This window comes from Trachypithecus francoisi, unplaced genomic scaffold (assembly GCF_009764315.1).
Source record: "Trachypithecus francoisi isolate TF-2019V2 unplaced genomic scaffold, Tfra_2.0 Lachesis_group10, whole genome shotgun sequence".
Lineage (NCBI taxonomy): Eukaryota > Metazoa > Chordata > Mammalia > Primates > Cercopithecidae > Trachypithecus > Trachypithecus francoisi.
The window spans coordinates 110,095,683-110,167,771 of NW_022681455.1; the positions used below are offsets into that span (position 1 = coordinate 110,095,683).

At 42.8% G+C, this 72,089-nt stretch overlaps 1 protein-coding gene across 1 annotated transcript; it reads left to right on the plus strand.

The window, feature by feature from the left end:
• The first annotated feature begins 1,116 nt into the window (after nucleotides 1-1,116).
• On the plus strand, nucleotides 1,117-44,674 carry LOC117087974 (cytochrome b5 type B). Its single transcript, XM_033218829.1, has 5 exons — nucleotides 1,117-1,468; nucleotides 26,063-26,191; nucleotides 27,027-27,056; nucleotides 39,501-39,529; nucleotides 43,141-44,674. The coding sequence occupies exons 1-5, from the start codon at nucleotides 1,295-1,297 to the stop codon at nucleotides 43,229-43,231; spliced, it is 453 nt and encodes a 150-aa protein (XP_033074720.1). The 5' UTR covers nucleotides 1,117-1,294; the 3' UTR covers nucleotides 43,232-44,674.
• Nucleotides 44,675-72,089: the final 27,415 nt, after the last annotated feature.

Below are 72,089 nucleotides of genomic sequence, written 5' to 3' on the forward strand. Positions count from 1 at the left end.
GTAGACTGCGAGAGTGACAAGATAAAAATGACATTATAGGAAGAGCAATCTGTCAGTTATAATGGCAGTTAAAAAGTGGCTCACAACACTGCACCTTAACCAAACTTGGAATTCCAAAGTGCCAGGACCGCTATTGGAGAGCAGTTAAGTTCAATTCTATTTTAGATCACGTAGAGACTAAAATAGTGCAGATTGATCCTGATCATCACAGAATTCGTTTGAAAATCGGATTCTGAATGGTGGTAGAAACATGGGATACTTGGCACACTCTACCCCCAATTGCTGTCCCAAGGACTCGGGACAGCAATTGCCTTTCTAATTGGCTACCGTGTTTAGCGATTACTATGGGCCAAGCGCTTTACAGGCACTCTCATTAAAATAGGCAAACCGGGCCAGGCGCGGTGGCTCACGCCTGTAATCCCAGCCCTTTGGGAGGCCTAGGCGGGCGGATCACCTGAGGTCAGGAGTTCAAGACCAGCCTGCCCAACATGGTGAAACCCCGTCTCTAGTAAAAATACAAAAATTAGCCGGGCGTGGTGGCGCATGCCTGTAATTCCAGCTACTCGGGAGGCTGAGACAGGAGAGTCGCTTGAACCTGGGAGGCGGAGGTTGCAGTGAGCCAAGATCGCACCACTGCACTCCAGCCTGGGTGACAGAGCGAGACCCTGTCTCAAAAAAAAAAAAAAAGAAAAAGAAAAAAAAAGGCCAATCCATTTGTAAGAGAGAGCTTATCAAGCCCATTTTACTGATGGGGAAACTGAGGAGAGACGGGATTGGCCAGATCACGACCTGGAGGCAGCAAAGATGTAAAATCAGGGTTGGGATACAAGCTGTGCCGGTAGTGTAGGGGAAACGAGCTTCCTGAGACTCAGGAGAAAGCCACAGCGATGGGAAGGGAAGCGGAACACTGGAGACCCTAAAGGCCCACAGGCTGAACGAAGGGGAACCTCTCCTGAGGTGACAGCTGTCTGCACACCTCTTTTCGGCGCCAGTCCAAAAATCGCGGTATCTGATTGGCGAGGTTGGAGGGGCTGAACGACCTTAATTGGTTAGTTCGACCTCGAACCAGACTTTCGCCTGGAGGATCTGGCGAGGAGTGGGCGGGACTTCTAACTGAGTCACTCGTTTCATTGGTGAAAAGAAAACGAACCAGGCACTATTCGGAAGTGTGATTGGCTGTTGCTAGGAACCGTCTCAAGGGCTTATGGGCCCTGGTTACGGAAGCCGAGGAAGGCTGAGAGCGGGCTCTCCAGGAAAGTAGTCGCGGAATCTCAGTTAGCGGTGGAGAGGCGGTATGTCCGGTTCAATGGAGACTGCGGAAGCTAGCGGTAGCGATGGGAAAGGGCAGGAAGTCGAGACCTCAGTCACCTATTACCGATTGGAGGAGGTGGCAAAGCGCAACTCCTTGAAGGAACTGTGGCTTGTGATCCATGGGCGAGTCTACGATGTCACCCGCTTCCTCAACGAGGTGGGGCCTGGGAGGTGGGAGGCCTCTGGAGCTGCTGGGGCGAGGGGTGAAAAGGCTGTGTGGAGGGTATGTGGGAAGGAAGGGAGGCTTGGCTGGGGGCGATAAGGCGTACGAAAGGGATCACGACCCTCAGAGGGCAACTGGGGTGGGATTATGGGGAAGGCTTTAGTTTGCATGCATTTCCAGTCAGCTCCGAGTTCTGATGCCTTATGTAATATCATGTATTACTTATGTGTCGGGCACTTGCTGTGTGCTCAGCTAAACTCTAAGCCATCATTATCTTTATTTTACAGAAAGGGAAACTGAGGCTCACAGGTTGAGAACTCTCAAGGCCATGCAGTTAACGGCCTAGATCCGTTGAACCTAGGTCTGAAGTGCACCCACAGCTGTGCTTTTCCAGTGTGCCTTCTGAAGTAATACCGTTTTTGGTTTTTGTCTTCTAGAGTAGAAGCTGAGATTTCTCTCCGCACGCTCCCGCATCTTGATTATGCCTCCATTGTTTTTTTTCCCCCTAATCTGAGTTGACCTTGAGGCCAGAAATTCATAAATCAACTTTTTTTTTTTTGTCATTGACTCATGTTTTGTCATTTTTCTTAAATATTCAAGCCTGTTTTTAATCTTCAAGACTGTTGCATTAGATCTCATTTTAAAAATTATCTTTGAGACCATGGTGCAACTCATTTTTTTTTTTAATTAAGGAAACAGGATAGACTTTTACAAATTTAAACTAACTTTATTGAGGTGTAATGTACATATGTAAATTGTGCCTATCTAAAATGTACATTTTGCTGAGTTTTGAAAAATGTATTCATCCATGTTAAGACATAAACCATTTCCATCACTCTAAAAAGCTTCCTTTCCCTTTGCAGCCATTCTCTCCCAACCCCAGGCAACTAGTGATACGCAGCCACTAAAGATTGGTTTGAAGCTTTGATTGTGTGTGTGCCCGTGTGTGTGTGAGATCATTTTATTTTGAGCAATAGATTAATGACTTGTGAAAGTTCACTTCTATTTCTCTGAAGCAAATATACTAGTGAAATATTTTTTCGATTAATTTGGGGCCTAAAAGAGAAATCTCTGCATCCTGACTTTTAATTCTAAAAACTTTCAAAATGTAAAAGTTTCCCCCAAAGAACATTATTTTTAATCTTAATAGTGAACAATAACTTAACAAACTCAGAATTTAGTAACTTCTTGTATTTGTATGGTGTATGGCATTTTATCCTTTCAAAGTGCTTTCCGGCGGGGTGCTGTGGGTCTCGCCTGTAATCCCAGCACTTTGTGAGGTCGAGACGGGCGGATCACGAGATCAGGAGATCGAGACCATCCTGGCTAACACGGTGAAACCCCTTCTCTACTAAAAATACAAAATATTAGCCGGGAGTGATGGTGGGCGCCTGTAGTCCCAGCTACTTGGGAGGCTGAGGCAGGAGAATGGCGGGAACCCGGGAGGCGGAGCTTTCAGTGAGCTGAGATCTGAGATCACGCCACTGCACCCCACTGCACTCCAGCCTGAGACTCTGTAGTCCCAGCTACTCGCGAGGCTGAGGCAGGAGAATCACTTGAACCAGGGAGGCAGAGGTTGCAGTGAGCCAAGATCGCGCCATTGCACTCCAGTCGGGGCGACAGAGTGAGACTCCAAAAAAAAAAAGGGGGGGGGCTTTCCCATTATTTCATCTTCAGAACAACTAGTCGAGGGTGACTTGGATAGTGGTGATTTTTATTTTAACAGAGGTACGAGTAATAGGTTCAGAGAGACCCTGGTCATACAATCAGTTAGTAGCAGATTTGGCAGATCTCTTGATTTCTCTTGTCCGCATAGCATTACTTCAAAATTCTAGCCTTGGCTATGACTTCTGGTATTTGCTTCATAATAAGTTTCATGCTAAAGCATGGTTTATAATGGGTAGAAAATCAAGGTTTTTGGCTGGGCGTAGTGACTTATGCCTGTAATCCCAGCACTTTTGGAGGCAGAGGCGGGCAGATCACCTGAGGTCAGGAGTTCGAGACCAGTCTGGCCAACATGGTGAAACCTCATCTCTGCTAAAGATACAAAATAAAGCCAGGTGTGGTGGCACCTGTGATCCCAGCTACTTGCGAGGCTGAGGTAGGAGAATCGCTTGAACCTGGGAGGCGGAGGCTGCAGTAAGTTGAGATGGTGCTGCTGGACTCCAACCTGGGTGAGAGAGCGAGACTCTGTCTCAAAAAAAAAGAGAAAAAAAAAGAAAATCATGTTTTTCATTTGTGGTTTTATTTCTCCCCATTTTTTTTCTTGATTGATTCAGAATAGATGGTGAGCTTGGAGGGAACACTCAGCCCTTACAGACAGCATTAATTCAGTCTCAAGTAATAGTTGCTACCTGTTTCTTTTTTTTTTTTTTTCTCTGTGAAGATTCCAGAAGTAACTAACCTGTCTCAACCACATGCTGATATAGCCAGAGACATCACTAATGTGCCAAAGTTTCCCTTGGAGCTTGAGCTGCAGATCTTTACCTGCAGTTTTTTTTTGTTTGTTTTGTTTTTTGAGACAAGGTCTTACTTTCACCCAGGCTGGAGTGCGGCTCCCTGCAGCCTCAGTCTCCTGGGGTCAAGTGATCCTTCCATTTCAACCTCCCGAATAGTTAGGAAAAGGTGTGCACCACCGCACCTGGCTAATTTTTAAAATTTTTTGTAGAATTGGGGTCCCACTATGTTGCCCAGTGTGGTCTGGAACTCCTGGGCTCAAGGGATCCTCCTGCCTGGGCCTCCCAAAGTGCTGAGATTACAGGTGTGAGCCACTGCACTCAGCGTAATTAGCTATTTTTATTTAAACTATTCTGTTTTCTTGTTCATTTCAAGCCTACTCATTCATTCACTTGTTTATTAAGCCTTTACTATGTTCCAGACACTGTTCTAGGTGCTGGGGATTTAGCAGTGAATGAACAGCTATGCCCTCATGGAGATTACATGGCACAGGAGGCAGATAATAAGAATAAATAACTAAAATATATACTACGTTAGGTAGTGGTGAGCACTAAGAAGAAAAATAATACAGAGGGCTGGACACGGTGGCTCACACCTGTAATCCCAGTACTTTGGGGGGCTGAGGCGGGTGGATCATGAGGTCTGGATCCAGAGCATCCTGGCCAACATGGTGAAACCCCATCTCTACTAAAAATACAAAAATTAGCTGGGCGTGGTGGCATGTGCCTGTAGTCCTATCTACTCGGGAGGCTGAAGCAGGAGAATCACTTGAACCCAGAAGATGGAGGTTGCAGTGAGCCGAGATTGTGGCACTGCACTGTAGCCTGGTGATACAGCGAGACTCCATCACAAAAAAAAAAAAGAAAAGAAAAATAATACAGGGAGGAGGACTGTGGAATGTGTATGGTGTGAGGAGGAGGGTTTGAAATTTTAGCAGTGGTGGCGAGATAACTTTATGAAGATGACTAAGTAAAAGCCAGGAGCAAAGTGAGGGAGCTAGCTATGAGGATATCTGTACGAAGAGCATTCCTGGCAGAGGAAACAAGTTCAAAGGCCTTAAGATGGGAGGATGTCTGGTGTGTTTGAGGAACAGTGAGGGAGGCCACAATGGTTGGATAGTTGCAGATGAGATCAGAATGATCAGGGGAGGGCAGATCACATGCAACTTCCTTTTAGGAAGGACTTTCGCTTTTATTCTGAGATGGGAAATCACTGGAGCAGAAGAGTGACATGATGTGACTTAATGGCTTAATGGGATCATGCTGACTACGTTGTTGTGAAAGACTGAAGGAAGAGTGTGTCTGGAGTTGGTTCCTTCTGGTGGGTTCTTGGTCTCGCTGACTTTAAGAATGAAGCCACCGACCTTCACCGTGAGTTGTTACACCTCTTAAAGGTGGCACGGACCCAAAGAGTGAGCACCAGCAAGATTTATTGTGAAGAGTGAAAGAACAAAGCTTCCATAGTATGTAAGGGGACCTGAGCAGGTTGCTGCTGCTGGCTGGGGTGGCCAGCTTTTATTCCCTTATTTGTCCCCACCCACATCCTGCTGATTGGTCCATTTTGTAGACTGCTGATTGGTTCATTTTTTACACAGTGCTGATTGGTGCATTTACAATTCTTTAGCTAGACACAGTGTTGATTGGTGTGTTTTTACAGAGTGCTGATTGGTACATTTACAATGCTTTAGCTAGACACAGAGCTCTGATTGGTCCGTTTACACGTTTACAATCCTCTAGCTAGACACAGAAAAGTTCTCCAAGTCCCCACTCAACCCAGGAAGTCCAGCTGGCTTCACCTTCTCAAGAGGACAAGGGCAGAATTGAGGAGCCCAGTTAGGAGGCTGTTTTAGAATTAGGCAAGAGATAGTGGGTTGGACCAGAACAAGTGTCAGATTTTGGATGTGTTGTGATGGAAGAGCCAATAGGATTTAATGGTGCGCCAGATTTGGGGAATGAAAGAAAAAGGAGTCAACGATAACACCAAAGTTTTTGGCTTATGAGTCTTCAAGAATTGGGTTGCTATTAGATGAGAGAGGGAAGACTTACATTGGTGTTCATCCTTCTCTTTCCACTCTGATGTCACTTTGGGGCCCCTCCTTTAGCAAGGGGTTGCTAATCTAAGTGTCCTGTGTCTGTAGGTTACCATTTTTTTTGATTGATGACTGGTTAGAGTGTAATACTGGAGTTTGAATATGGTAGTTTAGAATTGGTAATATAATTGAATTATCTTTCCCTAGCAGATTAATTTTGCATTGTTTGAATCAGTGCATTCGGAAGTTGTTGAAATCATGAATGAAAGTAGTGCGTGTCATTATCTTTCCACTATTTAGTAGTTTAGAAAAATCACATAAAAATGATTATAATATCTTATGACATTGAATAGAAAATATCAAAGTGCATCTCTCTTATCAAGAGTAAAATTTTGTGAAACTTTGTTCAGTTATATATAATGTCTTTTTTTTTTTCTTTTTGGAGACAATCTGGCTCTGTTCAGGCTTGAGTGCAATGGTGCCATCTTGGCTTACTGCAACCTCTGCCTCCTAGGTTCAAGCAGTCCTCCCCCCTCAGCCTCCCGGGTAGCTGGGACTACAGGCATATATTACCACACCCAGCTAATTTTTTTTGTATTTTTTTGTAGAGATGGAGTTTCATCATGTTTCCCAGGCTGGTTTCAAACTCTGGGCTCAAGTGATCCACCCGCCTTGGCCTCCCAAAGTGTTGGGATTACAGGCATGAGCCACTGTGCCTGGCCTATAATGTCTCACGTATATGGTGTTTACTGGATTGCAGTGTAAAATTATTTTCTTACTGGGTATTACAAGTGAAAATTTGGAAGCCATTGACTTGTACATAGATAACCATTTGTCAAAAGAGTGACTTGAAGTAACATTGTGATTTTTTTTTTTTTTTTGAGACGGAGTCCTGCTCTGTCACCCAGGCTGGAGTGCAGTGGCCGGATCTCAGCTCACTGCAAGCTCCGCCTCCCGGGTTTACGCCATTCTCCTGTCTCAGCCTCCCGAGCAGCTGAAACCACAGGCGCCTGCCACCTCGCCCGGCTAGTTTTTTGTATTTTTTAGTAGAGACGGGGTTTCACCGTGTTAGCCAGGATGGTCTCGATCTCCTGACCTCGCGATCCACCCGTCTTGGCCTCCCAAAGTGCTGGGATTACAGGCTTGAGCCACTGCGCCCGGCCACATTGTGATATTTTTAAACTTTTTTTTCTTTTTTTGAGACGGAGTTTTGCTCTTGTCACCCAGGATGCTGTGCAATGGCATGATCTCGGCTTACTGCAACCTCCGCCTCCCAGATTCAGGCAATTCTCATGCTTCAGCCTCCTGAATAGCTGAGATTACAGGTGCATGCCACCACGCCTGGCTAATTTTTCTGTTTTTAGTAGAGATGGTGTTTCGCCATGTTGGCCAGGCGGGTCTTGAACTCCTGACCTCTGGTGATCCACCTACCTTGGCCTCCCAAAGCGCTGGGATTACAGGCATGAGCCACCACGCCCAGCCCTATTTTAAAACTTTATATGCGTATTTATTTATTTATTTTAAGATGGAGTCTTGCTTTGTCACCCAGGCTGGAGTGCAGTAGCATTATCTTGGCTCACTGCAACCTCTGCCTCCTGGGTTCAAGCGATTCTCCTGCCTCAGCCTCTGGAGTAGCTGGCACTACAGGTGCCTCCCACCACATCTGGCTAATTTTTATGAGATAGGGTTTCACCATGTTGGGTAGGCTGGTCTCAAACACCTGACCTCAAGTGATCTGCCCACCTCGGCCTCCCAAAGTGCTGGGATTACAGGTGTGAGCCACAGCACTGGCCTATATATGTTTTTAGAAACTGTCACCATAAATGAGAATATTACTTTAGGACCCATCTTGTAAATGAGATAACATTTTATTAACCCAACAAATATTTGTTAAGTTCTGTGTAGTAGTAGGCCTTGGTGGTGTATAAAAATAAACATGGAACCCCAGCGTGGGTGACAGAGTGAGATTCTGTCTTAAAAACAAAACAAAGCTGGGTGCAGTGGCTGACACCTGTAATCCCAGCATTTGGTAAGCCAAGGTGGACAGATGACTTGAGCTCAGGAGTTTGAGACCAGCCTAGGCAACATGGTGAAACCCCATCTCTACAAAAAATACGAAAATTAGACGAGCATGGTGGCATGAGCCTGTAGTCCCAGCCACTCAGGAGGCTGCGGTGGGAGAATGGCTTGAGGCCAGGACATCGAGGCTGCAGTGAGCCGAGATAGCACCACTGCACTCCAGCCTAGGTGACAGCAAGACCCTGTCTCAAAACAAACAAACAAAACAAAAAAATCCCATGATACTGCCTTCTTGAAGCTACCATTCTAGAGGAGTCAAAACAAAAACAGACAGATGAAATAATTTTAAATCGTGGCACTTTTATGAAGAAAACAAACGAGAAAGAAAAATCAGGAAAGATTTAATTTAATAAGAGTGATCTGGGAAAGCCTCTGTGAGAAGATAATTTTTAATTGAGCTGGTGGTCATGAACCTGATTTGGAAAGAATACAGAAAAGAGCATTCCAGCAGCATTTGAAGTCAAGCAAGAGTTTGGCACATCAGTGGGACTGAAAGAAGCTGTGTCTGTAGTGAATGAAGGACAAGAATGGCCAGAGAGCTAGGCGGGAGCCAGGACATGCAAGGTCAGGTAGGTAGTTTAGATTAGATCCAAAAGATAATAGAAAACCACTGACATGTTTTAAGATGAGGGATGGCATTGAAGCAATTTACAGACTGTCCCTGACTACTATGGCTTGACTTAAAATTTTTTGACTTTACCATGGTGTGAAAGTGACATGTTAGTACCCATACAACCATTCTGTTTTTCACTTTCAGTATGGTATTCAATAAATTACATGAAATATTCAACACTTTATTATAAGTTAGGCTTCATGTTAGATGATTTTGCCCAACTGTAGGCGAACGTAAGTGTTCTGAACACATTAAAGTTAGGCTAGGCTAAACTATTTCAATCCCAATAATTTGAATACTACATCTTCTGTACATATACTTATATGTACAAACATGTATATACTTATATATACAAATATGTACAAATATATACAGAAATAGAGTCATAGTATTCTATTAGTTGAGTTGCCCTAGTAGTTGTCATAGTATTTATTGGGTGCTTATTATTCTAAGTGCTTTACATGTAATTTCTCTTTTAGCTTCCCAAAAACCCGTTTTAGAGATGAGAAAACAGGAGCAGAGGAGGAGCTTTCACAGTCATAAAGTTAGGTGACACAGGTGAGGTTTGAACTCGAGCACTGTGACCCTATAACCTGTACTCTACTCTTTTTTTTTTTTTTTGAGACAGTCTTGCTCCATCACCCAGGCTGGAGTGCAATGGTGTGATCTTGGCTCACTGCAACCTCCACCTCTCGGGTTCAAGCAATTCTCCCTGCCTCAGCCTCCCGAGTAGCCGGGATTACAGGCACCTGCCACCATGCCCGGCTAATTTTTGTATTTTTTTCTTTTTTTATTATACTTTTAAGTTCTAGAGTACATGTGCACAACGTGCAGGTTTGTTACATATGTATACATGTGCCATGTTGGTGTGCTGCAACTCTTAACTCCTCATTTACATTAGGTATATCTCCTAATGCTATCCCTGCCCCCTCTCCCCACTCCATGACAGGCCCCGGTGTGTGATGTTCCCCTTGGGTTTTGCCACGTTGGCCAGGCTGGTCTTGAACTCCTGACCTCAGTTGATCTGCCCGCCTCAGCCTCCCAAAGTCCTGGGATTACAGGCCTGAGCCACCACGCCTGGCCTATGGCCTGTACTCTTAACCATACCCTAGGATCTGCCTCAATGTTTTTCATGGCTGCAGAGTATGGAATTAGGTCTGTTTTATAGCTTTGTTCACATTTTAGATATAATTTGGAATGACTGGGAATGTGGTATAGGGAGTTAGAACAGTTACCCCTTTCCTGGAACCTAGGTAATTTTTTCATTTCTTAAGTAGGTCAAACAGGTATATAGTGAAAAGCCACCTTCCCCTCTGCCCAGGTTCACTGCCTTCTAAAGTTAACTACCGCTGTTTGTGTACCGTTGTTTGTGTAGTTTCTTTTTGCATATACAAGCCAAGGTGAATATAGTTACTCTTTTTTTACACAAAAGATAACATACTATGCACAATGATCTGTGTCTTGCCTTTTTCACTTAACTATATATCTTTCCATAGCAATAACTGGCATCCCTCCTCCTGCTTCACCACAGCTGCATAGGATTTATTGTATGGATCATAATTTATTTAAGCAGTATCCTGTTGATAAACATTTGGGTTTATCAATATTTTGCTGTCACTTTTTCTCTAAATCATCTTAATTGAAATCAAATGTAGGGACAATAAAATATACAGATTTTGACTGTAGAGTTCAGTGATTTTTGACAAATGTCTCATCTGTATAATCACCATCCCAATCAATATACAGTCATGGGTCACTTCACAATGAGGGTACATTCTGAGAATTGCATCATTAGGTGATTTTATCCCTTTATGAACATCATAGAGTATATTTACACAAACCTAGGTGGTGTAGCGTACTACACACCTAAGCTGTATGGTATAGTCTCATGTTGCTAGGCTGCAAACATGTACAAACCTGTAGGCAGTTGTGACACAGTAACAAGTATTTGTGCATCTAAACATAGAAAATGTGCCATAAAAATATGGTATTATAATCTTATGGGACCACCATCATATATATGGTCCATTGTTGACCATATTGTGTGGCACATGACTGTATAGAACATTTCTACCAGTGTTGTCCCCAAACACACTGATTTTATTTCTAACACTGTAGTAAGTACTCTTCTGTCTAGCTTCTTTTGCTCAGTATATCTGTGAGATTCATCTATTTTTTCTGTATTATCAGTGATTTGTAACTTCTGATTTCATTGTGTGAACATGCCAAAATTTGTTTATCCATTCACCTGTTGATTGACATTTCGTTGTCTCCAGTTTGGGGCTATTATGAATAAAACTGCTAGGAACTGTCATGTACAAATCTTTGTGTGGCCGTATGATTTTATTCCTCCTGGGCAAATACCTAGTAGTAGAATTGCTAGGAGTGAGATTACTAGATTATGTGTCTGTTTAACTTTTTAAGCAACTGCCAGAGCATTTCCCAAAGTGTTTATATCATTTTATACTCCCACCACAATGTAGGTTTTCCAGTTTCTTCACATCTTCATTGACACATTGTATTTGTCAGTTCTTTTACTTTTAGCCATTCTAATGGGTGTGTGGTGGGCCAGGCACTGTGGCTCATGCCTGTAATCCCAGCCCTTTGGGAGGCCGAGGTAGACAGATCACGAGGTCAGGAGATTGAGACCAGCCTGGCTAACGTAGTGAAACCCCATCTCTTCTAAAAATACAAAGTTAGCCACGTGTGGTGGCGCATGCCTGTAGTCCCAGCTACTTGGGAGGCTGAGGCAGGAGAATCGCTTGAACCTGGGAGGTGGAGGTTGCAGTGAGCCGAGATCGTGCCACTGCACTCCAGCTTGGGCGACAGAGCAAGACTTCGTCTCAAAAAAAAAAAAAAAGCCATTGTAATGGGTGTGTAATGGTATATAATTGTGGTTTTAACTTGCATTTTCCTGATGACTAATGATGTTGTATCTTTCCATGGGCTTATTGGCCATTTATATATGCCTTTTTATGAAATATCTGTTTGGTCTTGCCCTTTTTAAAATTGGGTTGTTTGTTGTTTTTGACTTGAAAGCATTTTTTTTAGTGGCTAGGTGTTAGCTTTGGGGTCCAAGTGTCTGGTTGAGCTTTCTACTTTACCACTTAATAGTTGTGGAACTTTGTAAAGGGCTCTCTAAAGGCCCTTTTCCCTCTGTAAAGTGGAGATAATAGCACATACTTCACAGGGTAGTTGTGGTTGTAACAAGTAATTTAAATAATGCATATATAGATTTACTATGGCATATTACCTGGCTTAAAGAGCTCAGTAAGTGTTAGTGATTATTTTGTTTTTAATACAAAATTGCATTTAATACAAAATTGCATTGTTTCCTGCAGCATCTTTTGAGTACCAAGTGGCAAGTGCTTTGAAGGATTGAAAGATAAATTAGATGACTTGGATTTGCAGGGAAGATCTGTGCCCAAGCAATTGTTGTGTGAGGTATAGAGTGGCCTTGCCTTAAGACTGCTGAGAATGCAGGCTCTATTTGGTACAATCCTAGGGTATTTCTTGAAAGCTTTGGAGTTTGACTAATAATTCCTACTGGATTTCTCCAAGGCTGGTCAAAAGAAAGTTGATTGTTGCCTGGCCAGTGGAATTAACATTATAATTAAATTAATTAATTCATTTATTTTTGAGATGGAGTCTCACTGTGTCTCCCAGGCTGGAGTGCACTGGCACGGTCTCTTTACAACCTCTGCCTCCCGGGTTCAAGCAATTCTCCTTCCTCGGCCTTCCAAGTAGCTGGGATTGCAGGTACCCGCCACCACGCCTGGCTAATTTTTTGTGTTTTTAACAGAGACAGGGTTTCACCATGTTGGTCAGGCTGGTCTCAAACTCCTGACCTCAGGTGATCTTCCCAGCTCAGCCTCTCAATGCTGAGATTACAAGAGTGAGCCACTGTGCCCGGCCTCATATTATAATTTTATAGAAAGAATACTCTCTGCCGAGAGTGGTTCCAAGTGGTTAGTTCTGGGAAGGTGAGAAATAAGATGAGGCAGAATTTATTTATTTTTATTTACTTATTTATTTATTTATTTTTTGAGACGGAGTCTTGCTCTGTCGCCCAGGCTAGAGTGCAGTGGCGCGATCTCGGCTCACTGCAAGCTCCGCCTCCCGGGTGCACGGCCATTCTCCTGCCTCAGCCTCCCGAGTAGCTGGGACTACAGGCGCCCGCCACCACGCCCGGCTAGTTTTTTGTATTTTTAGTAGAGACAGGGTTTCACCGTGTTAGCCAGGATGGTCTCGATCTCCTGACCTCGTGATCTTCCCGCCTTGGCCTCCCATAGTGCTGGGAGTATAGGCATGAGCCACCACGCTTGGCCGAGGAGGCAGAATTTAACCTCTACCACTGCCCAGGTGAGGTGACCTGATCAAGGAATCCACTTTCATTTATGTATTCATTTTGCCCAGGGGCATGGCATGCACTTTAACAGTGTTAAAGTACAAAGCAAATCCTAGAACACAAAAGTGTGTGTTCGCATTTGTGAGCTGTGTGTGTGCTCACTCCCTAGCTCCCATTATGTTCCAGGCACCAGACTGTGTTCTAAAACAGCCATGAATGGGACAGATGTGGTCTCTGTTCCCAATGGAGTTTATCTAGTCTGATGGAGAAGAAAGATATTAAATAAATAATTACAATTGTGATACATAAATACCATGAAGGAACCTATGGCGTTGTGAGAATCAGTGCAGTGGGACCCCATCTTGTGGGGATAAGGATGTCAAGTTATGTTTGGATCTGCAGACCTGCACTTCAGACCCTGCCAAGGTTACACCATTCCTGGCAGCCAGCTGGTTTGCCTCTCTTAGGTGACAGCCTTTTCTTATCAGGCTCATTCTAACCCAAATGCAAATACCTATAGACCTGCACCATTTCCTCCTGTTCACCCCCCAGGTCTGTTTTCTCTGCCCTGCAGACTGTTTTTTAGGAAGTAGTTTTTGTCCTCTCCAAAATTTTAACCTCCATGTTTTATTTTGATGAGGTAACGTGTTTAGCTAGAGGAACCCCCTTTTCATCACCAGGCCTAATTTTGCACTTCCTCAATCTTAATGTTTCTAGATTTAATTTTCCAAGTCAGGTGGTCTCTAGTATATCTCCATTGTTATATTTTTATTACATCACTATGGAATTTCCACCCACAGAGAATTTGTGTAATTTTTTTTCCAACAAGATTTTTATTCTGTAGCTGCCATTCTTCACATTCTCCTCTTTTCTGCCCGGCAGTCCCCTATTTCCATAGAATTAGTAATCTGGAAGTATTATTTTCCGTAAGGAATTTGTCCTCTTTCTCTGTTGAAACAGATTTTCTGTCTGCGTTCCAATAGTACTTAGTAAAGTAAATGAACTTAAGGAAAAGTCAATAGATTTCCCCTATTCCTATCACATATTCTTTGGACAGTTGAACTGGATAAAATTTTTCACAAGAGGACATTGCAAAATTTCCTTTGTAGCTGTAAAGTATTTCACTTGATTATTATTGCTTGACTTAGATAGAAATGAATAGATCACAATCATTGTTTTGTCTCTTTTGGCGGTTTATAATCTTGGCAGCAGTATAGTTTATTTGAAACATTTCATTTCTAGTATTGTGTAACTGCGTACATAATATTAAGTAGACACAGAGTCCATTAGTGTTAAAGTACAAGGCTATTCAGGTTGGAAGAATGTTTTTTGCAAGTTCACACGAGATTTAAATACAAAGCAAATCCTAGAAGAAAATGGGAAATACCTACTGTCTTACTAGGTTTACTTAATAAAAAGTAGGGAGGAATTTTTGAGTGTCTAGTGGATTTGAATAGTATAGACAGTTCATCTAGACTACTGAGCATAACCTCCCATATACTTCTGTCTTGTTTTGTTACGATTCAGACAAAAGCACATTTTTAGTTTATATTAATTATAGATATATAAACCTAACTTTACTCTTTCTTTTGTTGTGGTGAAATATAGATAACAAAATTTGCCATTTTAACCATTTTTAATTGTATAATTCAGTGGCGTTAATTATGTTTACACTGTTTTGCAGTCATCACCACCATCTATTTCCAAAATTTTTTCATTACCATCCCAAACAGAAACTCTAACCATTAAGCCATAACTCCGTATGCCTCTCCCCAAACTCAAGCTAATGCCTAATCTACTTTCTGTCTCTATTGAATTTGCCTTTTCTAGGTACCCCATATAAATGGAATCATATAATATTTGTCATTTTGTATTTGGCTTCTTTCACTTAGCATAATGTGTTTTGTTTTATTTTTATTTGTAAAATATATATAACATAAAATTTACCATTTTATTGTTAAGTGTACAGTTCAGTGGCATTAAGTACATTCACATTGCTGTGCAATCATCACTACCACCTATCTCCAGAATTTTTCATTACTCCAAACTGAAACTCTGTACCTATAAGTCCCTCTTTCCCCCTCTTCCCAGCCTTTGGTAATCACAATTCTAGTTTTTGTTTCTATCAATTTGACTACTCTAGGATATAAATGGAATCAACACTATTTGTCCTGTTGTATCTGGCTTATTTTACTTAGCATAATGTCTTCAGGGTTCATTCATGTTGTAGTATGTATCAGAATTTCATTTTTTTTTTTTTTTTTTTTTTTTTTTTTTGAGATGGAGTCTCCCTCTGTCACTCAGGCTGGAGTGCAGTGGCCGGATCTCGGCTCACTGCAAGCTCCGCCTCCCGGGTTCACGCCATTCTCCTGCCTCAGCCTCCCGAGTAACTGGGACTACAGGCGCCCGCCATCTCGCCCGGCTAATTTTTCGTATTTTTTAGTAGAAACGGGGTTTCACCGTGTTAGCCGGGATGGTCTCGACCTCCTGACCTCGTGATCCGCCTGTCTCGGCCTCCCAAAGTGCTGGGATTACAGGCTTGAGCCACCGCACCCGGCCCATTTCATTCATTTTTTTTTTTTTTTTTTTTTTGAGGCGGAGTCTCGCTCTGTCACCCAGGCTGGAGTGCTGTGGCCGGATCTCAGCTCACTGCAAGCTCCGCCTCCCGGGTTCACGCCATTCTCCTGCCTCAGCCTCCCGGGTAGCTGGGACTACAGGCGCCGCCACGTCGCCCGGCAATTTTTTTTTATAGTTTTTAGTAGAGACAGGGTTTCACCGTGTTAGCCAGGATGGTCTCGATCTCCTGAACTCGTGATCCGCCCGTCTCGGCCTCCCAAAGTGCTGGGATTACAGGCTTGAGCCATTTCATTCATTTTTAAGGCTGAATAATACTTTATGTATATACCACATTTTGTGTATCTATTCATCTGTTTATAGGCATGGGTTGTCCACCATTTGGCTTTTGTGAACAATGCTGCAGTGAACATTGGTGTACAAGTATCTGTGTGAATCTGTTTTTAATTCATTTGGACATATCTAAGAGTGGAATTGTTGGATCATATGGAAATTCTATGTTTGGCTTTTTGAGGAACCTCCAAACTATTTCCCACAGTAGCTGCACTATTTTATATTCCCACCAGCAATATACAAAGAACCCATTTTTTGATTTTTTTTTTTTTAATTGTAGTCATCCTAGCAGGTGTAAAGTGGTGTCTCGTTATGGTTTGATTTTCATTTCTTTTTTTTGGTTTGGGGAATCCCTTTCTGACAGAATTCATTTCCTTAATGATTGCTGATATTACACATCTTTTCATCTTATTGGTCATTTGTATATTTTCTTTGGAAGAATGTCTACTAGAATTCTTTGCCTTTTTAAAAATTTGGATGTGAGAAGAAGTAGAGAGAGCGAGAGAGCTCTTTCTCTGCCCTTTTTTTCTTTTTGATACGGAGTCTCGCTCTGTCGCCCAGGCTGGAGTGCAGTGGCACGATCTCGGCTCACTACAAGCTCCGCCTCCCGCGTTCACGCCATTCTGCTGCCTCAGCCTCCCGAGTAGCTGGGACTTTTAAATTGGAGTGTCTTTGTTGTTAGGTTACAGTTCTTTATATATTCTGGATATTAATTCTTGATCAGATATATGATTCGTAAATATTTTCTCACATTCTGTAGATTGTCTTTTTACTCTTGATGTCCTTTGATGCTCAAAAGTTTTTATTTTGATGGAGTCCAATTTATCTGTTTTTTGTTGTTGTTGCCTATGCTTTTGGTATCATATCTAAGAATCCATTGCCAATCTCAAGGTCATGAACATTTACCCTTATGTTTTCTCTGAGAGTTTTATGATTTTAGCTTTTATATTTAGGTTGTTGATCCATTTTGAGTTAATTTTTGTAATGTGGTGGGGGGTAGGGGTTCAACTTCTTTCCTTTGCATGTGGAAATCCAGTTTCCCAGCATCATTTGTTGAAAAGACTGTTCTTTCCTCCACTGAATGGACTTGGCATCCTTGTGAAAAATCAACTGAGAGCTCGATCTCGGCTCACTGCAACCTCCACCTCCTGGGTTCAAGCGATTCTTCTGCCTCAGCCTCCTGAAGAGCTGGGACTACAGGTGCCCGCCACTACACCTAGCTAATTTTGATATTTTTGGTAGAGATGGGGTTTGGTAGAGATGGGGTCACTGTGTTGGCCAGGATGGTCTGGAACTCCTGACCTCATGATCCGCTTGCCTTGGCTTCCCAAAGTGCTGGGATTACAGTCGTGAGCCACTGCGCCCAGCCTATTTCTTTTTTTAATTGTATTTTACTTAAAAGTTTATATTATGGTAAAAACAGCATGACATCTACCATCTTTTTGTTTTGTTTTGTTTTTGAGATGGAGTCTCGCTCTGTTGCCCTGGCTGGAGTGCTGTGGCCGGATTTCAGCTCACTGCAAGCTCTGCCTCCTGGGTTTATGCCATTCTCCTGCCTCAGCCTCTCGAGTAGCTGGGACTACAGGCGCCTGCCACCTCGCCCAGCTAGTTTTTTGTATTTTTTAGTAGAGACGGGGTTTCACGATGTTAGCCAGGATGGTCTCGATCTCCTGACCTCGTGATCTGCCCGTCTCGGCCTCCCAAAGTGCTGGGATTACAGGCTTGAGCCACCGCGCCCGGCCTTGTTTTTGTTTTTTTGAGACAGTCTCTGTCACCCAGGCTGGAGTGCAGTGGCGTGATCTCTGCTCACTGTAACCTCCGCCTCCTGGGTTCAAGTGATTTTCCTGCCTCAGCCTCTTGAGTAGCTGGAATTATAGGTGCGGGCCATTACACCAAGCTGATTTTTGTATTTTCAGTAGAGATGAGGTTTCGCCATGTTGGCCAGGCTGGTCTCAAACTCCCAACCTCAGGTGATCTACCTGCCTCAGCCTCCCCAAGTGCTGGGATTACAGGTGTGAGCCGAAATCTACCATCTTAAACATTTGTTTGTTTTAAAGACAGGGTCTTGGTCTGTCACTCAGGCTCGTGTGCAGTGGTGTGATCATAGCTCATTGCAGCCCTGAACTCCTGGACTCAAGCAGTCTTTCTGCCTCAGCCTGCCAAGTAGCTGGGACTACAGGTGTGCACCACCGCACCTGGCCAATTTTTTTTCTTTATTTTTAATATAGATGTGGGTCTTGCTGTGTTGCCCAGGCTGGTCTTCAACCCCTGGCCTCTACTGATCCTCCTGCCTCAGCCTCCCAAAGTCCTGGGATTATAGGCCTGAGCCACTGCACCTGGCCTATCTTAAACATTTTTAAGTGTACAATTCAATTGTTTTAAATTTTGAATATTGAATATTGTTGTGAATCAGGGTTCTTCAGAACTTTTACATCTTGCAAAAATGAGACTATACTCATTAAACAAATTCCCTTTTTTTCCTTTCCCCAGCGCCTGGCAGTCACATTCTACTTTGTGTTTCTATGAATTTGACTACTTTACATACTGCCTATATTTTTGAGATTTAGCCATAAGATGTCACTGTAGTAAGTGAGCACACTTGTATAACCACCATCTGGTTCTTCCTCATCCCCAGAGGTACCCACTGTATTACCATAACAGCATAGATTCATTTTGCCTGTGTTTGAACTTTTTATAAATGGAAATTTCACAGTGTATATTCTTTTGTGTCTAGTTTCTTCAGTTCAACATATTGCATTCTCATGTGTTGTGTATGTGGCAGTGGTTCATTCTTCTTCATTGCAGATTAGGATTCCATTGTATGATTATATCTCAATTTATATATAGTCTGCTATAGACGTTTGGGCTGTTTCCAGTTTGGGACTGTAATGAATAATGCAGCTATGGCCTGTGTGTTGTGTGTGTGTGTGTGTGGTGTGTGTGTGTGTGTGTAAATACATATGTCTGTTACACATTTCAGTATATATTTAGGGGATCTCATTTGATTTTTTATTTATTTTTTTAAAAGAGATAGCGTCTCACTTGTCCAGGATGGTCATGAACTCCCAGGCTCAAGCGATCCTCCCACTTTGATCTCCCAAAGTGCTGGGATTACAGGCATGAGCCGCCGTGCCTGGCCTTCATTTGATTTCTTTTTTAATGGAAATTTTTATTGAGATAATTGTAAATTCATATGTAGTTGTAAGAAATGATAGAGATCCTTTGTACTCTTCTCCCATTTGTAACATTTTGCAAGACTTTAGTACTATATCACAACCAGGATATTGACATTAATACAGTCCACAGATACTCTGATTTCCCAGTTTTACTTCTCTTTTTTTTTTTTTTGAGATGGAGTCTTGTTCTGTTATCCAGGCTGGGGTACAGTGGCACTATCTCGGCTCACTGCAACCTCCACCTCCTGGGTTCAAGTGATTCTCCTGCCTCAGCCTCCTGAGTAGCTGGGACTACAGGCACATGCCACTATGTACAGCTAATTTTGTGTGTTTTTAGTAGAGATAGGGTTTCACCATGTTGGCCAGGATGGTCTTGATCTCCTGACCTTGTGATCCGCCCGCCTCGGCCTCCCAAAGTGCTGGGATTACAGGCATGAGCCACCACGACCAGCCTTACTTCTCTTTGATTTGTTTCTTAAAGAGAAAGCGAGGTGGTTTAATTTGTAGTCAAGAGTCACTTCTTTCTTGATTACAGTGCTCATTATACAAATTTCATCTACCTGTTGATACAGAAATGGTACCCTGCCACTTCCCTGGACATTTATTCCAGACAGAAAAATTCCTGTGCAACCCCCACCTACATGTCTGCCAGCAGTTGATCTCTCTGCCTTCTTAAAAAGTTACGTAAACTCTTATCTAGAATATTTGGGGTTTTTAGTTCAACTGACTGGACATATACTGTATAGAAACTCATTTTTTTCAGTGAGTTTGATAATATTCTCAACTCTAGATCAAGAACTTCCCATTACTTAACCTGTCTTTGATGGTCCTGAAAGTTCTAGGAAATAGATCTAGCAGTATGTCAGGGTCACTAATTTTCCCTGGATAGTATTAATATATAGAGAAGGTTTGCTGCGTCTCCTGGCTCTGGATAATCTGTCTGAAAAGAGTTTGTGTGAATGAAGTTTTCACATATTTGCTCTTCATGTCATCCTGTAGGCTCAAAATGAACAATACAGGGAGATTCATTTTGCTTATCTATAGTTTCGAAATTTTTGATAATGAAAATTATTACTTTTGTAAAGAAAGTTATAAAAATACTAACACAATTAAATATAAAAATGCAGGGTGTTGGCCGGGCGCGGTGGCTCAAGCCTGTAATCCCAGCACTTTGGGAGGCCGAGACGGGTGGATCACGAGGTCAGGAGATTGAGACCACTCTGGCAAACACGGTGAAACCCCGTCTCTACTAAAAAATACAAAAAAAAAAAAAAAACTAGCCGGGCGAGGTGGCGGGCGCCTATGATCCCAGCTACTCGGGAGGCTGAGGCAGGAGAATGACGTGAACCTGGGAGGCGGAGCTTGCAGTGACCTGAGATCCGGCCACTGCACTCCGGACTGGGCGACAGAGCCAGACTCCGTCTCAAAAAAAAAAAAAATGCAGGGTGCTTGGATCCCAAGAGAATAGGAGCTTACTGTGATTAAAAGTCAGACTGTATATAATAATTAGTTATAATTAATAATGCCTTTTCTTTCTTTTTTTTTTTTTTTTTTTTTTTTGAGACGGAGTCTCGCTCTGTCACCCAGGCTGGAGTGCAGTGGCCCGATCTCAGCTCACTGCAAGCTCCGCCTCCCGGGTTTACGCCGTTCTCCTGCCTCAGCCTCCCGAGTAGCTGGGACTACAGGCGTCCGCCACCTTGCCCGGCTAGTTTTTTGTATTTTTTAGTAGAGACGGGGTTTCACCGTTTTAGCCAGGATGGTCTCGATCTCCTGACCTCGTGATCCGCCCGTCTCGGCCTCCCAAAGTGCTGGGATTACAGGCTTGAGCCACCGCGCCCGGCCTTTTTTTTTTTTTTTTTTGAGAGAGAGTCTTGTTCTGTTGTCCAGGCCGGAGTGCAGTGGCGCAGACTCGGCTCACTGCAAGTTCCACCTCCTGGGTTCTTGCCATTCTTCTGCCTCAGCCTCCTGAGTAGCTGGGACTACAGGTGCCCGCCACCACGCCCAGCTAATATTTTATATTTTTAGTAGCGACAGGGTTTCACTGTGTTAGCCAGATGGTCTCGATCTCCTGACCTCGTGATCCGCCCGCCTCGGTCTCCTAACATGCTGGGATTACAGGCATGAGCCACCGTGCCCGGCCCTTTTTTTTTTTGTTTACATGAAATCTTTCAGAAAATAATAATGCTTTTTCAAAGGTTGAATTTTTGGTAAACGTTTATATTTTGGCTAGCTTAAGTTTTCCCCTTTCTCTGCCTTTCATTTCTAGAGTCACCAGAAGGAAAATGTAAAACATTTTTAAAATGGCTCTTTGCCTGTAAATCATCCAGCACACGCCCTTCATTTTTTCTAGTTTCAGGCATAAAGGGAAACCTAGCTCAGATAAGAATGATCCTTGCTGTATGCTGAGAGGCTCATATGTCTTTCTTTTTAAATTATTATGTTTTATTTTTTAATATTTATGTATTGTATTTTTAATTTTTTTAGACACAGGGTCTCGCTCTGCTGCCCAGGCTGCAGTGCAGTGGCGCCACAGCCTTGAATTCCTTGGCTCCTGGGCGATCCTCCTAATTCAGCTTCCTGAGTAGCCAGGACTACAGGCCACCATGCCTGGATGATTTTTTAATTTTTAAATTTTTTTTTGTGGAGAACGGGGTCTTGCTTGGTTGCCCAGGTTGGTCTTGAATTCCTGGCCTCAAGCAATCATCCCGCCTTGGCCTCCCAAAGTGTTGGGATTACAGGTGTGAGCCACTGTGCCTAGTGATCCTTTTTTTTTTTTTTTCTTTTTTTTAATTCTGAGAGGCTCTAGCTCAAACACAAGTTAGCAGGTTAAGGGCTACTCCAAGTTGTGGCAGAGTTAATCTTTACTGCTTTGTCTTCAAAAAATAGAGGTTTGTAACTCTTTATTTATTTATTTATTTATTTATTTATTTATTTTGTGACAGAGCTTTACTCTGTTGCCCAGGCTAGAGTGCAGTGGCACGATCATGGCTCACTGCAACCTTCACCTCCTGGGTTCAAGTGGTTTTCCGGAATAGTTGAGATTACAGGCGAGTGCCAGCATGCCCAGCTAATTTTTGTACTTTTAGTAGAGACAGGGTTTCACCACGTTGGCTGGACTGGTCTCAGACTCGTGGCCTCAAGTGATCCGTCCTCTTCAGCCTCCCAAAGTGCTGGGATTACAGGCGTGAGCCATGGCACTTGGTCTTGTAACTCCTTTTTGGACTTCCTTCAAAGTGAAGGTCTTTGCCCATGAGCTCTTTGACATCATCTGGTGTCCACTGGTAATGCATCAGCTCCAAAACTTTCTACTTTGTCTTGGAAGCTTTGCTGGTGTCTGTGGGCATGGCCATGGCTGCTCTGGTTATCTGTTCCTGCCTCATTTCTTATTGGTCAATTGCCATTATCTTGGCCCAGAATCACAGTAAATTCTCTGAACCCCAAATACGTTGAGGAAATACCAGGATACAGAGCTCATTCAGGGTGGATCTAATGTGAGTAGTTTGATAACTTGCTGCAGGATAGGACCAGAGGGTCGGCTGGGCTCACTGTCTCACGCATGTAATCCCAGCACTTTAGGAGGCTGAGGCGGGTGGATCACCTGAGGTCAGGAGTTTGAGACCAGCCTGGCGAACGCTGTGAAACCCTGTCTCTACTAAAAACACAAAAATTAGCCGGGCATGATGGCAGGCACCTGTAATCCCAGCAACTTGGGAGGCTGAGGCAGGAGAATTGCTTGAACTTGGGAGGCGGAGGTTGCAGTGAGCCGAGATGGTGCCATTGCATTCCAGCCTGGGCGACAGAGCAAGACTCCATCTCAAAACAAACAAACAAACAAACAACAACAGAAAACAGAGGGTCAGTGGAAATAGGACCTTGGTTGCAACAATGCCTGAGTATGTCATGTTGACCCATTCACAAGTCAGAATCATAGGGATGACATTTGTTATATTTCCTTTCATCATGCCTGAGAGCATAGTGGGAGGAAGTGGTGATATTTTTATCCTCTGGGTTGTCGATGTAATATTCTCATGTCAAGAAAAGACTTTTTGGGAATGTAATTTCCATTTTCACTGAAGGCTCTGCTTCAAATTAGGACTTAACTGTTCAGCAACTTGCTCTTGGGTGAGCTTCTTGTCGCTCTGTACCAGGGTGAACATGTAGTGGCAGATCATGTCTGAGAAGAAGGAGATGATAAATATGGGCAGGACCATCTAGTGGCTGATGCTGGAGTTGAACAGTAGCTCCTTCACTGAGAGCTGGTCTGGCTTCTCCTGGGGTGCTGGGGCTCTTTGAGTTCTCCTCGAGGCCTTCTCGTGCTCCCTCAGCCTGGGTATTATCTTGGCCTAAGACTGGCCAGGACCCTGCTACAGCCTTGGGCCTAGTGCACTGATTTCAGCTCCTCCAGCTGGGCTGCCAGTGGCCCACGGCAGCCCTCTATCCATTTGATTTTCACTATGTCTGGAGACTATGGAGTTCTAAACAGAAACCAAGAGCTCCCTGACATCTTTTTGCTTGTTCTAAGCCATCTCTATTAAGATCACATTTTAGAGTGAAAGTTATTAAACCAAAGAATTTTGTTTGATCGCTCTGACCCCCACTTGCTTCAGTGAAAAAAAAAGCAGGCTATAAAACGTTATGTACTATATGAATTCACTTTGTGAGAACACAAAAAACTTCTATTTATCACTGCCTACCACACAAAATAGTAAGGGTTCCATAGAACATTGTAGACTAATGGCTGAAATGATTGAAAGAATACACAGGAAATGAAATTTTATGCACCAGATTGTTAACTGGACTTATTTCTGTTCCAGGAGTCTAGTTGATTATTATTTTTTCCAGATTTACCACAGTGAATATATAATTTTTACTTAATGTTTTTAAAAAGTGTTGTGATTTCTCTTGTTTATAAGTGGCGAGATATGGATGAAAGTGAAAGTACTTTCTAGAAAGAACTGTGTAGCAAGTCATAAATTCAGTCATTCCCTGAAATGTCGTAATCTACTACAGAACTTTGTTGTCATTCTACTTTGAAAGGCAACACAATAGTTGGGATGTGTCAAAACGAAAAAATAGCATTCATAGTTTAGATATATAGAACAAATTGGGACATAATTCCAGAACTGATGAGTTAGTTCCACAACAAAGAACACACCTGAGAGTTTCAGATATAATAACAAATGAATGGTGGCTATCTTACTCTTTTACTCTTTTTTTTTTTTTTTTTGAGACGGAGTCTGGCTCTGTCGCCCAGGCTGGAGTGCAGTGGCCGGATCTCAGCTCACTGCAAGCTCCGCCTCCCGGGTTTACTCCATTCTCCTGCCTCAGCCTTCTGGGTAGCTGGGACTACAGGCGCCCGCCACCTCGCCCAGCTAGTTTTTTGTATTTTTTTAGTAGAGACGGGGTTTCACCATGGTAGCTAGGATGGTCTCGATCTCCTGACCTTGTGATCCGCCCGTCTCGGCCTCCCAAAGTGCTGGGATTACAGGCTTGAGCCACCGCGCCCGGCCTTACTCTTGCTTTAAAATAGCATTCTTAAATACTAGGATGTGAGACCCACTCATTGGGTGGAGACCTTTTAGGAGATAAAAATAGAAGTTATCCTTATCCCCAGGGAGCTCATTGGCTAGTGACTATGACTGGGAAGTAACATTTACAGTTTATTTATTATTTATTTTATTTTATTTTATTTTATTTTGAGACGTAGTCTCGCTCTGTCGCCCAGGCTGGAGTGCAGTGCCTCTTGTGTGGGCAGCAAGAGCGAAACTCCATCTCAAAAAACAAACAAACAAAAAAACACACAATTTCAGAAGAGTATGTGGTGAAGTCTTCTACCCTATCTCCCAGCCACTAGGTTCTTTTACCATTTCCAGAGATATTTTATGCATGGGTATAAATATGCATATATGTATCTACATTTAAAAATCGTAGATGGTGTTATATTATGCTCTTCTGGAGTACAAAGTGTTCTATATGCTTATCTCATTTAATATGTACAATAGTTGTCAAGATAGGTACTCTTACTAACATTTCCATTTTACAAGTAAGGAACCAAAGACATCTCAATTTCTTAATAGCTTATGCAGGGTCACATAGCTGATAGTTATAGAATCTGCTTCCTGAGGCACTACTTTATATAGTTAACTTATCTATTTCTTCACTTATTTTGAGTCAGAGTCTCGCTCTTTTGCCCAGGCTGGAGTGCAGTGCCTGATCTTGGCGCACTGCAACCTCCCCCTCCCAGGTTTAAGCAATTCTCCTGCCTCGGCCTCCTGAGTAGCTGGGACTACAGGCACCCGCCACCACCATGCCTGGCACTTTTTGTATTTTTAGTACAGACAGGGTTTCACCAAGTTGGCCAGGCTGGTCTCAAACTCCTGACCTCAAGTGATCTGCCTGTCTTGGCCTCCCTAAGTGCTGGGATTACAGGCATGAGCCACCACGCCTGGCCTAAGTTAACTTTTTAATTTGAAACAATTTCAAAGTTACAGAAAAGTTGCAAGAATAGAATGAAGAATTGCATATACCCTTTGCCTGGAGTCCTCAGTCAGGTTTCTGCAGTTATCTTAATAATATTGGCAAAAGGAACCAACCTAGGATTGCACATTGTTCCCAGTTGTCATGTCTCTCTAGCCTCCTTCAATGTGGAACAGTTTCTTCACTCTTTCTTTTACTTTCTCATGATGGTGGTATCTTTAGAGATCACAGGCCAGACCTGTCCAGAGAGATTTTCTAGAATATTCTAAATTTGTGGTTGTCCTAGGTGTCCTCACAGTAATCCCCATATTATGCATTTTTGAACACAGTATCACAGAAGTTATGCTATGTTCTTCCCATTGCATCTTACCGGGCAGCACACAGTGTCAATTTGTTCTATTATTTCTAATAAAGGGAGAAAGGAAGAAAGGGGTATGGAAAAGTAACTTGTTGGTTTGCTTTTTGGAGAACCCTCAGTTCAGTAAATATATTTTCCTTGTAGCACCCTGGAGGAGAAGAGGTTCTGCTGGAACAAGCTGGTGTAGATGCAAGTGAAAGCTTTGAAGATGTAGGACACTCCTCTGATGCCAGAGAAATGCTAAAGCAGTACTATATTGGTGATATCCATCCGGTAAGAACTATCAGCGCTAGCATCCCTTATGCAGAGAAAACTACTCAATAGCTGCAGAACAGGATGAAGAAATGAATTACTGACCGGGCGTGGTGGCTCACACTTGTCATCCCAGTACTTTGGGAGGCCAAAGCAGGCAGATCACTTGAGGTCAGGAGTTCGAGACCAGCCTGGCCAACATGGTGAAACCCTGCCTCTACTAAAAAATACAAAAATTAGCCGGGTGTGGTGGTGCACCCTTGTAATTCCATCTACTTGGGAGGCTGAGGCATGAGAATTGCTTGAACCTGGCAGGCAGAGGTTGAAGTGTGCCAAGATTGCACCACTGCACTCCAGCCCGGGTGACAGAGCGAGACTCCATCTCAAAAAAAAAAAAAAAAAAATTGTTAAGATGGAAATTCATTCAACCTAGCCATCAGGCTAAATTTTCTCCAAAATTGTCTAGTCTTACTGTGTTAGGATATAGCTTCTTTGCCAGGTAGCACATGTAGTATCTCTAAAAAGCTAAGGGAACTGATTGTGGATTATTTTTATGTGTTGATTTATTTTTGTGACGCAGTCAATAATACCTCTACCTAAACTAGTGGTTTGCTTGTTTTTGCAGGCTCCTTGCTAAAGGTAGTAATTAGGGACTTTTAAAACTGTCTGTATATACCATGCTAACAAGGGACCGTGATATGCTCAGAGTAGGGCTATCTTTCTATGATCCTCAAGTCTCCCAGGGAATTCACTATCACCAGAATATAGTCTTATATTCCAAAGTTAGAAACAAGCATATAATGAGAATTCATTTGGATATGTCTTAAAATATTATTTGTTTTCCTTTTTTTAACAGAGTGACCTTAAACCTGAAAATGGTAGCAAGGTAAGAAGTCATTGGTTTGTCTTCTGTGTTTATATTTCTGTTTACTCAAGTAGAACTGCTTTTTGAAACATTTTTTCTTAACAAGAGAAGTTACAAAGTATTTACTTTTTCCCCAAGCAAAAATACTATTTTTCAGGAATTTGGACTTGGTGTCATCTCAGGAAAAAAAGAATAGCTGAGTCTTGAACAGCAGGAAACATTTTGCTAATGCTTCTATACACTTTTTTTTAAAAAAAAAAAAACGGAAACTCGGCTGGGCATGGTGGCTCACACCTGTAATCCCAGCACTTTGGGAGGCCGAGGTGGGTGGATCACAAGGTCAGGAGATCGAGACCACGGTGAAACCCTGTCTCTACTAAAAATACAAAAAATGAGCCGGGCACTGTGGCAGGTGCCTATAGTCCCAGCTACTCAGGAGGCTGAGGCAGGAGAATGGCATGAACCCGGGAGGCGGAGCTTACAGTGAGTCGAGATTGCAGCACTGTACTCCAGCCTGGGCGACAGAGTGAGACTCCGTCTCAAAAAAAAAAAGTGAAAAAAAAAAAAAACCTGAAGCTCCAAAGCTATGCCTTGTGTGGTTTTGAAAGACATTAGTTTATGGGTTCAGTTATAGAAAAATACCTTACTTTTATATTATGTAGAACAAGTGATAATAATTGTTTCTGTGTTGGAAAAAAATAATTTCAAAGTTGTTTTGTTTCTTATAGGGTATCTTCTTTATCTGTAATACAGAGGCCTTTCTGTACTTATTTTCTAAATTTAATTCTTTTATCCTGTAGGCTCAAATAGGCTCACACCCTTCCCGGTTACTTAGTAATACAGCGAAAACAAAAGACTAAGTATTTGAGTGTTTGAAAACTTTAATGTGTACTGCATTACCTACCAGGAAGAAAATATGGAACCATTTTCTGCCTCCCACATGCTAGGTGGTTCATTTCCCTTATTCCCTAACTATTCCCTAACACTTTTCCTTAGTTTCTGTCCTTCAGATAGCTGTTACACAGCACTCTTAATTTAAAGGGACAGCAGTTTAGGTGCCACCTAGAACATAGGAAAGTGATGCTGCCTCCCTCCCCTTTTTCTCCTCCTTGCTGCTTGCTTCCCATTCCTCATTGAGCTGGAATTACTGAATAGATTTGACACAGCAATTAAAGTTGGCCTAGACACAAGAATTCTATTAACTCAAGAGATTGCTTGCTTAACAGTGTCTGCCATCTGTTGCCCTGCAATCCAGAGTGTTTGTGTAAATTAACTCTTCCATCTTCCTGGACTGCTACTCTGAACTATTGAATTGTTTCTGAAAGGGGAATGAAATGGTTCTTAAAACACTTTGTAACAACTGTTGGTTGTTTGTCCTCTCCTCCTAACACATGTATTATCCATTCTTCAATCCTTTAAAAAAAATGTATTAAGGCCCGGCATGGTGGCTCAAGCCTGTAATCCCAGCACTTTGGGAGGCCCAGACGGGCGGATCACAAGGTCAGGAGATCGAGACCATCCTGGCTAACACGGTGAAACCCCGTCTCTACAAAATACAAAAAAATACAAAAAAACTAGCCAGGCGAGGTGGCGGGCGCCTGTAGTCCCAGCTACTCGGGAGGCTGAGGCAGGAGAATGGCGAAAACCCGGGAGGCGGAGCTTGCAGTGAGCTGAGATCCGGCCACTGCACTCCAGCCTGGGCGACAGAGCGAGACTCCGTCTCAAAATATATATATATATATATATTAAATAATTCAAAATAGTATTCTGTAAAAAGTTTCCTACTATCTCCAGCTCTCAGTGTCTTAAAGGTTCCCCTTCCCTGGAGGTAAGCAGCCATCATTTTTTGTTGTTGCTTACTCTTAATAACTTGTGTTATTATGGTAAAATTTGAACTACGCATGGCCTTGATATGTATATCGAACATGTCCAGAAAATACCACTCTCAGAGGTCAACATCTGATTCAAGGGATATAGGAGCCATAACACATTTCTGCACAGCAACTGTGAGAGCATCTTTTATATTAAAACAATAGAAAAAATATGTTTGCAATTACAATGTCTAGAAGTCTACAAATTGCTTCTTGTTGCAGTTTTTCTGTCTTGGTAGTATAGTTAGGACCATTCTTAGGAATGTAGAACAATGTTCCCCAAATTCTGTTCTTGTATCACCTCAATTGGAATCCCTTGGCATGTACATGAAAATATATAGGAAATGTTTATTTCTTGGGCTTCCATTCTACTGATTTGGAATCTCTGGAGATGGGGTTTAGGAATTTGCAATTTAAGTAATCTAGGTGATAAGTAGGTAGCTAAGCCCAAAGTTTTTGCTGAATGATATGCCCATCTTTTCATTTGAAAACTTAGGAAAATTTAATTCTCTTCGGTGATAAGCACTGTCTGCCTTCTATAGGCCAAAGAATTAGAAATTTCTCAGCTGAATTAAAACTATTGAGCCATCCAGTTGCAGTGGCTCACTCCTGTAATCCCTACATTTTGGGAGGCTGAGATGGGAGGATCACTTGAGCCCAGCAGTTGGAGACCAGCCTGGGCAACATGGTGAGACCCTGTCTCTATTTTTAAAAAATCATAAAATTAGCAGCAATGGTGATGTGTGCCTCCAGTCCCAGCTACTGGGGAGGCTGAGGCTGGAGGATAGCTTGAGCCCAGGAATTTGAGGCTGCAGTATGCCATGGTAACACCATTGCACTTCCATCTGGGTCACACAGCATGACCCCATCTCAAAAAAAGCAAAACAAAACAAAAAAAAAACAAAAGAACTATTGAACCTTAGATTTTTTTGTAAGAAATATAGAAAAAGCATTTAAGCTCACCAAGTTCTGTAATAATTTAGAAGTCTCCAAATGTAGTTTAGCCCCAAGTTCTGTAATAATTTAGAAGTCTCCAAATGTAGTTAAACAGTGACTAAAGGCAGTGTTTTCAATCCGGTTTTCCTCATGTCACTGTACTCAAGGGCCATGTCTTCATTAAGTAAAGAGTCTGGCTGTTGTGTCTCTAGTCACTCTGCTCTACTTTAGGCAGATCAGGCAAGAAAGGCCTTTTGGAACATTTTCAAGACCACCTACATAGTTTTTGTAGAGCGAATATTCCAACCTGACTTCAGTTCCAGGAAGAAATTCTTGATCTCTCACATTTATTTCTTACAGAGGTTTAAATAGGCACTTGGTGTCTAGGATGTAGCTGTCTCTTTTCTTCATATTTTATCTCTGGTTTAACCATTCACCATTAAGAAATGGAAGTGGAGTTCATTTCATTGGTTACCTTCGTTTCTCTTGGTTCAGGGTTTCTGAATCTTTATGAAGAAGTGATTTTTAAAAGTCGAATTAAAGGTATCTTCAGCCTATGGGAGGGAGTTTTCATTTCCATTTTCCTTCTTCTCCTTTCCTCTATTTCTACCCGTCTCCTCTCCCACCTCCACAACCCCATATCTACTTCCTGTCTGAACCACACCTTCCCTACTGCCCCCCAAGAAACAGTAAAAATGTTGCTATTCCAGTGTATAAGTCAGTAACCATTCCCTAATTCTTTTAGAAAACACCTTTCATATTACTTTTATAACACAGGTAAATAATTAGTGGTCACCATTGTTTTATTGTTAAATGGATAGTACCTGAGTTGAAGGCCCAGAATTATTATACTAAAAACCTAAAGACTTAAAAACTTAAAGATCTAGCAACAGATTTTTGTTTTACCTGCTTCAATCAAAAATAACTAACTAGAATTAAAAACCATTTGTCTTTGTGAATCTCTTCCTTGCTGGATTAACCCTCATGCCGAGAGCCGTCAATCTTCTACTTATATTTGACTTAACATTTTTCTGGTCTGTTTTTGGTTATGGAAACTCACCTTAGAAACAGACTTAGTGCTCTCTGTGCCAGTTTGCCTGCCTGCTTGCCTGCTCTTTAGCAAGTAAACTATAAATATTCGTGGTCTGTGAATTCTCTCTTTTGATGATGTGTTTACTTCTTGGTTAGCTGTTTTATCACTTAATCTGCCATCAGTTCAAGAGATAAAGTGCATGCAAATCCTAACCTGACTAAAAAAGTAGGCACCATTGCATTCATTTATTCAACAGATATTATCTAGATAGTAGTTCAACTGCTTTACTAGTCAAATCTTGTAGTCAAATAGGTCTAGTAACTTGACCAGTTCCCCATTACATTTTTTTTGAATGAGTAGTATAAAATGTACGTGGTAAAAAAAAATTTAAATAGTTCAAAACAGTATACTATAAAAAAGGTTGACCAAGCACGGTGGCTCACGCCTTCAATCCCAGCACTTTGGGAGGCTGAGGCGGGCAGATCACGAGGTCAGGAGATCGAGACCATCCTGGCTAACATGGTGAAACCCCGTCTCTACCAAGAATACAAAAAATTAGCTGGGCGTGATGGCGATCACCTGTAGTCCCAGCTACTCGGGAGGCTGAGGCAGGAGAATGGCGTGAACCCGGGAGGTGGAGCTTGCAGTGAGCAGAGATCGCGCCACTGTACTCCAGCCTGGTGAGAGAGCGAGACTGTGTCTCAAAAAAAAAAAAAAAGAAAAGATCTTTCTCATTTTTTAAGTAGATATTTAGTATTCCATAGATGAAAGTGTTGATGTGATGACATTTGCTTTCAAAGGATTTGATCTGTTTTTTAAAACAAATAAAATTGTCTCCATAGAGGCTTAATATGTTTTTTAAACTTCATTTTTAACTTAAGAAGCTTAACTTTTGGAATCTGGTAAATTTTACATGTTAGAAGCAGTCTATTAATTGCATTTAAAGTTATATTTTTTTCTCCCAGATGCTACTGAATTTTATTATACATACAGTTTTCTGTTATATAATGTATTATGTAACATACAGTTTACCTCTTTTATGGGAGAGAAACTAAAAAGAATATATTGTTTATAATTATGAAATATAGCGGCCGGGCGCGGTGGCTCAAGCCTGTAATCCCAGCACTTTGGGAGGCCGAGACGGGCGGATCACGAGGTCAGGAGATCGAGACCATCCTGGCGAACACGGTGAAACCCCGTCTCTACTAAAAAATACAAAAAACTAGCCGGGCGAGGTGGCGGGCGCCTGTAGTCCCAGCTACTCGGGAGGCTGAGGCAGGAGAATGGCGTGAACCCGGGAGGCGGAGCTTGCAGTGAGCTGAGATCCGGCCACTGCACTCCAGCCCCGGCGACAGAGCAAGACTCCGTCTCAAAAAAAAAAAAAAGAAATATAGCTAGTTGATTAAATTAAAATTTTTATTTTTAAGAATTATTTAATATCCCTACCATGCCTACTACCTAATTTATTAAAGTTTGTAATGAGATCCTGATGCCCTTTAGAAAAGCAGTGATTGCTATTTACCAAAGAATTTTGTCTGGTTATTTCCTGATTTCCTGTGTGTTGTTTTGTTTTGTTTTGTTTTGTTTTTGGTGGGGGAAACGGAGTGTTGCTCTCTCACCCAGGTTGAAGTGCAGTGGCGCAATCTCAGCTCTGCAACTTCTGCCTCCTGGGTTCAAGGGATTCTCCTCCTGCCTCAGCCTTCTGAGTACCTGGGATTACGGGCGCCCACCACCATGCCTGGCTAATTTTTGTATTTTTAGTAGAGACGGGGTTTCACCATGTTGGCCAGGCTGGTCTCGAACTCCTGACCTCAGGTGATCCGCCTGCCTTGGCCTCCCAAACTGCTGGGATTACAGGCCTGAGCCACCAGCTACTGCGCTTGGCTTATTTCCTGTTTTTGTATAACACTTACACTTTGTAACATAATCTTTTGAAAGAAAGCGTAGAATGTGATGACAAAATTACTCTTAAAAGACAAAATACCCTTTGCTTAGGGTTCTCAAGGACTAATGTCTTCTATTGGTAAAGCTATACTTAGAAATGATGTATAGTTTTGCAAAACAAGGGATCAGAAGGGCAAGGAAACATTCTTTTCTTTTTTTTTTTGAGACGGAGTCTTGCTCTGTCGCCCAGGCTGGAGTGCAGTGGCGCGATCTCGGCTCACTGCAAGCTCCGCCTCCCGGGTTCACGCCATTCTCCCGCCTCGGCCTCCGAGTAGCTGGGACTACAGGCGCCCGCCACCACGCCCGGCTAATTTTTTGTATTTTTAGTAGAGATGGGGTTTCACCATGTTAGCCAGGATGGTCTTGATCTCCTGACCTCGTGATTCACCCGCCTTGGCCTCCCAAAGTGCTGGGATTACAGGCTTGAGCCACCGCGCCCGGCCGAAACATTCTTTTCAAATCAGTCCTCCAATGTTAAATTTTTCACTTCTTAAGTCCCAATAGAGATCATCCTGTGAATGTGTTAGTTTTTTTTTTTTTTTTTTTTTTTTTTTTTTGAGGCGGAGTCTCGCTCTGTCGCCCGGACTGGAGTGCAGTGGCCAGATCTCAGCTCACTGCAAGCTCCGCCTCCCGGGTTCCCGCCATTCTCCTGCCTCAGCCTCCCGAGTAGCTGGGACTACAGGCGCCCGCCACCTCGCCGGCTAGTTTTTGTATTTTTAGTAGAGACGGGGTTTCACTGTGTTAGCCAGGATGGTCTCGATCTCCTGACCTCGTGATCCGCCCGTCTCGGCCTCCCAAAGTGCTGGATTACAGGCTTGAGCCACCGCGCCCGCCTAGTTTTTTTTTTTAGTGAGGTGTTACATATTTTATCACAATGAGTTCTTAAGAGAGTTTATAGCAATTTGTTTTAGGAGCTGTTTTTCCATCTTTGAATTTTGCCATATCTACAGGGAAATTTTTTAATATAACCGTTCGACTCTAGGATTACATGCTTTGCAAGGCAGTAATTGTTAAATTATATTCATATCCAGAAAGAAATGGTTCTTATTGACTTGTATATTTTAGTATATTGGAGCTTGATGAGAAGGCTGTCCTCAAGATCCATACCACGTGACTGTGTCATAGTTGGGACTATAAAATGCTGAAATCATATACCTTCAATACTCAAACATCTTAGGTGGTAAAATGAACCTAATGTTAAAATTTATATAGTGGTAGCTCATGCTGTAAGGTCCATGGTATTGTGGGGGGAAAATCCTTTCCAGTTTAGAATTTGAAGCCAGAAGTTCCCAACTTGTTTTTCGTAAGTTACTGGCTACAGAGGTACCAAAGTGTTCCAAATTCAAAGCTACACAATCTCTGCCAGGCCACCTAAATACCCATTAAATTTGCTGAAGGTGTCCTGTGGCTTAAAATCTGCTTTTTCCAATTTTAACTACTTAGAATCCTCTTGGAATAGCAATGTAGGAATTAAAACATAAGGTCTTTATATATACTTCATATTTTCCTTTTAAGCTTTTGAAAGCCTAAATGTAAGCTGTGTAGGTTGAAAGTATAATGCCCTGTTGTTGTTTTTTTGTTTTTTGTTTTTTGTTTTTGAGACGGAGTGTCGCTCTGTTGCCCAGGCTGGAGTGCAGTGGCGTGATCTTGGCTCACTGCAACCTCTGCCTCTCGGGTTCAAGCTATTCTCCTGCCTCGGCCTCCCAAGTAGCTGGGACTGCAGGTGCATGCCACCACGCCCAGCTAATTTTTTTGTATTTTTAGTAGAGATGGGGTTTCACCGTGTTAGCCAGGATGGTCTCGATCTCCTGACCTCGTGATCCACCCACCTCGGCCTCCCAAAGTGCTGGGATTACAGGCATGAGCCACTGTGTTCGGCTGCCCTGTCTGTCTTAATGCATCATAATCATGATTCTGGTTCATTCTTTCCTACATTTATGTCCTGATGACAAAGTATACTCCATTCCTTAAGTGTGTGCTCTTCTCTCATGTTTTCTCGTAAACAAAGTTCATCATGAAATCCACCCCCATTGACCTCCACATCCTTTCCATGTGGTTGCCAGTTGTGACATTTCTTTGTCATTCTCTCTTTTTTTTTTGAGTGGAATCTCACTCTGTCACCAGGCTGGAGTGCAGTAGCCCTATCTCGGCTTGCTGCAACCTCTGCCTCCTGGGTTCAAGCAATTCTCCTGCCTCAGCCTCCCAGGTAGCTGGGATTACAGGCATGCGCTGCCACACCCAGCTAATTTTTGTATTTTTGGTAGACAGGAGGTTTCACTATGTTGGCCAGGACGATCTCAATCTCCTGACCTCATGATCCGCCCACATTGGCCTCCCAAAGTGCTGGGATTACAGGCGTGAGCCACCACGCCCGGCCTCTTTGTCATTCTCTTAATCTTAACAAATTGGGTCAATGCTTATGGTGCACTGATGCGATACTCTCTGATGAGTATCTCGGAAATCACTCCTTCATGTAGCTGGTGGAAGAGAGAAAAATCTACCTATGGTAGTGCTTCTTCAGTCTTCCTAGATGTGAGAGAATGGTGTTTTCTTCTCTCTACCCTTTAGACGCCTGCTCCTATAGGTTTTGCCACAATGTCCTTGGCTTAGAAAATTGTGTTGAGATAATTGAATATGACTTTAGAATTCACATTTATTTGAGCCTTTCATGTCACAAATTAGGAAACTGATTTATAACATTGGGCTTGAAGATATTAGATATAATTTTAGTTATGAGCAGCTTTATAAAAATTCTATTAAGGTATTACAAAATATTTCCTTTTTCCCTAAAAAGTCTGTCTTTAGTGTTTATATGTATATAAATATACTTATTTATTTATTTTTGAGACAGGGTTTTGCTCTGTCCCCCAGGCTGGAGTACAGTGGCACAATCCTAGCTCACTACAAGCTTGAACTCCTGGGCTCAGGCGATCCTCCTGCCTCAGCCTTCCCAAAGTGTTGGGATTATAGGTGTGAACCAAAGTGCCTAGCCCTTACTTATTTATTTTAGTGGGGAAGTAAAGCCTTAATGAACCTTGAACTTGAGGAACCAGTTTTATTTAAACAGTTAATTTCCATGAGTTTTGAGCTAAAGTCAGAGTAGACTTAACAGCAATTTTTTTTTAGAACCTATAATACCAAAACTCACAGCAATTTTGTTGTTTGCCAGTGTATTCTAAGCTTTTTGAAGAAAAAGAAGCATGCATATTAATTGCTTAGTAGGGGTTATGCTGGAAGAACTGTGGATTTGATTCGCTCTTGTAACTAAAGTCATAGTATTGCAATTATTACTTTCCATGCCAAAGGTTGAGAGCATGGACATAACCAGGTAGATATGCCTCAATACCTGAAGGGATAGATTAAAGTCAACTATAAACTGTAAGAATTTCCCTTAAGCATCCATTAGATTTAGCCCAGTGCTTAACTGTGGAAATGAAGATTGGGGGGAGCTGTGCCTAGGGAAGGGAGGTTATGTGTTAATAGAACTTTTTTTCATTTCAGTTTAAAATAACCAATTTGGCTTATTTCCAAATTTGGCTGAGAGTCTTGGCTGCTAAGAGCTGTGCCTTCAACATCTCTTTGATTATTATGTATTTGATTAAAAGTGGGGTCACTATGGTTTGCATCTGCTTGGCTGTCAGTATCCTAGAGGGAGTGTATGCCTCTTTCTCTTCTCTTTCCTTTAATGAGTTAAACAACTTGGTCTTTTTTTTTTTTTTTTGGCCCCAGGGATGGATTGATCTTAAAACAGGACTATTTTGCAGTACTTAGTTCAAAGAACACCATATGTTTTAAATTATTTATTGTTTAGAAATTCTTACATTTCACCATAGTACAGTTTTGGCTGTCTCTGTTCTCTTTCTTCAGTTGCTTATTACCTTTTTCTTTCTTTTTTTTTTTTTTTTTTTTTTGGAGACAGAGTCTCGCTCTGTCGCCCGGGCTGGAGGGCAGTGGCCGGATCTCAGCTCATCGCAAGCTCCACCTCCTGCGTTTATATGCCATTCTCCTGCCTCAGCCTCCCGAGTACCTGGGACTACAGGTGCCCGCCACCTCGCCCAGCTAGTTTTTTGTATTTTTTAGTAGAGACGGGGTTTCACCATGTTAGCCAGGATGGTCTCGATCTCCTGACCTCGTGATCCGCCCGTCTCGGCCTCCCAAAGTGCTGGAATTACAGGCTTGAGCCACCGCGCCCGGCCTTATTACCTTTTTCTAAAGCTCACCCTACTTAACAGACATCCAGGGCTTTTGACTGTAAAAGGCTAAAAGCTTTGAAATCTAGACAATCTGTTTATATGAAGTATATGATTTTTACTCTATAGATTAAGCATCATAATACATATATTATGCTGTGATGCTCTCATATAAGCCTTTCAAATTATCCCTTTTAAAAATAGTAACTACGGCCGGGCGCGGTGGCTCAACCCTGTAATCCCAGCACTTTGGGAGGCCGAGACGGGCGGATCACGAGGTCAGGAGATCGAGACCATCCTGGCTAACATGGTGAAACCCCGTCTCTACTAAAAAATACAAAAAACTAGCCGGGCGAGGTGGCGGCACCTGTAGTCCCAGCTACTTGGGAGGCTGAGGCAGGAGAATGGCGTGAACCCAGGAGGCGGAGCTTGCAGTGAGCTGAGATCTGGCCACAGCACTCCAGCCTGGGTGACAGAGCGAGACTCCGTCTCAAAAAAAAAAAAAAAAAAAAAAAATAGTAACTACATTTTTTGTCTATAAATCATTGGTATTTATGTAGCTAAAGCATAAAAGACCATGAACATTTTCTTGATGGAATTCAATATTTCTCAGCTACTGTAGTAGAATATTTATTTTAAAAGGCAACATTATAAATTAACTTGATGCACATACTACCATCGCTACCACTCCCACCTTCTGAATCTGTAAAGTAGATAGTAACATTTGTTGTATTTTTCAAAGACTGACCTGTAACTCATTGTAATTAATCAGGTCCTTACTAGACTAGCTGAAATGTCCCAGATAACAATAATCATTAAAGTCTTAAAGAAGTATAGTAGTATGTTAGTATGGTTTCTTTAAAACCTTTCATTTGACATTTTTCTTGTCTACAGGCTAATTTCTTTCAGGTTTGGGGCATGTATTCATTTGCATGGCAGTGTTTTGGATATATGTGAAATTAAAACTCATTTCATGGACTGCTCTAAAGTGTATCGGGGCCAATGTGATTGGTTTCTGGAAATTCTTGGAGATTATTGAAAGCGGTGGTTAAGCAGAGCTAATATTCCATGTTCATACAGTGAAATACTTCTACATTTTGCAAAGATGGTATTTTGGGCAGCAGTAACCTATGCTAAAAGTCTTATTGTCCTCTGGCAGTAAGTTAGCAGGCCTTTTGTACTATACAGCTGATTAATGGAATCAGTACCTCATTTGATACTTAAATTGAGTAAAAAAATTTTAATAACAGCCTTATTGTGATACAATTCACATACCATACAGTTCACCTATTTAAAATGTACAAGTCAATGGTTTTCAGTGTATTTACAAAGCTGTGCAGTCTATTTGAGAACAATTTCCTCCAAGAAGGAACCCCACACTCATTAGCAGTCATTTTCCATTTCCCTACAACTCGTCCTCCTCATGCCAGCCCGAGGCAACCACTAATCTACTTCTACCTCTATTGATTGTCCTATTCTGAACATTTTATAAAGCAGATTTATATAATATGTAGTCTTTTGTGTCTGCTTTCTTTCACTTAGTATAATGCTCTGAAGGTTGTAGCAGATATCAATACTTCAGTACCTTTTATTGCTAAGATTTGTTTTTTAAGGTTATTTTGTCATTTTCTTTCCTTTGACTCCATTTTTTCTCTTTTCATTGTGAAATCAATTCTAAGGTCTCCCTTCATAATTATTATGATTTCAAAGAGTGAACCAGTATATTTTTGTGATCTACAAAGCAATCATCTGTATTATCTAGAGGATTTCACAGTTGATCTACGTGTTAGAAGAGCTTTTTGGGCTTTAAAAAGGTTTTTAGGGCCGCGCGCGGTGGCTCAAGCCTGTAATCCCAGCACTTTGGGAGGCCGAGACGGGTGGATCACGAGGTCAGGAGATCGAGACCATCCTGGCGAACACAGTGAAACCCCGTCTCTACTAAAAAATACAAAAAACTAGCCGGGCGAGGTGGCGGCGCCTGTAGTCCCAGCTACCCGGGAGGCTGAGGCAGGAGAATGGCGTGAACCCGGGAGGCGGAGCTTGCAGTGAGCTGAGATCTAGCCACAGCACTCCAGCCTGGGTGACAGAGCGAGACTCCGTCTCAAAAAAAAAAAAAAGGTTTTTAGAAAGTATGATGTTAGCTACTGCCAGTGGCAAGCCCAGCTGAACCAGGCACATCATCATGACCACAAAGTAGTCCGTTTCAATATAGTTTGTATCATTAACATTTTTTAACATCTAAAAAAGTTTAGGTCATTTCTATGCTTTCATTAGTGATTCTTCAGTAGGAAGGAACCTAGCAAAGTGCCAGTATGTTATCAGAAATAAAATTCCCAGTACATCCATTGCTTATATATTTGTAAACACCAAAATGCATGAAAAGTGAAGTTCTGGTATCAGTTACAGGGTTTATGTAGCTATTCAAGAAAATGTATATGTGCTGTGTTAATCTTGTTTCTTTTTGTTATTTTTGAATATGTGTCATTTTCAGGACCCTTCAAAACATGATACATGCAAAAGGTTAGTATCCCCTTAACAGATTTCCTTATGTTCAAGGTAATGTCTGGCAAGAGACTCTTCTGTAAGTATATGTATGTAACATAACTTACGAGTGCAGCTTGACAACTAATTCTTTTTTGGCCCAAATCACTGCAAATTCAGTTGTTCCTTGACATTAACAAAATTAGCTTTTACAGTTTTAGCCGTTTTGAATAATCTAAAAAGTTCATGCCTTGAGTAATTTTTTAATCTTATTGTGACACAAATTGGAATCACACTCAGTAAGAGGCCAGTATGCATGGACAGGTAGCTACTAGTGGTTAAGCCTTCAGTCTGTGCAGTTCAAACTAGCTACACTATTCTACTTAAAACTTAATCTCATTTACCTCTCACAACCACTCTGTAAGATAGGTGCCATTATTACATTTTACAGAAGAAAAAAACACTACAGTCATATTTAGGAATTTGGATTTTCTCAGGTTTACTTAGAATATATTCCTTGGCATTAATATTAGTAATTCATTAGTATTAGCTCTGAAAGTTATAAATTGCCTTCCCTTAAGTGCGTCTATCTAAAATGACTGTGGAATCCTTGGCCTGTACAATATATTTGTGGAGATTATATAGAGCTAGCCATTCTATCTTTTGGATATCTCGAAGTATTTCAGAGAAAGAAAATATGTGTTTTTTTCCCATAAAATATCAGATCTATTATTTGAGGTAATGGACACAGTATAAAAAAGTACAAACTATTAGTAAATTTAGTTTCCTTAATATTGAGGGCTTAGGGTCAACAAAATGCTGCATAAAATTTTGAAAATACAAGCCACAGAATTGCAGATTTTAAAGATAAAACTTATGCTTATGCAGGGCGGGGTGCGGTGGCTTACGCGTGTAACCCTAGCACTTTGGGAGGCTGAGGCGGGTGGATCATGAGGTCAGGAGTTCGAGACCAGCCTGGACAACATGGTGAAACCCCATCTCTACTAAAAATACAAAATTAGCTGGGCATGGTGGTGCATGCCTATAGTCCCAGCTATTTGGGAGGCCGAGGCAGGAGAATCACTTGAACCTGGGAGGCGGAGGTTGCAGTGAGCCAAGATCGCGCCGTTGCACTCCAGCCTGGGCAACAAGAACGAAACTCCATCTTCAAAAAAAACCTTATGTTTATGCTATAAAACTTAGACTTATGCTAAACATAAAACTGATTAAGAATTATCAGGCAGAAGATATAAAGAATCCCTACAAATCAGTTTTTTAAAACCTCAGTAGAATATGAGAAAAAGGGCTGGGCACGGTAGCTCACGCCTGTAATCCCAGTGCTTTGGGAGGCCAAGGCGGGTGGATCACGAGGTCAGGAGATCGAGACCATGCTGGCTAACATGGTGAAACCCCGTCTCTGCTAAAAATACAAAAAATTAGCCGGGGGTGGTGGCGGGCGCCTGTAGTCCCAGCTACTCGGGAGGCTGAGGCAGGAGAATGGCGTGAACCCGGGAGGCGGAGCTTACAGTGAGCCGAGATCGCGCCACCGCACTCCAGCCTGGGCGATGAGCAAGACTCCATCTCAAAAAAAAAAAACAAAAGAATATGAGAAAAGGAGTTAAACACTTTACAGAAAAGGAAACACAAATGTAAACATATGGAAATGAGGTTTAATCTCATTCATCATTAGTGATATGTGAATTAAAATCATAGGTATATTTCATACCTAACCAGATTGGTAAAAATTAAAAATTTTGCAAATAAGAATTGGTTGGAAAGTTTATCCCCCAACTCTTAAAAACACTCCTAGGGTAATGTAAATGAATATAATCATTTTGGAAAGCAGGTTGGCATTATCTAGTAAATTTGACAGGATGAATTAACTTTTGACCCAACAATTCCATTTCTAATGATATACTTGATAGAAATGTGTGCACAAGTACACCCAGAAATATGTACAAGAATGTTCACAGCAGCATTATTCGAGATATTCAAACATCAGAAACAACCCTAATAAACTGTGGTATATTCATACAATGGAATACTACAAAAGAATAAAAATAAATGAATCACAAACATGTAGTAATCTGGATGAATCTCCAAGAAGAAAAGTCAGTCTTACGACAGGAAGTTACTGTTGAACCTGAATCTCCTGTGATGCAGTATAAATGTGTTTCGTCTGGTTCTCTCCTCAGTCGCAGTTAAGTATTAGGAAAGATTATGTGAGTATTGGTGTCAGCCATTCTCAGTCTTTTGTACTAAAGACATTTTCTGGCCGGACACGGTGGCTCATGCCTGTAACCCCAGCACTTTGGGAGGCCTAGGCGGGCGGATCCACCGGCTGAGGCAGGAGAACGGCGTGAACCCGGGAGGCGGAGCTTGCAGTGAGCCGAAATCGCGCCGTTGCACTCCAGCCTGGGCGATAGAGCGAGACTCTATCTCAAAAAAAAAAAAAAAAAAAAAAAAGACAATTTTCTTCTTCAGTGTTTTCTCAAGGATCCTACTTTTGGATTCTTTAGGCTTTTGTGATTGCTCTTAAAGGAGTCTGAATTCATTACTCTTATCAGGAGATTACTTCAGAGTTCCCAGTGCATATTGCTGTTATACATGCCATATTGCTTGGTATTTTAAACAAAGCTACCTGGCTGACATTCCAAACTAGTCCAGCGTAGCTGTTTGCCATACGTAAGCATACAGAGTGCTAGGCATGTTTAGGCAAAGAATCATTTTTCTTATGAACTTCAGCTCGTTTTATTGACTTCAAAACCTTTTAATACTAAGACTCATATGTCTTAAGTAGAGGGGCAGCCGGGTCATTTGGATCATGGAAGAATTGTACTTTAAAACTAGTGTGCTAATAAGTTCTATTAAAGAATTATTATGTTAAGGAGAATGATGACTGTTCTGAAGCTCCTAAGGAAAGTCTCTTGCAGTACTTTTGAAGCTGCCATTTACCCTATTAGAACTGTATATACTTTTTGTGTATGTGTATCCTTATTAGTGTCCAAACTTAACTAGGGATTAAGAGGATGGGTTTGGAATCACACTGTCCAACTCCCTTACTAGCTTTGGGATTTGGGGTGCAAAGCTTATGTTTCTCCTGTATGAGATGAGAATAATAACCCTATTTCATAGGGTGTTGTAAGGATTAAATCTTTAAAATACATATGAAGCAGATAGGATATTTCTGGTAGTTATATTATATATGATTACTTCCGAATTTATATTGGGAGGGATTTTTTTAAAATACATATGTGAAATGTCACTTACATAATGGTGTTTTTTCCTGTTTAAAAATGTTAATTGCAGAATACGTGAAAAGCAAAAGCACAAAGAAGACAATGTGAGAGTATCCATAATCCCTAACTCAGAAATAACCACTATATGACTTTGTAGAAACACATATAAAGGCATGTAAAGGCATCTTATTTGATATCATACTATTGGTTGTTTTTAACCTTTTAAAAAATTACTTTGTAATATTGTCACTCTAATCCAAATATTTTTTCCCCAACTACTTTGTGATAAAAGCAGTTAAATTTCCCAAAGTAAAAACTCCTTGCCTATATAAAAACATGTGAAAGCTGAAAGATAGTGAACATTTGTCTTAAAATATTAACAATTTTATTGCTTTCTCCCCCTCCTCCTAGTTGCTGGTCATACTGGATTTTACCCATCATAGGCGCTGTTCTCTTAGGTTTCCTGTACCGCTACTACACATCGGAAAGCAAATCCTCCTGAGGAGGCCTTGCTGAAGTTGGAAAGTGCATCCATTTTGGGGTGAAAACTAGAGACTTGCTTGGGGGTTGCAGAGGTGCCCTCTCCTCGAATCCTGCCAGTTGCATTCTTCCCCCTTGGAGTCGAGACGATTGGCCAGGCATCCACCTCAGATCTGGGACCAGCGTCCTCCATCTCTCAGAGCCTTACTCCCAAAGTACCTGCTCACTGTTCTGTGTCCAATGATTGCCGGTGTTTCCTCTCTTCACTGATTTCCATGAGTACCCTTATATTTCAAAACTTCCTGTTCATAAGTTATAGTGACATTGCTCTTTCGTAAAAATGCCTGCTTTCCAATACTTTGATTGCACATTAGACATTCTTAACAGGGCGGCAGTCTAGTGTTGAAACTTTTATTTTTTCATTTTTCTTTTAAGTAAATTAAAAAAAAAAATTCTGATTTAGGGCTAGGTGCGGTGGCTCAGGCCTGTAATCCTAGCACTTTGGGAGGCCAAGGTGGGAAGATTGCTTGAGGCCAAGAGTTCGAGACCAGCCTGGGCAATATAGCGAGACCCTTATCTGTTTTTTAAAAAAAAATCTGATTTAATTCTGTTATTTATCATAAGGGGTTTAATTCCTGAAGTAAAGGTATGCACCTATTAAACTTAAAACTGCCAAATGATTTTTGTTCCTTGTATGTGCATGATAAAGCTACAAGGAATGGTGTGGCCACCTCCTCCTTCCTTTCAAGCTAGGGCAGCAGGTAGCTCTTCCCACCCCCTGAGCCCAGCCCCTTCCCAAGTGGTGCTGGACAAAAAAACTACATGGCCCTTTTATGTCTTGGGGCCGGAGAGGGAGGGATGAATTGGGGTGATAGAACCCTGGTGAATTCAGAGTTATCTTTCTTCAGAAAAATACTGAAAACCACTGCTTCAGGATAGGAGTTTAGAAAAAACACCAAAGCTTTCACTTTGGTTTGGCACCAGTTTCTAACCATCTGTTTTTTCTACCCTAGCTATCTTTTATTGGTAAAATATAAATGTATAATTATGTCTGTAGAGCTTTACCAAGGATTTTCCCTCCTATTTTGTTTGTTGATTAGCAAATTTTTGATTCTCCATTTTCCAAAAGTTAGAGACTCCAGCATGGCCTTCTGTTTGCCCCCGAGTAAAGTAGCTTCCATATAAAATGGTATTTGAAAGTGAGAGTTCATGACAAGAGCCCGTTTTCCATTTCTTCTGTATTTTACCTCCATGACTCCAACTTGTGGGTTTGTTCTGTTTTTCCATGAGAATAAAATACTGGCAGTTTTTTTCTCTGATGTGTGTTCATTGAGAAGTAGGTTACTAGAATTATGTTACTGTGTCTTATTGGTTCAGTGATGATTTCTCTGGCATATTAGACTTTTATTTTTTTCCCCATGGAAGCACCTGAGGAAATAAATAGAACACTGGCTGTTTTCTGCCAGCAGCTCTGGTGATTTTTCTCCCTGTCCTTTGAGAATTGCTAGGCTGCTTCTGAGCCATTGTCATATCCGGCAGGGAGCAGCTTGGTTCAAGAAGGACCATAGAGGCTGCTTAGCATCTCCTTCCTCCCTCCCAGCTTGCCAGGGATTTGATGAGACAGGAAACTGCCCAGCAAACCAGGGACTGCCCATGCAAACTATTTAAGAAAAAGTTCAATCCAGGTCTTGTATCCTGTGATTTAGTAGTTGAATGAATACAGAATTCATCAAAATAATATTAACCTTGTACTTGCACACTTGGATATATTTGGGAGTAATTTTAGGAGATTTCTGGCTGAGTTTTACTGTCAGGGATATGGGTTTAGTAAAACTTTTATCTTTAGAAAAATGTTCATATGCATTATAAGATGCTACTTTTAAGACAATATTGATAAAAAACCTTGGTTATTATTTAACAAAAGTGGTCTGACTTGATGCTTCTCTATTTAAAGGCAAGGAAGGATTGGTATATGATTGCCTGTAATAAATAAATTATGTGATTATTGGAGTACATTGGGGTAAAAGTAAAGAACAGAGGAGTATTGAGGAGCTTGAAAGGGAACATTCAATCTAAAGCCAAGCCTGAAGATAACTTGAATCAGTTGTAAAAGTGTGTTGGCAATGTCCAAAATTGAATGAAAAACATCTGGCTTATAAGCAGTGTTAAAGAACTACCATCTTAAGTAAAATTGGTGTTTTTGTTATTTTTAAGGTAAATGCCAGTGCAAAAGGTATGTTTTTCTACTTCATATGGTTTTCTTTTTTTTTTTTTTTTTTTTTTTGAGACGGAGTCTCGCTCTGTCGCCCAGGCTGGAGTGCAGTGGCCGGATCTCAGCTCACTGCAAGCTCCGCCTCCCGGGTTTATGCCATTCTCTCGCCTCAGCCTCCGGAGTAGCTGGGACTACAGGCGCCCGCCACATCGCCCGGCTAATTTTTTGTATTTTTTTAGTAGAGACGGGGTTTCACCGTGTTAGCCAGGATGGTCTCGATCTCCTGACCTCGTGATCCACCCGTCTCGGCCTCCCAAAGTACTGGGATTACAGGCTTGAGCCACCGCGCCCGGCCTCATATTGGTTTTCTTTTCCTGTTTACATCTGGACTTGTTTTTTACTGAGAGCCAGAGGAAAAGATAATTAGACTTTGTCTCCTCCACCCATGAAATCCCTGCAGTACCCAGGGCTGCTTCTGAGCTACTGCTGATGTGATGTCACTTTGTATTAGGAAAACCACTTGGGGGTCCATTTACTATTATTCTGTTGCCTACAAAAACAGCCAGGTGAAAGGTAAATCTTGCGTGAGAGTTTGCGGAGGTTGTTCTAAACAATAAAGTAATATAGCACACTAGCCAGATCCATCCAAAAGGACTTTTTTTTAAGGAAGTAGACTTGAATTCACAAAACAGTCTTGCCATGGGTAGGTGGTGAAAATCCTCTGGAGAGCAAGTGGAGCCAGTCCCCATTGGCTGACAGTGCCACCTGGAGCTGGTCTCTGGGGTGTTTGGTTGTTTATTCCTGAGAAAGACTAACTGCTGCTGCTGCTGCAAACTGGACTGTACACATCGTGGCTGCTGGACACGAAGGAGGAGGTGAGAGAAGTTTCATGCCACTAAAATAGAGGGTGTTGGTACCACTGCCCCTGGTCTGAGAGTCAGGGTGTAAACCTGCCTCAGTAGAGACTAGTTCGAAATGACACCAAAATTCCCCAGCCCCTACTCAGCAATTGGTTTTGGTTTCCAAATGACTTCCACATTTGTCAAGATAACAGAGTGGTGGGGTCCAAGTTTATCTTGTGTTTAGATCTCCTCAAGACTGCTTAAGCAAAAACAAAAATCCCTTGGAACCTATCTTTTGAGCCTGTAAAGTTCTTTTAGCAGTTGTCATAAATGCATATGTTGTGAAATCAGAACACTGTTGCGTTTATACTCATTTAGCTGCAATGTGGGACAATGAAAAATGCTTTACAGGCCTTAAGTATCATTACTTATGGTATCTCCTGCTTTAAAATCTCAAGCGATATCTATCTGGTTAAATTCCATTTTAGGAGATTGAGATGCAGAACGCTGATGTTCATTACCTCCTCCTACCCCAGGAGAAACGGATTCAGACATGTCTTGTCTCAACAAGAAATTGATTTTTCTTTTTTTAACTTTCTCATTCTGTTGCCAAATATCACAGAAGTAATGAGGAGTTTAGTTACATTTGGCTGTTGTGCTCTGAAAGAGCCAGGTTTGGAATTTGTGGGGGTGATCTAGGAAGAAGGTTCCAAAGAAGCAGAGGCATTTGTCAAGTTACCTACCCTATATCCAGCATCCTCCTCGTGAGCTTCAGTAGCTGCACTTTGCCCACGCGTGTATCCTACGTTTGCTATTTGGGCAAACCATTACTTCAGTTATTTAACTTCCCTTTTTTTTAACTTCACCTTTGACTGTGAACAAGTAACATTAACATTCCTTTTGTATATTCACTAATGGAGTTAGTTTACCTGTTTTATTTCAGAATATTTTGAACGAAGATCTTTGTCTCTTTCTGCTGGAATGCACACACAGTGAATGTTTGTTAGAACTACACACAATAAAGCCACTGTTTTCCTTTTCTTGCCCTGACTACACTTATTTTTTTTTTTAATTAAAAAAGATTTTTTTTACGTAGAAGTGTTGGTTTTGTAATCCTCAGGTGTTCTGGAAGAGAAGGATTTGAGAAGCATGACAGTCTCCCGTGTCTGTGCTAACGATGTGTTTAGCACAACGTGGTGGGGAGTTCCGTGGTTCTCCAGGATTCTGCTCACTGTTCTTTTCGTGAAGTGAATCGTTCATTTGATAATCGTGAAATGCAAAAAGTAAGGCTGTGTTTTAATGGATGTGAAGTGGGAACGGGGTAGCCAGGTTTGAGGTTCTGTTTCCACTGAAACTACCTACTGAAAGAGAAGCCAGTACCAGGTAATACTGTTTTGTTATCTGCAATGCCAGTCTTCAAATGATTGTTTTTCTTGGAAATAGCTAAACTGTTGGGGAAAATTAAACACTGAGATTGAAGTTTAGTGACTGTGTTAATAAAACAAGGGAAATAAACCATTTTTATAATTACCTTTAAAACATACTGATAGCCATCTACCATTACTAACATATCAGATTTCTGTTGAGAGATCGTTCATTAGGGCTTGGCTATTTCACTATCACAGGAACTGAGGATTACTAACAGGAAAGGATGCCCCCATTCTTGTTACCAAAGTTTGAATTTAATGTTTAATCTTCGATACTAATAAGAGTTTATTATCATAGTACTCTCCCTGATGCTGAATAGTTGGTAGGTGCTTGACAAATCCTGGTCGATTGATGAAAGCCTGAGGTAGAAGACTGATTCCAATTATGTAAATTTAAGGGAAGAAATATCCACACAATCTGTTAAGCTGCTGGTAATTGATAGCATAAATCTAACGTTAATTAGTGAACTAGATTGCTATGTATGTGCAAAGCCCAGTCAGCTTAATCACATATATACCAGCATTTTAAAAACAAAATTATTTGATGAAGCAGTGAGAGACTAGAGTAGCTTTCCAGGTGAAACATGAGAATGCACTTGTAATGCTGTCATTTCTCTGACACCTACTATGTGCCATGCAATGTGGTTTACAAACCTTGCTGATCCGTCCCTGTCTATCTTGTAAGGACACTTTTATGGCAACTCAGAGAGCCACCTGACTTGACCACAGAGCTAAGAGGAGAGCCAGGGTTTTTTTGTTTTGTTTTGTTTTGAGGCAGAGTCTCTATCCCCCAGGCTGGAGCACAGTGGTGTGATCTTGGTTCACTGCAACCTCTACCTCCTGGGCTCAAGCAATCGCCTCACCCTCCCAAGTAGCTGGCACTTCTAATTTTTGTATTTTTTTGTAGAGACGAGATTTCTCCATGCTGGCCAGGCTGGTCTTGAACTCCTGGTCTGCAGTGATCCACCCGCCTTGGCCTCCCAAAGTGCTGAGATTACAGGCGTGAGCCACCTCCCCTGGCCTGAGAGCCAGGGTTTAAACCTCCCTCAGTAGAGACTAGTTTGAAATGACCCTTGAATCCCATGCAAATGGCTTAGTTTCTTGAAGCCAGTTAATGAGAATTTAGATCTGAACTATGTTGCTGAAAAAACTTTTCATAAAAGGCAAAGGATTGAGAATTGAGGACGACTGTTGAAATCCTTAAGCAGCACATATGAGAAGTCCTTTCATTTCATCAGTCTAGGATACTGGATAAAAGTTAACATGGAACTATGTATGTAAATACATAGTTTTTGGTTTTTTTTAAAGAAGGTTTTGCTCTGTCGTCCAGGTTGGAGAGCAGTGGCATGATCATAGCTCACTGTACCCTCAAACTCCTCCGCTCAAGTCTCACCCTCCCAACTAGCTGGGACTACAGGTGTGTGCCACCATGCCCAGCAACGTAAAATTTTTTTTTTTTTTTGGTAGTGGTAGAGCCTCACTATGTTGCCGAGTCTGGTCTCAAACTCACGGCCTCAAGCCAGTCCTCCTGCCTCAGCCTCCCAAAGTGTGGGATTACAGGCATGAGCCACTGTGCCTGGCCCCATTTTCCTTTTTTTTTTTTTTTCCCTGTTTTTCAGAAATTGAGGTGGGATTGTCTTCCCAGACAATACAATGATGTTCATAATAAGAATCTTCTGACAGACCTACTCAGTCTGATTTTAATAACCTAAGAAATCTAATCAGAGACAAATAGAGATGGAATCAGGAGAGGCTAAGTCATGAATAGCACAGGAAAATGAGCTTCCGAGACTCCCAGTCTGACCCCCTTTTTCTCTTTTGTAACTTTTTTTTCCTACCTCTCATCCTACCTCATCTTGCCCTCTTGCTTTGCCTCGTGTTTATTTTATAAAGGACAACACCTCAGCTATGCTCCTCTTTTCTTTTTCTTTTGTTTTGGAGCTGGGGTCTTGTTATGTTGCCCAGTCTGGACTAGAACTCCTGGGCTCAAGCCATCCTCCCACCTCAGCCTCCCCAGTAGCTGGGACTACAGGCACGTACCACTGCACTGGCTACATCTTCATTTTTGTGTTGTGGTACAAAAATGTACTTGACGCTCTATCCTAAAAACAATGGGAAGAAATAATTTGTTTATAAACTGGACCATCCAGAAAGAATGCAGTTCTGTTTGAACATCTCTATTCACCTTCGTTTAAAGCTACATTCAAGCTCTGGGCCATTCATGTGAATCAAATTTGCCTTTTCAGTTACTTAAAATTGGGCTTCTGAAACCCACGTATCTTGACAACTGTGGTCTCTGCAACTTATCTGACCGTAAAACACTTGCCTGGGTAATGTCCTTTTAAGAGTTCTTCCTTTCTGGCCGGGTGCGGTGGCTCACGCCTGTAATCCCAGCACTTTGGAAGGCTGAGGCGGGTGGATCACTTGAGGTCAGGAGTTTTGAGACCAGCCTGGCCAACATGGTGAAACCCTGTCTCTATTAAAAATACAAAAATTATCTGGATGTGGTAGTGCACGCCTGTACTCCCAGCTACTCGGGAGGCTGAGGCAGGAGACTCTCTTGAGCCTGGGAGGTGGGGGTTGCAGTGAACTGAGATCGTGCCACTGCACTCCAGCCTGGGGGACAAGAGTGAAACTCCGTCTCAGAAAAAAAAAAAAAAGTTCTTCCTTTCCAAGTATACCTAAGTTCCCATAAGACAGAAAGTCATTTTTTTGATAGTTAATTTTTTGAGATAAGGGTCCCACAATGTCACCCAGGCTGGAGTGCTGGAGTATCATCATGGCTCACTGTAGCCTCCACCTCCCTGGGTCAAGCAGTCCTCTTACCTCAGTCTCCTGAGTTGCTGGGATTACAAGTGCCTGCCGCCGTGGCCAGCTAATTTAAATGTGTTGTAGAGACAAAGTCTTGCTGTGTTGCCCACGCTGGCCTTGGCCTTGGCCTCCCAAAGCACTCGGATAACCGGTGTGAGCTACTGTGCCCAGAAACTCATTTTTTATTCCATGCCAGGTCTCAGTATCTCTGGAAAGAAGAAACATTCTTCACTTTAAAACACCTACAGATTATTACTGTCATAGAGTAAGATACAGAAACCCACTTAAGCTCACATAGGTAACAGAGAAATGACTTGCTGTGAATCAGTAACAAATGAGTATCTGATGGAACACAAGGGTAGAAATCCCAGCTGGCCCTCCTGAGGATCTAGGAACAGGAACCAGAAACCCATAGGAACCAAAGTGGTTACTTTAGTTTCCTGTCCAAACTTCTAAAGGAAATTAATAATTAGAAGTGAAAATGTGGTTGACTGGGTAATACGAGTGTCTACTTTTGGTTCCATCAAGGGAATGGGAACCCATCCCCTAGCCTTGAATGGGAAGGAGATCATAGGGAAAGCAGTTTCCCAAGGGAGATGCTATAATTGCATACTTTGTGTATATTTAAATGTCTTCGTTAATTAACTAAACGCTCTCTGAAGGAAGGCACGTCTGCATTTCTCAGGGTGCCCTGCATTGGGCTGGGCCATAGAGAGGGCGAAGTGGATTCAGTATGGCTTGCCGTGCTGTGCCTGCATAGCCATACTATATGCCAACTATAGCCATACTATAATGAAGATAGTATAGTCCAGGCGCGGTGGCTCATGCCTGTAATCCCAGCACTTTGGGAGGCCAAGGCAGGCGCATCACCTGAGGTCAGGAGTTTGAGACCAGCCTGCCCAACGTGGGAAAACCCCATCTCTACTAAAAATACACAAAAAAATTAGCCGGGTGTTGTGGCACGCACCTGTAATCCCAGCTACTCGGGAGGCTGAGGCAAGAGAATTGCTTGAATCTGGGAGGTGGAGGTTGCAGTGAGCTGAGATGGTGCCACTGTACTCCAGCCTAGGCGACAGTGGGACTCTGTCTCAAAAAAAAAAAAAAGTAGAGTTCTCATAACCAGTTTCCCCTATTACTAACATCACATGTTTATATGTGACAGTTATTACAATTAATGAACCAATATTGGTACGTTATTATTGAAGTTCTTATGCTAGTTCCTTAGTTTTTGCCTGATGTCTTTTTTCTTTTTTTGAGACGGAGTCTCAGCTCAATCTTGGCACACTGCAACCTCCCACTCCGGGTTCAAGCAATTCTGCCTCAGCCTCCCGAGTAGCTAGGAATACATGCGCCTGCCACCATGCCCGGCTGATTTTTTGTATTTTTAGTAGAGACAGGGTTTCACCATGCTGGCCAGGCTGGTCTTGAACTCCTGACCTCGTGATCCGCCCACCTTGGCCTCCCAAAGTGCTGGGATTACAGGCGTGAGCCACCGCGCCCGGCTGACCTTGACAGTTTTAAGGAGTACTGGTCAGGTACATTGTAGGATGCCCTATGTTAAAATTTGTCAGATGTTTTCCTCATGATTAGACAGAGGTTATGAAATGGGGAGAGGAAGACCACGGGGATAAATTGCCATTTTCATTACATCATCTCCAGAGGACACACTGTCAACATGATCTGTGACGGTTGATGTTGACCTTGATCACCCGGCAGAGGGACTGTTTATCAGGTTTCTCTACTCTCTAGTCACTCTTCAGGAGGGACTTTCCATATTGTTCCACACTGTGGCAGGAAGTCGCTGCACAGCCCACACCTAAGGAGTGGGGAGTTATGCTCCATCTCCCTGAGAGCAGAGTGTCTACATACATTATTTAGAATCTTTCTGGATAGGAGATTGGTTTCATAGATTGTTTTATTTCTTTTTATTTGCATATTTATTTTTAGAGACAGCGTCTCACTGGGTTGCCTAGGCAAGAGTGCAGTGACTCTTCACAGGTACAATCAATCACTGCACACTGCAGCCTCAAACTTCTGGCCTTGAAGTGATCCTCCCTCCTCAGCCTCCTGAGTAGTGGGACTACAGGCACATACCACCACACCACACCACGCTCAGGTTTCACAGAATTTTATAGTGGATTGATATGTAGCTTTTTTTTTTTTGAGATGGAGTCTTGCTCTGTTGCCCAGGCTGGAGTGCAGTGGTGTGATCTCGGCTCACGGCAACCTCTGCCTCCCAGTTTCAAGTGATTCTCCTGCCTCAGCCTTCCAAGTAGCTGAGATTACAGGCGTGTGCCATCATACCCGTATAATTTTTGTATTTTTAGTAGAGATGGGGTTTCACCATGTTGGCCGGGCTGGTCTCAATCTCCTAACGTTGTGATCCGCTCACCTCGGCCTCCTAACGTGCTGGGATTACAGGCGTGAGCCACCGCGCCCGGCTGACCTTGACAGTTTTAAGGAGTACTGGTCAGGTACATTGTAGGATGCCCTATGTTAAAATTTGTCAGATGTTTTCCTCATGATTAGACAGAGGTTATGAAATGGGGAGAGGAAGACCACGGGGATAAATTGCCATTTTCATTACATCATCTCCAGAGGACACACTGTCAACATGATCTGTGACGGTTGATGTTGACCTTGATCACCCGGCAGAGGGACTGTTTATCAGGTTTCTCTACTCTCTAGTCACTCTTCAGGAGGGACTTTCCATATTGTTCCACACTGTGGCAGGAAGTCGCTGCACAGCCCACACCTAAGGAGTGGGGAGTTATGCTCCATCTCCCTGAGAGCAGAGTGTCTACATACATTATTTAGAATCTTTCTGGATAGGAGATTGGTTCATAGATTGTTTTATTTCTTTTTATTTGCATATTTATTTTTAGAGACAGCGTCTCACTGGGTTGCCTAGGCAAGAGTGCAGTGACTCTTCACAGGTACAATCAATCACTGCACACTGCAGCCTCAAACTTCTGGCCTTGAAGTGATCCTCCCTCCTCAGCCTCCTGAGTAGCTGGGACTACAGGCACATACCACCACACCACACCACGCTCAGGTTTCACAGAATTTTATAGTGGATTGATATGTAGCTTTTTTTTTTTTGAGATGGAGTCTTGCTCTGTTGCCCAGGCTGGAGTGCAGTGGTGTGATCTCGGCTCACGGCAACCTCTGCCTCCCAGTTTCAAGTGATTCTCCTGCCTCAGCCTTCCAAGTAGCTGAGATTACAGGCGTGTGCCATCATACCCGTATAATTTTTGTATTTTTAGTAGAGATGGGGTTTCACCATGTTGGCCGGGCTGGTCTCAATCTCCTAACGTTGTGATCCGCTCACCTCGGCCTCCTAACGTGCTGGGATTACAGGCGTGAGCCACCACGCCCGGCCCCAAAAGGTGTTTAGTAACTTGCCTAAACGTGGATAGCCAAAGGCCATCAACTATTTTTGGAAAGCCTTCCCATGAAAGATAGAGACCAAAACAAAATAGGAAAAAGAAAAAAGAAAGAGAGAGAGAGAGGGAGGGAGGGAGGGAGAGACAGAAAGAAAAAAAGAAAGAGAGAGAAGGAAAGAAAAAGAAAACAATGCAGAAGAAAACTGAAGGGGGAAACAAAACAACAAGCTGATAACATCAAAAAGATGAGAGATGACATTGTCTCCATGAATACAATAGGATGCTATTTTAGAAAAGGAACATTCAGCCGGTTCATGCCTGTAATCCCAGCACTTTGGGAGGCTGAGGCAAGCAGATCACCTGAGGTCAGGGGTTTGAGACCAGCTTGGCAAACATGGTGAAACCCCATTTCTACTGAAAATACAAAAATTAGCCAGGCATGGTGGCAGGTGCTTTTAATCCCAGCTATTTGGGAGGCTGAGGCAGGAGAATCACTTGAACCCTGGAGGCAGCGGTTGCAGTGAGCCAAGATCACGCCACTGCACTCCAACTGAGTGTAGTGTGACAGCAAGACTCCGTCTCAAAACAACAACAACAACAAAAGAACATTCAGAGAATAAGACTTCTAGAAATTGTAAGCAGCATTGTAAAATCCTTGTCTTGGCTTTTTTTTTTTTTTTTTGGATCAATTTATTGCTCTGAGGTTATTCAGTCTAAAGATATGTATATTGTTAAGTCTGTGGATCACTTTCTAACTACTTTCTAAGAGTGGCACAATTTACCATCCCACCAGCAAGATCTAAGAATGCCTGTTTCACTGTGGAATTGGATACTTTGCATCTCAGATCCAATGCTGGTGTACCTTTTCTTAGGTACCTGGAAAGTAGAAATCATTTTGGTCACATAATTCTTTTAAAATGAATCCAGTCTATTTACTTAAGAAATCATTTGCTCATAAGAGTTGTGAATTCTCAGTCTTTTTAAATTTTTTTTGGAGACGGAGTCTTGCTCTGTTGCCCAGGCTGGAGTGCAGTGGCACAATCTCGGCTCACCACAAGCAACATCTGCCTCAGCCTCCCGAGTAGCTGGGACTACAGGCACATGCCACCACACCTGGCTAGTTTTTTGTATTTTTAGTAGAGACAAGGTTTCACCATGTTGGCCAGGCTGGTCTCGAACTCCTTACCTCAGGTGATCCACCCGCTTTGGCCTCCCAGAGTGCTGGGATTACAGGCATGAGCCACTGTGCCTGGCCTCCAAACTATTTATTAAACATTGTTTGAGAACTACGTGTTTTTCAATAGCTTCTATGAATTGACCCAATACTACCTATCAGCTTTTATTACGTAGAGAACCTACTTTCAGCTGGCCACATCCACTGTCTTCTGCTCCCACCTTGTTCTTTCCTACCCCTTGTACTTTTGAGTGTTGTTTTCCATGAGCCAATATCCAATATCCGCTCCCACCCATTTCTGTTGGCAAATGAATTTTGTCATGAGTTCTGGCTCCAGTGGATGGGCTTGGGTTGCCTAGAGTACTATGTTGGGTCTGAGCTCAGGAGGAAGTGGAACCACATTGGCATGAAGAGAGTGGCTGTAGACAGGCAGCATATTTGCCAGGTCGGCCTAGCTAAGTCATATCCAGGCTTCAAAGACCAACCTAAGTCTCAGTTTCTCTATGAAACCTCAAATCACTCTCTTTCACTCCAACTGAATTCTCCTTCCCGGAGTCCCTGTCACACTTGTGCCATGTCATTTTTTGGGATCTGAATAGTTTTTGTCTTAGTCTTCCCAAATAGATTGGAGTCTCCTTGCAGGCAGAGATTGGGCAGTATTCTTACTCTGTGTTCCTTCACTATACCAGTGTGTATTAATCTGTGTTCACACTGCTGATAAAGACATACCTAAGACTGGGCAATTTACAAAAGAAAGAGGTTTAATTGGACTTATAGTTCCACGTGGCTGGGGAAGCCTCACAATCATGGCAAAGGCAAGGAGGAGCAAGTCCCGTCTTACATGGATGGCAGCAGGCAAAGAGAGAATGAGAAAGACACAAAAGCAAAAACCCTGATAAAACCATCAGATCTCTTGAAACGTAATCAATACCACGAGAACAGTATGGAGGGAACCGCCCCCATGATTCGGTTACCTCCCACTATGTTCCTCCCTCAACACATGGGAATTATGGGAGTACAATTCAAGATGGGATTTGGGTGGGGACACAGAGCCAAACCATATCACAGTGCAACACCCTACACATAGAAGATGCTCAGAATCCATTGGATTGCTTGCCTGGGGGTAGTTTTAGCAAAACAGAAGTGAAAAATGTGCACTCTGCTAGCATGGTAGAAAAGAGCATTCCTCTTAAAATCTCTACAACCTTCATCTGACCTTCATAGAACAAATTAACAGAGGCTTCTTTGTGACATTGAGGGTCTTCATTGGAGGATCCTTGGCTACACTGGGTCTTGACATCATGAAATGCTCAACTTCTTTCAAGAAGGCCTAACCTATACTGAAAAGCAAAGTGAAATAGTATTGAGTTACAAATAAAAGATACATTTCTGGTTGACCTAAGAAAGAACAGCAAAATGTATATGACTCCTATGTTATTCTTGAAAAGGATTTGGAATTCTAACAAGAATGAAAATTTAAACATCCCAGGAATACTGAAAGGCTGTTGGATATCATAAAAACAACCAAAATATTTGATGATTGTGCAATATTGTATTTTTACTTTGTAAAAAGGAATACATATTCTAAAACTTGGGTAGGGTTAGGCCCGTCAAGATCAAGTATCATTGATGTAACTTCTCAGAACTGTGCCTATTAGCTATAATGTTTATAATATTTGCACTGATACAATGTCTTATAAATATAGTGCAATTAAAATCTTAGAAACATTAAAAAGAAAAAGCCTTCCTCAGGAATGTTAGTTTTGTGGTCAATGTTTTTCTGAAGGATATGCTGAACTTTTTTACTCTTGAATTGGAATTGCCCTGGTATTCATCCTTTCTTGCTGGTACTAAGAATAATATCACTTTGTGTATTCATCCTCTGCAAATGATTATTTAAAGACCTCTTGGCCAGGCACGGTGGCTCAGGCCTGTAATCCCAGTACTTTGGAAGCCGAGGCAGATGGATCACCTGAGGTCAGAAGTTCAAGACCAACCTGGCCAACATTGTGAAACCCCGTCTTTACTGAAAATACAAAAATTAGCCAGGTGTGATGGTGGGCGCCTGTAATCCCAGCTACTCGGGAGACTGAGGCAGGAGAATTGCTTGAACCTAGGAGGCAGAGGTGGTTGTGAGCCAAGAATGTACTACTGCACTCCAGCCTGGGAGACAGAGTAAGACTTTGTCTCAAAAAAAAAAAAAAAGAGATGGAAGTGTGTTACATTCTCAGCCACCTTGAGAATATAAATATTAATACATGTATCCACATATGATTCATATTTGTAATATTCTTTAGAAAAAAAGGCACTTTTACATTTTAATTTTAATTTGTTAAGAGACAGGATCTCACTCTCACCCAAGCTAGAGTACAGTGGTGCATTCATAGCTAACTTCAGCTGCAGACTCTGGGGCTCAAGCACTCCTCCTGGCTCAGACTCCTGAGTAGCTGGGACTAAGGATGTGCACCATCACAGCTGCTAATTAAAACATGTTTTTTTTTTTGTATAGTGTCTTGCTATGTTGCCCAGAATGGTCTCAAATTTCTGGGCTCAAACAGTCCTGCCTTGGCCTCCAAAAATGCTGAGATTATAAGCATAAGCCACCGTGACTTTTTTTCTTTTTCTTTTTTTGAGATAAAGTTTTGCTCTTGTTGCCCAGGCTGGGGTGCAATGGTATGATCTCGGCTCACTGCAACCTCTGCCTCCCAGGTTCAAGCGATTCTCCCATCTCAACCTCCCGTGTAGCTGGGACTACAGGCGCACGCCACTACGCCCAGTTAATTTTTGTATTTTTAGTAGAGATGGGGTTTGGCCATGTTGGCCAGACTGGCCTCGAACTCCTGACCTCAGCTGATCCACCTACGTCGGCCTCCCAAAGTGCTGGGATTACAGATGTGAGCCACCGTGCCTGGCCACAACCATGCTTTTAATGGTGGCAATTTTTAATTGTAAAAATGGGCTTTTAATATGAGAGGATATTCAAACATCTAGGGCAACTGAATGGCTATTGGATATTATTGAGGTGACTGAAGGGACCTGGAGTCTTTGACTTGCACACCTTGCAGCATTTAGGGGATATGCCCCGTGTGCACTGCATGTCATCATGTGATTTGCAAAGAGGGGAGACTTGTCCTAAATTGGACTGAAACATGATGTCCCATGCTTAACATAACTGGTAACAGACACTATCCCAATAATTTAAAAAACGTATGTTTATGACTCAGTACCCAAAGAGGCAATTGAGACAGGAAGGATCATTGATGTTCAGAGGAGAAAGAGCAAGAGCTGCTGTGTTTATTTTGCCACGGTCAATTTATTCTTTCATCAAAGAGTTACTTTCTTCCCTCTAACCCTGAATCTCCAACAGTATGTTTAGCTACCTCCCCTGTTTATAACTCTTATTACCATTTAGTAATGTAAAGCATGTTTATAAAGAAAAGCAGACACTTTCCATTTAATTACATGACTTTCTCTGGGGAGCTTCGGAATGGACTTCTCCATGTCCATCCTACCCCAATGATAGGTCTAGGACATTGGGATCATCCCAGCCCCTGGTCTGACTGGTTGTACATGTGACCCTGTTCTCACCAATGGACTGTGAGGGGCTGTCTGCAGAGGGACCTCTGGGAGAAGTTTCCTCTCCAAAGACAGAGCCACAAGAAAGAGCATCGGTGGCTGTTCTACCACCAGCTGGAGCAGGAAGCAAACAGCAAGGATAGCCAAGGCAGGAGGTGGAAAGAACATGGGTCTCTGTTGACTCAAGCTGCTCACTCAATTAACCCTGCAGCAGGGCTTCCATTTATGTGGAGATCATAAATTTTCTTGTTGTTTAAGCCACTTGAGTTGAGGTTTCTATTACTTGCAGCTGGAAGCATCCTCGCTGATAAACTATTCCTAAGAGGAATGACTCATGGACAAGCAATCCTCCCAGCTTCTGATTAACTCTGGCCTCCAGAGATAATTATCTGGGCCATCAGATATATAAAAATATGGAGGTCAGAATATTAAAATTATAATGGTTACCTTTAGGGAGAGGGTGGGGACAGTGACTGAGAGGGGCTTCTGGAATGCCGGTAAATTCTTGATCTGGGTGGTGGTTATAGGAGTGAGTTTACTTTAGGGTAAATTCACTGAGCTGTGTGCTTAGGATTTGTGTGTTTTTTGCTAAGTTCTACGTCAATTTAAAAAGTTTATTTTTAAAATACCGTATTGTAACCAGACCTCCAAACAAACTGTTTATATCTTGCCTGGAAGGATATGGATGGCATGTCCTTGAAGGCAGTCGAATGAAGCAGTAGGTTCTGCTTTCTTTCATAAACTCCCAGAAGCTCATTGTAAAGCTTTCCTTTCACTAGTGTGTGGCCCAACCCACGCTTATCTCAGCCAAAATGTTTTCCCTTTTGGTTTAGATGGAAGGGCCTCAAAGCCTTGCCAGTGAACAGCTTCATCATTTTTAGAACCCAGTCATAATTCATATGAAAAACCAGAATAAAAACTAATGGACTGGCATCGGTCCTTGGAGAACTTTGTCCAGCAACATTTTGAGAGAAAGAGATTTTATTTATGGGAGGAAAACTCCAAAGAAATCACTGGACTTAGAAGAAATCAACTATAAACTTTATGCTGTCTAGGTTATTAGACCTCTAGTTTTTATGTATGTATGTATTTATAGAGACTGGGTCTCACTCTGTCACCCAGACTGGAGTGCAGTGGTGTGATCATGGCTCCCTGTAGCCTCAGCCTTCTGTGATCCTCCTGCCTCAGGCTCCACTAATTTTCCTTAGTTGGATTACCTCTAGTAGAGCCAGGTCTTTCTTCAGATACTTTGGTCCCCGAAGCCCATATATTCTTCCATAAACAACAAAATATATTACATCTCTTCCTCCATGAACTGGAGGTCTTGCTGGGAGTGTTGACTCATGTCTGTGAGCCCAGTATGTTGGGAGGCTGAGGTAAGAGGATCACTTGAGCCCAGGAGTTTGAGACCAGCCTGGGCAACATAGCCAGACCCCATTGCTACCAAAAAAAAAAAATATATATATATATATGTATATATACACACACACACACACAAGCTGGGCATGGTGTTGTGTGCCTGTAGTCCCAGCTACTCGGGAGACTGAGGCAGGAGGATCACTTGATCCAGGAGTTCAAGACCAGCCTGGCTGAGGCAGGAGGATCACTTGAGCCGAGATCGCACCACTACACTCCAGTGTGGGTGACAGAGTGAGACTCTGTCTCAAAAAAACAAAAAAACAAACAGAAGCCTTTCAGAATAGTGCATAAGAGGTAAGTACCTATATACAGTTATGAGTTGTTCAGGATAAACCCCCATGTATCCGTCACCCAGAACAAGAACTAGAACATTGGCTACAGCCTGGAAGACTTTCTTGTGCCCCTCTCTGACATGTCTTCCTTTCTCCCTGCCAGAGACAGTTTTTCTACCTACACATGCAATCTTAAACCACGTGATTTAGTTTTGCTTGTTCTGGAACTTTGTATAAATGAAATCATGATGAATGTATTCTCTTGTGATGTGTTTCTTTCAACGCTATGTTTGTGAGATTCACCCACGCTGTTATGTGTAACTGTCATTTTTTTTTTTTTTTGATGCATTGTCCACAATGTATTTATCTAATCTACTGTTTTGTTTTTTTTTGTTTTTTTTTTTTGAGATGGGGTCTTACTCTGTCAGCCAGGCTGGAGTGCAGCGGTGCAATCTCAGCTCACTGCAACCTCCACAACCTGGGTTCAAGCAGTTCTCCTGCCTCAGCCTCCCAAGTAGCTGGGACAACAAGTGAGCACCACCATGCCCGGCTAATTTTTTTTAATTAATTATTTATTTATTTTTATTTTTAGTAGAGACGGGGTTTTGCCATGTTGGCCAAGCTCTTCTCAAACTCCTGACCTCAGGTGACCCATCTGCCTTGGCCTCCCGAAGTGCTGGGATTACGGGTGTGAGCCACCATGCCTCCATGCGCAGTTCAGTCTACTGTTAAAGGACATTAGGTCATTGTCTTTTTTTTTTTTTTTTTCCCAACAATGCTACTATGAGCATGACTGCGCTTATAGTCTGGTTTGTATGTGCAAGAATGTCTCCTGGATGTATACCTTGGAGTGGACCTGCAGTGTTTGAGACTTCCTTTGATCCACATCCTTGTCTGTTTGGGTTCTTTTCCATGCGGATGCCAATAACTGGGACCACAGGATAAAGAAAGTACTGGGTAGCCCCATGGAAAACACAGTATCCTTCCTCGAAAAGTTAAATGCAGAGTTACCATGTGACCCAGCAATTCCGCTCTTAGATATGTACCCAAGAGTATTGAAAACATGTTCACACAAAAACAAGTATGCTGATGTTCATAGCACCTTACTCATAATAGCCCAAAGGCATGGAAATGACCCAAACATCTATCACCTGATGAATGAGTAAACAAAATGTGTTGTCTCTATACACTGGAGTGTTATTCAGCTATAAAAAGGAGTCAAGGTTTGATACATCCCACACCATGGGTGACCCTTAAGAATACTGTGCTTAAGTGAAGGAAGCCAGACACAAATGACCACATACTGTACCTTCCATTTGAACGAAAAGTCCAAAATAAGCAAGTTCACAGAGACAGAAGGTAGATAAGTTGTTTCCAGGTGCAGGGGGAGGGGAGATGTGGGGAGTAACTGCCAAAGGGCACAGAGTACCTTTTTGAAGGGATGAAATTAGACAGTGGTAATGGTCTCATCTCATATGTTTGTGAATACACTGAAAAACACTGGATTGTATACTTTAAAAGGGTGAATTTTGTGGTGCATAAATTCTTTTTTTTTTTTTTTTTTTTTTTTGAGTCGGAGTCCTGCTCTGTCATCCAGACGGGAGTGCAATGATGTGATCTCAACTCACTGCAACCTCTACCTCCTGGGCTCCCACCTCAGCATCCTGAGTGGTTGGGACTACAGGCATACATCACCACACCCAGACAATTTTTGTATTTTCAGTAGAGACAGGGTTTCCCCGTGTTGGCCAGGCTGGTCTCAAACTCCTGACCTCAAGTGATCCACCTGCCTCGGCCTCCCAAAGTGCTGGGATTACAGGCGTGAGCCACCATACCCGACCCGTAAATTTTATCTTAATAAAAATGTAAATAAAAGCACAGTATCTTTATCATTGATTTACATATTCAAAACACATGCATTAAGTACCTAAGACATGCCAGACATTCCCCAGCACATTGCTGGGAAACACTGTGCGAGTCAGATGTGGCCCCAGTATTGGTCAGAACCATCCCCAGGGTTCTGGCAGGTAACAAATGGCACATTCAAAAGGGGTCATTGAGGAGAGTTTCATGAAGGAACGTTTGCAGCCATGTGTGCAGGGCAGAGGGAAACTCTGGTTGAAGGCATGGGGAAGCATTTCAGGGATGGTAACACATGGCAGCTCTTACTGCCCAGACAGGCAAGGGGAGAAAGTGGTTACCAGAGCCTGGTAAGGGCTGCAGCAGAGGGAACGGGCAGGAACCACAGCAGGGAGGGAGCCACCCTGGCCTCATTGTCCTCCACTCTCTCATCTACTTCTGCCTCCCCTTAGGGGACACAAACCAGAAGCCTTTGGAGTTGGGAGCTTGGGGATCCTCCGTGGATGGGAACTGTGCATGGGTGACACAGGAGTCTGCAGAGAGGCCCAGGGCCCAGTCCCTATTGGTCAGCCTCCTGAGCTGTAGGCAGGAGGGGAGAGGGCTGAAGAGCGAACTGAAAGAAGCAAACACAGTATGTCCAGCTGTTCCCATCCTCGTGGACTCTACTTTTTTATTTTTTATTTTTATTTTTTGAGCAGGGTCTTGCTCTGTCACCTAGGCTGGAGTGCAGTGGCATGATCACGGCTCACTGCAACCTTGACCTCCTGGGCTCAAGCAATCCTCCCACCCCAGCTGGGACTACAGGCGCATGCCACCACTTCAGGCTAATTTTTAAATTTTCTTTTTTGTAGAGACAGGGTCTCACTATATTGCCCAGGCTGGTCTCAAACCCCTGGGCTCAAGCGATCCTCCCTCTTACCTCGGCCTCCCAAAGTGCTGGGACTACATGCGTGAGCCCCTGTGCCCAGCCAACTCTACATTTTGAGTGAGGAGACAGACAGAAAAGTGAAATAATTACAGAATGTGATCAATAAATAGGCTGGCATGAAGGAGGGTATCTTGGTGGGTGGGTGGGTGATGGAGTCGCTTCAGATCTGGTGCCTGGGAGGATCTTTCCAAGGAGGAGGTGCTGCTTCAGCTGGGACCTGAAAGCTGAGCCCCTGGGTGATGAAGGCACTGTTTATTGAGATGAGAAAGCTTGGTGGAGAAACAGATTTGGGGAAGGAAACCAGGAATCCCCTGGTTTCCTGTAAAGATAGGACACATATGCAAACACAGAAAAACAACAACTCCAGGCCGAGTGAGAATCCCTGGGGCTCCTGGAGAGGCTGAGCTGGAGCGGATGGCTGTGAGCTGACACCCAGGGCCTGCCTCTCGGAAGCCAGGACATGTGTGGACTGCGCCCTCCCTGGAGGTTACCCGGAGTGCTGGCGCAGCACGCTGGCTCCGGTCCCTCCCGCTTGCTCTCAGGGCTCCTTCCAGCATTTATTGGGACCTTTGCCATGTCCTAGGTCCTTCTCTTACAAAGGCAAGAAGGGCCAGGCGAAGGGAGTGTTTGCCGAAAACCAAATGTGACACAACCTTAAATATAGGCAGGTGCTCTGATCTGATAGCACGGGTGGCCCCAGGGAGAAACATGGACTTGCCATCCATGAAGGGTCCAAAAATCTACTTAGAAAAACACTGAGGCCCGTGATTAATACTGAGGTGCCTGGAGCACCAAGAGAGAAAAGCAGGCCCAACATCCTGGCTGGAGCGAAGTCAAGAGAGCAGGAGACAAGGCAGCAGCCAGCACATGGCTCCTCCCGCGATGAGTCTTCGCAGCATCTCTGTCCCGGCATTAGCCAGGGCCCACCTTCGGGTGCTTCCAGCCCACTCGACTCGGCACATCGCTGTATTTTCTTCCATCGAGATCTCTCCCCACTGGCTCCTTGCCCAGCCAGTTGCCCACAGACTGGAAAACAAAAGCTCACTGCCTTCCCTGGAGACCTGGGCTTAAGGGTTGGGCCTTGGGCAGGCTGGGCGGATGCTCTGTTGATTTTTTTTTCCAAGTGCAGAGAATGTGACAGCCAATTCCTGTTGGAAGTGACTTTTGTTTTCTTTGGAGCATGAAGCACTTTTCCTTTCTCGTGATTGTTTCAGTGCAGGTCATGTTTAGGATGGAGATGATTTGCTAGCCTAATTGCATGCCTTCTCAAACTGTGGTTCTTAACCTTTTGGGACACAGATCCTGTTGCAACCCTGATAAAAAACTACAGACCAGTTCTCTAAAACACACACACACTCACACATGAAAATGCCCCAAATTAAATTTTTATTTGTTACATTTTATTTAAACTTTAAAAAATTTTTAAAAATAGGCCAGGCATGGTGGCTCACGCCTGTAATCCCAGCACTTTGGGAGGCCGATGCGGGTGGATCACCTGAGGTCAGGAGTTCGAAACCAGCCTGGCCAACATGGTGAAACCCCGTCTCTACTAAAAAATTCAAAAAGTAGCTGGGTGCGGTGGCAGGTCCTTGTAATCCCAGTTATTCGGGAGGCTGAGGCAGGAGAATCATTTGAACCTGGAAGACAGAGGTTGCAGTGAGCCACGATTGTGCTATTGCACTCCTGGGCAACACAGCAAGACTCCGTCTCAAAAAAAAAATTTTTTTTTTAAATAGAGATGGGTGTCTCACTATGTTGACCAGGCTAGTCTCTAACTCGTGGTCTTAAGTGATCTTCCCATCTCGGCCTCCCAAAGTGCTGGGATTATAGGTGAGAGCCACTGTGCCTGGCCCCAGATTAAACATTTAATATCAGCCCTAGCAGATTAAGATCCCTTGGGTTAAGGCAGTAAGTCCTTCCCGCTCTCTTCATCACCCCTAATCCCCACCCTCACACCAACTTTCTGTTCACTCTAGATCTTAAAATTCCTCTTCTTTAGCACTCTGCAAGGGCCAGCATTTCTTGCCTGGCTCCTGCCTGAATTAATCCCATGTGTCCAGCCCGCTGAGGAGCACAAGCTCTTACTAGCTCTGGCTGCCTCTGGTTGAAGGGTCCAATCCAGTAGCGTGCCTATTTTTCAGTAGAATGTTCCGGTGAGATTTGTAAATCTTTGTCTTATCCATGCCTCTTTCTGATGGAGGGGCCAGGCAGTGCGAGTCTTGGCAGATTAAAGAAGAGGTGGCACAGCTTTGGATGAGACTCTAGGGAGACAGGCGTTGTCTGGTTTTCCAGAAGCAACTCACTTTGCCAAAAATACCAAAAATAAAATGACTGTCTAGACACTTACATGTTAGAAGCTCTCATACGAAGACAGACTTGATCCTGAAGGTCATTGACTTAGGCATCAATGACGAGTCAAAGGGGCTCGATTAAATAAACACATATTGTGTGCCTGCCATGTGCCAGATAGAATTCTAGGCACCGGGGTTACCTGGTGAATAACGCATACAAGGTTCCAGATGATTTTAGGTAGCGACAAGTGCAAGAATGAACATAAAATAAGGTGACATGACGGATGTGATGGTGGCAGGAACATGATCAGAGATGTCCCTAAGAAGGTAGGATTGGAGCTGAAACCTTCGTTTGGAGAAGGAGAGCTGCAGACATTAAGAGTAAAGAACTGCTGCAAAGGTTCTGGGCCTGGAACAAGCTGGTTTGCTTGAGGAACAGAAGAAACATGTGTGGCTGGCGTAGAGTGAGGTGGGGGAGATGAGAGATGAGATGGGAGAGGTAGGCGAAGCGAGGTCACGGTGGACTTTGCTTGCCATGGGAAGGAGTTGGGATTTTACTGCAAGGGTGATGGAAAAACAATGGAGAATGTAGAGTGGAAACTATTTGCATTTGTGTTTATTTATTTATTTATTTATTTTTTGAGACAGAGTCCTGCTCTGTTGCCCAGGCTGGAGTGCAGTGGTGTGGTCTTGGCTCACTGCAACCTCTGCCTCCCAGGTTCAAGTGATTATCCTGCCTCAGCCTCCTGAGTAGCTGGGACTACAGGCATGTGCCACCATGCCTGGCTATTTTATTTTTAGTAGAGATGGGATTTCACCATGTTGGCCAGGCTAGTCTCAAACTCCTCATCTCAGGCGATCCACCCTCCTCGGCCTCCCAAAGTGCTGGGATTACAGGTATGAGACACTGTGCCAGGCCCTATTTGCATTTTTAGAACTGATGTCTGTGGAAAGGAGCATAATTTTGGGAGCAAAAATGGAAGCGGGGGACCTGTGAGAGGCTGATTAGTGGTCCAGGTGAGTGGGGTCATGGTGCCTCAAACCTCTTCGGTGGCACTACAGATAGAGAGACAGTGGACTGTTTTCCAGGGGAACACACCTGGTGCAGACAATTTTCTTTGTAATATAATACGTTGCAAATGCACAGTGGTTAAGGCCCCATAGAAACTGCAGCTTAATGCATTTTAGCAGCACCAAAGTTAGAGTCTCTGCTCATGTCACAGTCTCCTATTCTTGCCCTTCCAGAAAACCAAAAATGATTTAAATCCTCCTTAAGAGACAGTGACTTGGCTGATCTTGTCCCTGCAGAAAGTTAACCTCCTTGGCAGGCAGAAGGAGAAAAGAAGAGCTGACATACGTTAAGTGCCAGCTGCATACCTCAATCTCATCTGATCTCACAGTAACCCTACAAAGTGCAAATTATTAGCCTCACTTATTTATTTTTTCTTTCTTTTTTTGAGATGAGGAAACTGAAGTTCAGAGAGGTTAGGTAAATTGCCCAAGGTCACATAGCTAACAAGTGACAACTGGGATCCAAACCCACATTGGTCTGATTCTTTCCACATCATCCCTGGCTGGTGGGACCAGTTCAGCATATTGAGGAGACCTTAATCATCTCTAGGCTCTGGGGGTTTTAGCTACTCCTTGGTTTGGGGGTCCACGGACTTTTTCAGGCCATGGGAGTGAAAAGAAATGGCTGAAAGGGCATAGGGGAACTTTCTGGAAGAACAGAGGTTTCATATTTTGATTGCGGGGGTGGTGGCATGGGTATATGTTTTAAAACCCATTGAACTCTACATTTAAGTGGGTGGATTTTATCACATATAAATTAGATCTCAATACATGGACAGCCCTCTAAATTTTTTACTCAGAAACAATTCACATTCCATAAATTTCACCCTTTTAAAGTTTACAATTCAGTGGTTTTTAGTGTATTCACAGAGATACCATCTAATTCCACTGATTCCAGGATATTTTCATAACTTCAAAAAGAAACTCTGTACTGTATCCATGAACAGTCACTCCTCATTCCCTAACCCGGGCCACTGACGATCACTGATGTCTTTCTGTCTCTAAGGATTTCTATATTCTGGTCCAGCGGGCCCAGGAGCACAAATGTTGAAGCTCAACCAATTACTGGGCCTTCGTGAGGGGACAGGCCCACTACCTTCCTGAACAAAGTTCTGAACTGGAGGGTCTCCATTTGATCCAGGTGCTGGGTGGTGAATTTCAAGAGCATCAGAGACATCTGAAGCTGACTCAGTCCCTGTGTCCTTGCCTCCCTCCCCTGCCCACTCCAGATCCATGCAGGCTCTGGAAGTGCACCTTACTCACTCTGCTCCCCTGCCTGTGGAAGGCATGAGCAATGATGCACCTAGCAAAGGAGTGGGGAGTGGACCTCCAAGGTCAATGTGGCAAAGCCAGCACAGAAATGCAGAGGAGTTAAGGACGGTGTAGGAATGCATCCAGCAAGGTCGGGGCTGGAAGAGAGTTTGGAGGGCAAAGGAGAGGAGTAAGTAAAAGTGTTGTTATGCCAGATGCCGTGGCTCCTGCCTGTAATCCCAGCACTTAGGAGGCCAGGGAGGGAGGATTGAGTATGAAACTAGTTTGAACAACATAGCGAGACCCCATTCTCCACAAAAAAGGAAAAAACAAAAACAACAATTATTTGTTATGACTGGCTGCCTGGAGGAGCAAGGAACCTGTAGGTGACTCCTTCTGACAACCTGTAGGTGCGCGCCTTTCTCACGTCACCCCCACGCCTTGGAAAGGTGCAAGCAAGGAGATACCGGAGGCAGGAGGAGGGCCAGGAGGAACAGCCCCTGCCAGGTCAGTGAGGCAACCCCGCCCCCACACCTGGCTGGCAACATGGGTGGATCGACTAGACCCACAGACGCCAGCTCCGCCGTCACCTGGAAACAGCCTGACACAGGGGTTTCAAAAGAGACGTGGAGGTGGCGTCAAGGACCGCCTGCAGTGTGAGAGAAAAAGGCCCTCCTTGTCCAGCCTTCATCAACAGGAAGACAGGCAGCATTCTGGTGATTTCTAAAAGAACAAATGCACACAGACATGGGTCAAATATCTAAGAGATGGTGCTATCAGCAAAAATCACAGTGCCCAGCACAGATATCTACGAACCTGCTTACATCAGAAAGTTATTACGTGTGATTGTCCATAACAGACCAAGTCTGGAAGGGTTCTCGAAAGCCTGTCAATAATAACCTTTAGGGAAAGGAATGTCACTGTCTACCTTTAGTTTTTATTTTTTTATTTAAAAAAAAAAAACTGCTAAAAACAACTGTTAAAATTATTTAAATTAACAACTGTATACTATTTATGTAATTTAAAATATGTGATATGGCCAGGTGCACTGGCTCACGCCTGTAATCCCAACACTTTGGGAACCTGAGACGGGTGGATCACATGAGGCCAGGAGTTCAAGAGCAGCCTGGCCAACATGGTGAAATCCCATCTCTACTAAAAATGCAAAAATTAGCTGGGTGTGGTGGTGCACGCCTGTAGTCCCAGCTGCTTGGGAGGCTGAGACAAGAGAATTGCTTGAAACGGGCAGGCAGAGGTTGCAGTGAGCCGGGATCATGCCACTGCATTCTAGCCTGGGTGACAGAGTGAGACTCTGTCTCCAAAAAAAAAAGATATATTTCCAATGTTGTTTTTAATCTCCTTTTAAATAGGCAATACATTCACATGTAAAATCTCCCGTTCATTCTTGTCATCTTCTGCCTACTCATTCCCCCTGCTGGAAGTAACTAATTTACTAATTACTGATGTATCCTTCTGGAATTTCTTTGTGCATTTGCATGTCGGTAAATTTGTGTAGAGTTTCTTTTCTTTCTCTCTTTTCTTTTCTTTTTTTTAGAGATGGGGGTCTTTCTGTTACCCAGTGCAGTGGTGTGATCGTAGCTCGCTGCAGCCTTGACCTCCTGGGCTCAAGCAACTGTCTTGTCTCAGCCTCCCAAGTTGCTGGGACTACAGTCACAAGCCACCAAACCCAGCTAATTTTAAATTTTTTTTAGAAAGGGGGTCTCGTTCTGTTGCCCAGGTTGATCTCAAACTCCTGGCCTCAAGCGGTCCTCCCGCCTTGGCCTCCCAAAATGTTGAGATTATAGGTGTGAGATTAAGACTGCACCTGGCAGAGAGTCTTAATACATCTCTATTGTGCTGTATCTCTAGGAAGAAAATTAGAATTCAAACCCAATGACCAGACATAAAGGTTCTGAAGAATTAAACATATCTACAGGTGGCTAGTGGGTATAAAGTACAACCTTTGTGAGGAGGGCTTTTAAACATTATATATATATAAACATTATATATATATACACACACACGTATATATTTATTGACAAATACTCATTATAAAGGAGTCAAGAAATGCAACATAAAGAAAATCACTCCAAATCTGTCCAACTCAAACTAATAATGATTAACATCAACTGAACATTATTCTGGACAAGTGCTGCCTGATAGAACTTTCTGTGATGATGGAAATGTTTTCTGTGCTGTCAATTATAGTAACTACTAGCTACACAGGTTTATTGAACACTTGCAATGTGGTTAGTGAAACTGAAGGGCTGAATTTTTTTTTTAATGTATTTATTTTTATGTATTTATTTTTTTGAGACAGAGTTTTACTCTTGTCACCCAGACTGGAGTGCAGTGGTGTGATCTTGGCTCTTTGCAACCTCCACCTCCTGGGTTCAAGTGATTCTCCTGTCTCAGCCTCCTGAGGAGCTGGGATTACAGGTGTCCATCACCACCCTTGGCTAATTTTCGTATTTTTAGTAGAGATGGGATTTTGCCATGTTGGCCAGGCTGGTCTCAAACTCCTGACCTCAGGTGATCTCCCCAGCTCGATATTTTTATTTTTATTTTTATTATTTATTTATTTATTTATTTTTGAGATGGAGTCTTGCTCTTGTCCCCCAGGCTGGAGTGCAATGGCGCAATCTCGGCTCACTGCAACTTCCACCTCCTGGGTTCAAGCGATTGCCCTGCCTCAGCCTCCGGAGTAGCTGGGACTTCAGGTGCCCGCCCCACACCCGGCTAATTTTTGTATTTTTAGTAGAGATGGGGTTTCACCGTGTTAGCCAAGATGATCTCGATCTCCTGACCTCGTGATCTGCCCGCCTCAGCCTCCCAAAGTGCTGGAATTACAGGCGCGAGCCATGGCACCTGGCCCAGTTTAGGCCTTTTCTATGTGTATGTGTGAGTGGAAGGATGTAAAGAAAGCTGGAGACAACCATTTTGGCACTGCCTCCCAAAAGCTTCACGGTGTGATTACTAATTAACTTAGGAGATTTAGGAATTATCCTAAAGAAATGCAGCCAGGTGCAATGGCTCACATTTTTAACCCCAGTGATCTGGGAGGCCAAGGCGGGAGGACAGCTTAAGGCCAGGAGTTTGAGACTAGCCTGGTCAACATAGACCCTGTCTCTACAAAAAATACAAAAATCAGCCAGGCGTGGTGGTGTGTGCCTGTAATCCCAGCTACTCAGGGTGCTGAGGTGAGAGGATTGCTTGAGCCCAGGAGTTTGAGGCTATCATGAGCTATGACCACACCACTGCACTCCAGCCTGAGTGACAGAGCAAGACCCTATCTCTAAAGGAAAAAAGAAATGGTTATGACTTTGCTCAAAATTGAGCTCTGAAAGTATTTATTAACACAAAAAAACTGGAACTTTGTAGGAAAATATTTACCAATGTGGGAATGCGTTCATACTGTCTATTAAGTGAAAGGCAGTTTACAGCCAGCTCGCACCTATAATCCCAACACTTCGGGAGGCCCAGGTAGAAAGATCACTTGAGCTCAGGAGTTCAAGATGAACCTGGGCAACATGATGAGACCCTGTCTCTACAAAAAATACAAAAAATTATCCAGGCATGGTTGTGAGCACCTGTGGTCCCAGCTACCCAGGAGGCTGAGGCGGGGGGATCGCTTGAGCCTGGGGAGGCGGAAATTGCGGTAACCCATGATTGCACCATAGCATCCCAGGCTGGGGGACATAGCAAGGCCCTGTCTCAAAAATAAAAAATAAAAAAAATAAGTGAAAGGAAGGTTACAAAGCAGGATGCTTCACTAAAATGTAAACAGCCTAGAAAGACCTATTTCAAACTGCTCAGTCCATGGTAAGCACTCATTAAATACCAGCGAAATCACTGAGTGACTATTAATAAGAATTAGCACCGGGTGGCCAGGCATGGTGGCTCATGCCTGTAATACCAGCACTTTGGGAGGCCGAGGCCGGCGGATCACGAGGCCAAGAGATTGAGACCATCCTGGCCAACATGGTGAAATCCTGTCTCTACTAAAAATACAAAAATTAGCTGGGCGTGGTGGTGCATGCCTGTAGTCCCAACTACTCGGAAGGTTGAGGCAGGAGAATGGCTTGAACCCGGGAGGTGGAGGTTGCAGTAAGCCAAGATTGCGCCACTGCACTCTAGCCTGGGCGACAGAGCGAGACTCTGTCTCAAAAAAAAAAAAAAAAAAAAAAGAAATAATTAGCATCGGGCGGTGAAATTATGAGTGATTTTATATTTTCTTCTGCACCCTTATTTATATTTTCTAACTTTCTATGGTGAACACATATACTTTTGTAATAAGAAAAAACATGTAGGAAGAAAGAAGCACAGTTGTTGTGTTGTAATATTTCAGAGCTGGAAGGAA

Excerpts from the sequence above, each read along its gene's own strand:
- LOC117087974 (XM_033218829.1), top strand. The coding sequence starts at position 1,295 with ATGTCCGGTTCAATGGAGACTGCGGAAGCTAGCGGTAGCGATGGGAAA. Across the intron at positions 27,057-39,500 it reads AACCTGAAAATGGTAGCAAG|GACCCTTCAAAACATGATAC; the intron begins GTAAGAAGTCAT and ends TGTCATTTTCAG. Across the intron at positions 39,530-43,140 it reads AAACATGATACATGCAAAAG|TTGCTGGTCATACTGGATTT; the intron begins GTTAGTATCCCC and ends CCCTCCTCCTAG.